Genomic DNA, 72,089 nt, shown 5'->3' with positions numbered 1-72,089 from the left:
GTATCACATAGATACAAGTGTACACGAAGATACATAATGTAAAACCTACCTCTGATACATTCACTTGTATAGCATAGATACAAGTGTACACACAGACACATAATGTAAAACCTACCTGTCATACACAGCTGCATCACAAAATTACAAGTGACCACACAGACACATAATGTAAAACCTACCGTCAAAACAGCTGTATCACATAGATACAAGTGTACACATAGACACATAATGTGAAACCTACCTCTGATACACACAGCTCTATAATATTCATACAAGTTTACACACATACACATAATGCAAAACGTCACTCTGATCCTCACATCTGTATAACATAGATACAAGGGTACACACAGACACATAATGTAAAACCTACCTTTGATATATTCACTTGTATAGCATAGATGCAAGTGTACACACAGACACATAATGTAAAACCTACCTGTCATAAACAGCTGTATCACATAGATACAAGTTTACTCACAGACACATAATGTAAAACCTACCTGTCATAAACAGCTGTCTCACATAGATACAAGTGTACACAAAGACACATAATGTAAAGCTTACCTGTCATAAACAGCTGTATCACATAGATACAAGTGTACACATAGACACATAATGTAAAACCTACCTGTCATAAACAGCTGTATCACATAGATACAAGTGTACACACAGATACATAATGTAAAACTTACCTGTCATAAAAAGCTGTATCACATATATACAAGTGTACACACAGACATATAAAGTAAAACCTACCTCTGATACAGTCACTTGTTTGGCATAGATACAAGTGTACACACAGACACATAATGTAAAACCTGCCTGTCATAAATAGCTGTATCACGTAGATACAAATGTACTCACAGACAAATATGTAAAACCTACCTGTCATAAACACCTGTATCACATAGATACAAGTGTACACAAAGATACATAGTGTAAAACTTAATTGTCATAAGCAGCTGTATCACATATAAACAAGTGTACATACAGACACATAATGTAAAACCTACCTCTGATACATTCATTGTTTGGCATAGATACAAGTGTACACACAGACACATAATGTAAAATCTACCTATCATACACAGCTGCATCACAAAATTACAAGTGTACACACAGACACATAATGAAAAAACCTACCTGTCATAAACAGCTGTATCACATAAATACAAATGTACACAAAGAAACATAATGTAAAACTTACCTGTCATAAACAGCTTAATCACATATATACAAGTGAACACACAGACACATAATGTAAAACCTACCTCTCATAAACAGCTGTATCACATAGATACAAGTGTACTCACAGACAAATAATGTAAAACCTACTTGTCATAAACAGCTGTATCACATAGATACAAGTGTACACACAGACACATAATGTAAAACCTACCAGTCATAAACACCTGTATCACATAGATACAAGTGTACTCACAGACAAATAATGTAAAACCTACCTGTTGTAAACAGCTGTATCACATAGATACAAGTGTACACAAAGATACATAATGTAAAACTAACCTGTCATAAACAGCTTCATCACATATATACAAGTGTACACACAGACACATAATGTAAAACCTACCTCTGATACATTCACTTGTATAGCATAGATACAATTGTACACACAGACACATAATGTAAAACCTACCTGTCATAAACAGCTGTATCACATAGATACAAGTGTACACAAAGATACATAATGTAAAACCTACCTGTCATTAAAAGCTTAATCACATATATACAAATGTACACACAGACAAATAATGTAAAACCTACCTCTGATACATTCACTTGTATAGCATAGATACAAGTGTACACACAGACACATAATGTAAAACCTACCTGTCATAAACAGCTGTATCACATAGATACAAGTGTACACACAGACACATAATGTAAAACCTACCTGTCATAAACAGCTGTACCACATAGATACAAGTGTACACACAGACACATAATGTAAAACCTACCTGTCATAAACAGCTGTATCACATAGATACAAGTGTACACAAAGACACATAATTTAAAACTTACCTGTCTTAAACAGCTGTATCACATAGATACAAGTGTACACAAAGACACATAATGTAAAACCTACCTGTCATAAACAGCTGTATCACATATATACAAGTGTACTCACAGACAAATAATGTAAAACCTACCTGTCATAAACAGCTGTATCACATAGATACAAGTGTACACGAAGATACATAATGTAAAACCTACCTGTCATAAACAGCTGTATCACATAGATACAAGTGTACACAAAGATACATAATGTAAAACCTACCTGTCATTAACAGCTTAATCACATATATACAAATGTACACACAGACAAATAATGTAAAACCTACCTCTGATACATTCACTTGTATAGCATAGATACAAGTGTACACACAGACACATAATGTAAAACCTACCTGTCATAAACAGCTGTATCACATAGATACAAGTGTACACACAGACACATAATGTAAAACCTACCTGTCATAAACAGCTGTACCACATAGATACAAGTGTACACACAGACACATAATGTAAAACCTACCTGTCATAAACAGCTGTATCACATAGATACAAGTGTACACAAAGACACATAATTTAAAACTTACCTTTCTTAAACAGCTGTATCACATAGATACAAGTGTACACAAAGACACATAATGTAAAACCTACCTGTCATAAACAGCTGTATCACATATATACAAGTGTACTCACAGACAAATAATGTAAAACCTACCTGTCATAAACAGCTGTATCACATAGATACAAGTGTACACGAAGATACATAATGTAAAACCTACCTCTGATACATTCACTTGTATAGCATAGATACAAGTGTACACACAGACACATAATGTAAAACCTACCTGTCATACACAGCTGCATCACAAAATTACAAGTGACCACACAGACACATAATGTAAAACCTACCGTCAAAACAGCTGTATCACATAGATACAAGTGTACACATAGACACATAATGTGAAACCTACCTCTGATACACACAGCTCTATAATATTCATACAAGTTTACACACATACACATAATGCAAAACGTCACTCTGATCCTCACATCTGTATAACATAGATACAAGGGTACACACAGACACATAATGTAAAACCTACCTTTGATATATTCACTTGTATAGCATAGATGCAAGTGTACACACAGACACATAATGTAAAACCTACCTGTCATAAACAGCTGTATCACATAGATACAAGTTTACTCACAGACACATAATGTAAAACCTACCTGTCATAAACAGCTGTATCACATAGATACAAGTGTACACAAAGACACATAATGTAAAGCTTACCTGTCATAAACAGCTGTATCACATAGATACAAGTGTACACATAGACACATAATGTAAAACCTACCTGTCATAAACAGCTGTATCACATAGATACAAGTGTACACACAGATACATAATGTAAAACTTACCTGTCATAAAAAGCTGTATCACATATATACAAGTGTACACACAGACATATAAAGTAAAACCTACCTCTGATACAGTCACTTGTTTGGCATAGATACAAGTGTACACACAGACACATAATGTAAAACCTGCCTGTCATAAATAGCTGTATCACGTAGATACAAATGTACTCACAGACAAATATGTAAAACCTACCTGTCATAAACACCTGTATCACATAGATACAAGTGTACACAAAGATACATAGTGTAAAACTTAATTGTCATAAGCAGCTGTATCACATATAAACAAGTGTACATACAGACACATAATGTAAAACCTACCTCTGATACATTCATTGTTTGGCATAGATACAAGTGTACACACAGACACATAATGTAAAATCTACCTATCATACACAGCTGCATCACAAAATTACAAGTGTACACACAGACACATAATGAAAAAACCTACCTGTCATAAACAGCTGTATCACATAAATACAAATGTACACAAAGAAACATAATGTAAAACTTACCTGTCATAAACAGCTTAATCACATATATACAAGTGAACACACAGACACATAATGTAAAACCTACCTCTCATAAACAGCTGTATCACATAGATACAAGTGTACTCACAGACAAATAATGTAAAACCTACTTGTCATAAACAGCTGTATCACATAGATACAAGTGTACACACAGACACATAATGTAAAACCTACCAGTCATAAACACCTGTATCACATAGATACAAGTGTACTCACAGACAAATAATGTAAAACCTACCTGTTGTAAACAGCTGTATCACATAGATACAAGTGTACACAAAGATACATAATGTAAAACTAACCTGTCATAAACAGCTTCATCACATATATACAAGTGTACACACAGACACATAATGTAAAACCTACCTCTGATACATTCACTTGTATAGCATAGATACAATTGTACACACAGACACATAATGTAAAACCTACCTGTCATAAACAGCTGTATCACATAGATACAAGTGTACACAAAGATACATAATGTAAAACCTACCTGTCATTAAAAGCTTAATCACATATATACAAATGTACACACAGACAAATAATGTAAAACCTACCTCTGATACATTCACTTGTATAGCATAGATACAAGTGTACACACAGACACATAATGTAAAACCTACCTGTCATAAACAGCTGTATCACATAGATACAAGTGTACACACAGACACATAATGTAAAACCTACCTGTCATAAACAGCTGTACCACATAGATACAAGTGTACACACAGACACATAATGTAAAACCTACCTGTCATAAACAGCTGTATCACATAGATACAAGTGTACACAAAGACACATAATTTAAAACTTACCTGTCTTAAACAGCTGTATCACATAGATACAAGTGTACACAAAGACACATAATGTAAAACCTACCTGTCATAAACAGCTGTATCACATATATACAAGTGTACTCACAGACAAATAATGTAAAACCTACCTGTCATAAACAGCTGTATCACATAGATACAAGTGTACACGAAGATACATAATGTAAAACCTACCTCTGATACATTCACTTGTATAGCATAGATACAAGTGTACACACAGACACATAATGTAAAACCTACCTGTCATACACAGCTGCATCACAAAATTACAAGTGACCACACAGACACATAATGTAAAACCTACCGTCAAAACAGCTGTATCACATAGATACAAGTGTACACATAGACACATAATGTGAAACCTACCTCTGATACACACAGCTCTATAATATTCATACAAGTTTACACACATACACATAATGCAAAACGTCACTCTGATCCTCACATCTGTATAACATAGATACAAGGGTACACACAGACACATAATGTAAAACCTACCTTTGATATATTCACTTGTATAGCATAGATGCAAGTGTACACACAGACACATAATGTAAAACCTACCTGTCATAAACAGCTGTATCACATAGATACAAGTTTACTCACAGACACATAATGTAAAACCTACCTGTCATAAACAGCTGTATCACATAGATACAAGTGTACACAAAGATACATAATGTAAAACTCACCTGTCATAAACAGCTTCATCACATATATACAAGTGTACACATAGACACTTAATGTAAAACCTAGCTGTCATAAACAGCTGTATCACATAGATAATAGTGTACACACAGACACATAATGTAAAACTTACCTGTCATAAACAGCTGTATCACATATATACAAGTGTACACATAGACACATAATGTAAAACCTACCTCTGATACATTCACTCGTATAGCATAGATACAACTGTACACATATACACATAATGTAAAATCTATACCTGATACACATAACTGTATACCATAGATACAAATGTACATACAGACACATTGTGGAAGCCTATCTCTGATACATACAACTGTACAGCATAGATACAAGTGTACATAAAGACACATAATGTAAAACCTACCTGTCATGAATAGCTATATCACATAGATACAAGTGTACAAACAGACACATAATGTAAAACTTACCTGTCATAAACAGCTGTATCACATAGATACAAGTGTACACATAGACACATAATGTAAAACCTACCTGTGACAGATTCACTTGTATAGCATAGATAAAAGTGTAAACACAGACACATAATGTAAAACCTACCTATCATAAACAGCTGTATCACATAGATACAAGTTTACACGCAGACACATAATGTAAAACCTACCTGTCATAAACAGCTGTATCACATAGATACAAGTGTACAAACAGACACATAATATAAAACTTACCTGTCATAAACAGCTGTATCACATAGATACAAGTGTACACACAGACACATCATGTAAAACCTACCTCTGATACATTCACTCGTATAGCATAGATACAAGTGTACACACAGACACATAATGTAAAACCTACCTGTCATAAACAGCTGTATCACATAGATAATAGTGTACACACAGACACATAATGTAAAACCTACCTCTGATACATTCACTTTTATAGCATATATACAAGTGTACACGCAGCCACATAATGTAAAACCTACCTGTCATAAACAGCTGTATCACATAGATACAAGTGTACATACAGACACATAATGTAAAACTTACCTGTCATAAACACCTGTATCACATAGATACAAGTGGTCACATAGACACATAATGTAAAACTTATCCCTCATACGTTCACTTGTATAGCATAGATACAAGTGTACACACAAACACATAATGTAAAACCTACCTTTCATAAACAGCTGTATCACATAGATACAAGTGTACACACAGACACATAATGTAAAACCTACCTCTGATACATTCACTCGTATAGCATAGATACAAGTGTACACACAGACACATAATGTAAAACCTACCTGTCATAAACAGCTGTATCATATAGATACAAGTGTACACAGAGACACATAATGTAAAACTTACCTCTGATACATTCACTCGTATAGCATAGATACAAGTGTACACACAGACACATAATGTAAAACCTACCTGTCATAAACAGCTGTACCACATAGATACAAGTGTACACACAGACACATAATGTAAAACCTAGCTGTCATAAACAGCTGTATCACATAGATACAAGTGTACACAAAGACACATAATGTAAAACTTACCTGTCTTAAACAGCTGTATCACATAGATACAAGTGTACACAAAGACACATAATGTAAAACCTACCTGTCATAAACAGCTGTATCACATATATACAAGTGTACTCACAGACAAATAATGTAAAACCTACCTGTCATAAACAGCTGTATCACATAGATACAAGTGTACACGAAGATACATAATGTAAAACCTACCTCTGATACATTCACTTGTATAGCATAGATACAAGTGTACACACAGACACATAATGTAAAACCTACCTGTCATAAACAGCTGTATCACATAGATACAAGTGTACACATAGACACATAATGTGAAACCTACCTCTGATACACACAGCTGTATAATATTCATACAAGTTTACACACATACACATAATGCAAAACGTCACTCTGATACTCACATCTGTATAACATAGATACAAGGGTACACACAGACACATAATGTAAAACCTACCTTTGATATATTCACTTGTATAGCATAGATGCAAGTGTACACATAGACACATAATGTAAAACCTATCTCTGATACATTCACTCGTATAGCATAGATACAAGTGTATACACACACACATAATGTAAAACCTACCTGTCATGAACAGCTGTATAACATAGATACAAGTGTACACATAGACACATAATGTAAAAAATATATCTGATACACACAGCTGTATAGCATAGATACAAGTGTACACACAGACACATTATGGAAGACCTATCTCTGATACACACAACTGTATAGCATAGATACAAGTGTACATACAGACACATAATGTAAAACTTACCTGTCATAAACAGCTGTATCACATAGATAATAGTGTACACACAGACACATAATGTAAAACTTACCTGTCATAAACAGCTGTATCACATATATACAAGTGTACACATAGACACATAATGTAAAACCTACCTCTGATACATTCACTCGTATAGCATGGATACAACTGTACACATATACACATAATGTAAAATCTATACCTGATACACACAACTGTATACCATAGATACAAATGTACATACAGACACATTGTGGAAGCCTATCTCTGATACATACAACTGTACAGCATAGATACAAGTGTACATAAAGACACATAATGTAAAACCTACCTGTCATGAATAGATATATCACATAGATACAAGTGTACAAACAGACACATAATGTAAAACTTACCTGTCATAAACAGCTGTATCACATAGATACAAGTGTACACATAGACACATAATGTAAAACCTACCTGTGACAGATTCACTTGTATAGCATAGATACAAGTGTAAACACAGACACATAATGTAAAACCTACCTGTCATAAACAGCTGTATCACATAGATACAAGTTTACACGCAGACACATAATGTAAAACCTACCTGTCATAAACAGCTGTATCACATAGATACAAGTGTACAAACAGACACATAATGTAAAACTTACCTGTCATAAACAGCTGTATCACATAGATACAAGTGTACACACAGACACATCATGTAAAACCTACCTCTGATACATTCACTCGTATAGCATAGATACAAGTGTACACACTGACATATAATGTAAAACCTACCTGTCATAAACAGCTGTATCACATAGATAATAGTGTACACACAGACACATAATGTAAAACCTACCTCTGATACATTCACTTTTATAGCATATATACAAGTGTACACGCAGACACAGAATGTAAAACCTACCTGTCATAAACAGCTGTATCACATAGATACAAGTGTACATACAGACACATAATGTAAAACTTACCTCTCATAAACAGCTGTATCACATAGATACAAGTGGTCACATAGACACATAATGTAAAACTTATGCCTCATACGTTCACTTGTATAGCATAGATAATAGTGTACACACAGACACATAATGTAAAACCTACCTGTCATAAACAGCTGTATCACATAGATACAAGTGTACACACAGACACATCATGTAAAACCTACCTCTGGTACATTCACTCGTATAGCATAGATACAAGTGTACACACTGACACATAATGTAAAACCTACCTGTCATAAACAGCTGTATCACATAGATAATAGTGTACACACAGACACATAATGTAAAACCTACCTCTGATACATTCACTTTTATAGCATGTATACAAGTGTACACGCAGACACATAATGTAAAACCTACCTGTCATAAACAGCTGTATCACATAGATACAAGTGTACATACAGACACATAATGTAAAACTTACCTCTCATAAACAGCTGTATCACATAGATACAAGTGGTCACATAGACACATAATGTAAAACTTATCCCTCATACGTTCACTTGTATAGCATAGATACAAGTGTACACACAAACACATAATGTAAAACCTACCTTTCATAAACAGCTGTATCACATAGATACAAGTGTACACACAGACACATAATGTAAAACCTACCTCTGATACATTCACTCGTATAGCATAGATACAAGTGTACACACAAACACATAATGTAAAAGCTAGCTGTCATAAACATCTGTATCACAGATACAAGTGTACACACAGACACATAATGTAACACTTACCAGTCATAAACAGCTGTATCACAGAGATGCAAGTGTACACATAGACACATAATGTAAAACCTAGCTGTCATAAACAGCTGTATCACATAGATACAAGTGTACACATAGACACATAATGTAAAACCTACCTCTGATACATTCACTCGTATAGCATAGATACAAGTGTAGACACAGACACATAATGTAAAACCTACCTGTCATAAACAGCTGTATAACATAGATACAAGTGTACACATAGACACATAATGTAAAAAATATATCTGATACACACAGCTGTACAGCATAGATACAAGTGTACACACAGACACATTATGGAAGACCTATCTCTGATACACACAACTGTATAGCATAGATACAAGTGTACATACAGACACATAATGTAAAACCTACCTGTCATAAACAGCTGTATCACATAGATACAAGTGTACACGAAGATACATAATGTAAAACCTACCTCTGATACATTCACTTGTATAGCATAGATACAAGTGTACACACAGACACATAATGTAAAACCTACCTGTCATACACAGCTGCATCACAAAATTACAAGTGTCCACACAGACACATAATGTAAAACCTACCTGTCGAAACAGCTGTATCACATAGACACATAATGTGAAACCTACTTCTGATACACACAGCTGTATAATATTCATACAAGTTTACACACATACACATCATGCAAAACGTCACTCTGATACTCACATATTTGTAACATAGATAGAAGGGTACACACAGACACATAATGTAAAACCTACCTTTGATATATTCACTTGTATAGCATAGATGCAAGTGTACACACAGACACATAATGTAAAACCTACCTGTCATAAACAGCTGTATCACATAGATACAAGTTTACTCACAGACACATAATGTAAAACCTACCTGTCATAAACAGCTGTATCACATAGATACAAGTGTACACAAAGATACATAATGTAAAACTCACCTGTCATAAACAGCTTCATCACATATATACAAGTGTACACATAGACACATAATGTAAAACCTACCTGTCATAAACAGCTGTATCACATAGATACAAGTGTACACACAGACACATCATGTAAAACCTACCTCTGAATCATTCACTCGTATAGCATAGATACAAGTGTACACACAGACACATAATGTAAAACCTACCTGTCATAAACATCTGTATCACATAGATACAAGTGTACACACAGACACATAATGTAACACTTACCAGTCATAAACAGCTGTATCACAGAGATGCAAGTGTACACATAGACACATAATGTAAAACCTACATCTGATACGTTCACTTGTATAGCATAGATACTAGTGCAAACACAGAGACACATAATGTAAAACCTACCAGTCATAAACAGCTGTATCACATAGATACAAGTGTACTCAAAGATACGTAATGTAAAACTTACCTGTCATAAACACCTCTATCACAGAGATACAAGTGTACACACAGACACATATTGTAAAACCTACCTCTGATACATTCACTTGTATAGCATAGATGCAAGTGTACACATAGACACATAATGTAAAACCTACCTGTCATAAACAGCTGTATCACATAGATACAAGTTTACTCACAGACACATAATGTAAAACCTACCTGTCATAAACAGCTGTATCACATAGATACAAGTGTACACAAAGATACATAATGTAAAACTCACCTGTCATAAACAGCTTCATCACATATATACAAGTGTACACATAGACACACAATGTAAAACCTAGCTGTCATAAACAGCTGTATCACATAGATACAAGTGTACACATAGACACATAATGTAAAATCTACCTCTCATACATTCACTCGTATACCATAGATACAAGTGTACACACAGACACATAATTAAAACCTACCTGTCATAAACAGCTGTATCACATAGATACAAGTATTCACACAGACACATAATGTAAAACCTACCTGTCATAAACAGCTGTATCACATAGCTACAATTGTACACACAGACACATTATGGAAGACCTATCTCTGATACAAACAACTGTATCAAATAGATACAAATGTACACACAGACAAATAATGTAAAACCTACCTGTCATAAACAGTTGTTTCAAATAGATACATGTGTACACAAAGATACATAATGAAAAACTTACCTGTCATAAAAAGCTGTATCAAATATATACAAGTGTACACATAGACACATAATGTAAAACCTACCTCTGATACATTTACTTGTATAGCAAAGATAGAAGTGTACACACATACACATAATGTAAAACCTACCTGTCATAAACAGCTGTATCACATTGATACAAGTGTACACACAGACACATAATGTAAAACCTACCTGTCATAAACAGCTGTATCAAATAGATACAAGTGTACACATAGACACATAATGTAAAACCTATCTCTCATACTTTCACTTGTATAGCATAGATACAAGTGTTCACACAGACACATAATGTAAAACCTACCTGTCATAAACAGCTGTATCACATAGATACAAGTTTACTCACAGACACATAATGTAAAACCTACCTGTCATAAACAGCTGTATCACATAGATACAAGTGTACACAAAGATACATAATGTAAAACTCAAATGTCATAAACAGCTTCATCACATATATACAAGTGTACACATAGACACACAATGTAAAACCTAGCTGTCATAAACAGCTGTATCACATAGATACAAGTGTACACATAGACACATAATGTAAAATCTACCTCTCATACATTCACTCGTATACCATAGATACAAGTGTACACACAGACACATAATTAAAACCTACCTGTCATAAACAGCTGTATCACATAGATACAAGTATTCACACAGACACATAATGTAAAACCTACCTGTCATAAACAGCTGTATCACATAGGTACAATTGTACACACAGACACATTATGGAAGACCTATCTCTGATACAAACAACTGTATCAAATAGATACAAGTGTACACACAGACAAATAATGTAAAACCTACCTGTCATAAACAGTTGTTTCAAATAGATACATGTGTACACAAAGATACATAATGAAAAACTTACCTGTCATAAAAAGCTGTATCACATATATACAAGTGTACACATAGACACATAATGTAAAACCTACCTCTGATACATTTACTTGTATAGCAAAGATAGAAGTGTACACACATACACATAATGTAAAACCTACCTGTCATAAACAGCTGTATCACATTGATACAAGTGTACACACAGACACATAATGTAAAACCTACCTGTCATAAACAGCTGTATCAAATAGATACAAGTGTACACATAGACACATAATGTAAAACCTATCTCTCATACTTTCACTTGTATAGCATAGATACAAGTGTTCACACAGACACATAATGTAAAACCTACCTGTCATAAACAGCTGTATCACATAGATACAAGTGTACACAAAGATACATAATGTAAAACTCACCTGTCATAAACAGCTTCATCACATATATACAAGTGTACACATAGACACACAATGTAAAACCTAGCTGTCATAAACAGCTGTATCACATAGATACAAGTGTACACATAGACACATAATGTAAAATCTACCTCTCATACATTCACTCGTATACCATAGATACAAGTGTACACACAGACACATAATTAAAACCTACCTGTCATAAACAGCTGTATCACATAGATACAAGTATTCACACAGACACATAATGTAAAACCTACCTGTCATAAACAGCTGTATCACATAGCTACAATTGTACACACAGACACATTATGGAAGACCTATCTCTGATACAAACAACTGTATCAAATAGATACAAGTGTACACACAGACAAATAATGTAAAACCTACCTGTCATAAACAGTTGTTTCAAATAGATACATGTGTACACAAAGATACATAATGAAAAACTTACCTGTCATAAAAAGCTGTATCACATATATACAAGTGTACACATAGACACATAATGTAAAACCTACCTCTGATACATTTACTTGTATAGCAAAGATAGAAGTGTACACACATACACATAATGTAAAACCTACCTGTCATAAACAGCTGTATCACATTGATACAAGTGTACACACAGACACATAATGTAAAACCTACCTGTCATAAACAGCTGTATCAAATAGATACAAGTGTACACATAGACACATAATGTAAAACCTATCTCTCATACTTTCACTTGTATAGCATAGATACAAGTGTTCACACAGACACATAATGTAAAACCTACCTGTCATAAACAGCTGTATCACATAGATACAAGTTTACTCACAGACACATAATGTAAAACCTACCTGTCATAAACAGCTGTATCACATAGATACAAGTGTACACAAAGATACATAATGTAAAACTCAAATGTCATAAACAGCTTCATCACATATATACAAGTGTACACATAGACACACAATGTAAAACCTAGCTGTCATAAACAGCTGTATCACATAGATACAAGTGTACACATAGACACATAATGTAAAATCTACCTCTCATACATTCACTCGTATACCATAGATACAAGTGTACACACAGACACATAATTAAAACCTACCTGTCATAAACAGCTGTATCACATAGATACAAGTATTCACACAGACACATAATGTAAAACCTACCTGTCATAAACAGCTGTATGACATAGGTACAATTGTACACACAGACACATTATGGAAGACCTATCTCTGATACAAACAACTGTATCAAATAGATACAAGTGTACACACAGACAAATAATGTAAAACCTACCTGTCATAAACAGTTGTTTCAAATAGATACATGTGTACACAAAGATACATAATGAAAAACTTACCTGTCATAAAAAGCTGTATCACATATATACAAGTGTACACATAGACACATAATGTAAAACCTACCTCTGATACATTTACTTGTATAGCAAAGATAGAAGTGTACACACATACACATAATGTAAAACCTACCTGTCATAAACAGCTGTATCACATTGATACAAGTGTACACACAGACACATAATGTAAAACGTACCTGTCATAAACAGCTGTATCAAATAGATACAAGTGTACACATAGACACATAATGTAAAACCTATCTCTCATACTTTCACTTGTATAGCATAGATACAAGTGTTCACACAGACACATAATGTAAAACCTACCTGTCATAAACAGCTGTATCACATAGATACAAGTGTACACACAGACACATAATGTAAAACCTACCTCTGATACATTCACTTGTATAGCATAGATACAAGTGTAAACATAGACACATAATGTAAAACCTACCTGTCATAAACAGCTGTATCACATAGATACAAGTGTACACATAGACACATAATGTAAAACCTATCTCTCATACTTTCACTTGTATAGCATAGATACAAGTGTAAACACAGGCACATAATGCAAAACCTACCTGTCATAAACAGCTGTATCACATAGATACAAGTGTACACATAGACACATAATGTAAAACCTACCTCTGGTACATTCACTCGTATAGCATAGATACAAGTGTACACACAGACACATAATGTAAAACCTACCTGTCATAAACAGCTTGATGACATAGATACAAGTGTACACACAGACACATAATGTAAAACCTACCTGTCATAAACAGCTGTATCACATAGGTACAAGTGTACACACAGAAACACAATGTAAAACCTTCCTGTCATAAACAGCTGTATCACATAGATACAAGTGTACACACAAACACATAATGTAAAACCTACCTGTCATAAACAGATGTATCACATAGATACAAGTGTACACACAGACACATAATGTAAAACCTACCTCTGATACATTCACTTGTATAGCATAGATACAAGTGTACACATAGACACATAATGTAAAACCTACCTGTCATAAACAGCTGTATCACATAGATACAAGCGTACACATAGACACATAATGTAAAACCTACCTCTGATACATTCACTAGTATAGCATAGATACAAGTGTACACACAGACACATCATGTAAAACCTACCTCTGATACATTCACTTGTATAGTATAGATACAAGTGTACACACAGACACATAATGTAAAACCTACCTGTCATAAACAGCTGTATCAAATAGATACAAGTGTACACATAGACACATAATGTAAAACCTATCTCTCATACTTTCACTTGTATAGCATAGATACAAGTGTTCACACAGACACATAATGTAAAACCTACCTGTCATAAACAGCTGTATCACATAGATACAAGTTTACTCACAGACACATAATGTAAAACCTACCTGTCATAAACAGCTGTATCACATAGATACAAGTGTACACAAAGATACATAATGTAAAACTCAAATGTCATAAACAGCTTCATCACATATATACAAGTGTACACATAGACACACAATGTAAAACCTAGCTGTCATAAACAGCTGTATCACATAGATACAAGTGTACACATAGACACATAATGTAAAATCTACCTCTCATACATTCACTCGTATACCATAGATACAAGTGTACACACAGACACATAATTAAAACCTACCTGTCATAAACAGCTGTATCACATAGATACAAGTATTCACACAGACACATAATGTAAAACCTACCTGTCATAAACAGCTGTATCACATAGGTACAATTGTACACACAGACACATTATGGAAGACCTATCTCTGATACAAACAACTGTATCAAATAGATACAAGTGTACACACAGACAAATAATGTAAAACCTACCTGTCATAAACAGTTGTTTCAAATAGATACATGTGTACACAAAGATACATAATGAAAAACTTACCTGTCATAAAAAGCTGTATCACATATATACAAGTGTACACATAGACACATAATGTAAAACCTACCTCTGATACATTTACTTGTATAGCAAAGATAGAAGTGTACACACATACACATAATGTAAAACCTACCTGTCATAAACAGCTGTATCACATTGATACAAGTGTACACACAGACACATAATGTAAAACCTACCTGTCATAAACAGCTGTATCAAATAGATACAAGTGTACACATAGACACATAATGTAAAACCTATCTCTCATACTTTCACTTGTATAGCATAGATACAAGTGTTCACACAGACACATAATGTAAAACCTACCTGTCATAAACAGCTGTATCACATAGATACAAGTGTACACAAAGATACATAATGTAAAACTCACCTGTCATAAACAGCTTCATCACATATATACAAGTGTACACATAGACACACAATGTAAAACCTAGCTGTCATAAACAGCTGTATCACATAGATACAAGTGTACACATAGACACATAATGTAAAATCTACCTCTCATACATTCACTCGTATACCATAGATACAAGTGTACACACAGACACATAATTAAAACCTACCTGTCATAAACAGCTGTATCACATAGATACAAGTATTCACACAGACACATAATGTAAAACCTACCTGTCATAAACAGCTGTATCACATAGCTACAATTGTACACACAGACACATTATGGAAGACCTATCTCTGATACAAACAACTGTATCAAATAGATACAAGTGTACACACAGACAAATAATGTAAAACCTACCTGTCATAAACAGTTGTTTCAAATAGATACATGTGTACACAAAGATACATAATGAAAAACTTACCTGTCATAAAAAGCTGTATCACATATATACAAGTGTACACATAGACACATAATGTAAAACCTACCTCTGATACATTTACTTGTATAGCAAAGATAGAAGTGTACACACATACACATAATGTAAAACCTACCTGTCATAAACAGCTGTATCACATTGATACAAGTGTACACACAGACACATAATGTAAAACCTACCTGTCATAAACAGCTGTATCAAATAGATACAAGTGTACACATAGACACATAATGTAAAACCTATCTCTCATACTTTCACTTGTATAGCATAGATACAAGTGTTCACACAGACACATAATGTAAAACCTACCTGTCATAAACAGCTGTATCACATAGATACAAGTTTACTCACAGACACATAATGTAAAACCTACCTGTCATAAACAGCTGTATCACATAGATACAAGTGTACACAAAGATACATAATGTAAAACTCAAATGTCATAAACAGCTTCATCACATATATACAAGTGTACACATAGACACACAATGTAAAACCTAGCTGTCATAAACAGCTGTATCACATAGATACAAGTGTACACATAGACACATAATGTAAAATCTACCTCTCATACATTCACTCGTATACCATAGATACAAGTGTACACACAGACACATAATTAAAACCTACCTGTCATAAACAGCTGTATCACATAGATACAAGTATTCACACAGACACATAATGTAAAACCTACCTGTCATAAACAGCTGTATGACATAGGTACAATTGTACACACAGACACATTATGGAAGACCTATCTCTGATACAAACAACTGTATCAAATAGATACAAGTGTACACACAGACAAATAATGTAAAACCTACCTGTCATAAACAGTTGTTTCAAATAGATACATGTGTACACAAAGATACATAATGAAAAACTTACCTGTCATAAAAAGCTGTATCACATATATACAAGTGTACACATAGACACATAATGTAAAACCTACCTCTGATACATTTACTTGTATAGCAAAGATAGAAGTGTACACACATACACATAATGTAAAACCTACCTGTCATAAACAGCTGTATCACATTGATACAAGTGTACACACAGACACATAATGTAAAACGTACCTGTCATAAACAGCTGTATCAAATAGATACAAGTGTACACATAGACACATAATGTAAAACCTATCTCTCATACTTTCACTTGTATAGCATAGATACAAGTGTTCACACAGACACATAATGTAAAACCTACCTGTCATAAACAGCTGTATCACATAGATACAAGTGTACACACAGACACATAATGTAAAACCTACCTCTGATACATTCACTTGTATAGCATAGATACAAGTGTAAACATAGACACATAATGTAAAACCTACCTGTCATAAACAGCTGTATCACATAGATACAAGTGTACACATAGACACATAATGTAAAACCTATCTCTCATACTTTCACTTGTATAGCATAGATACAAGTGTAAACACAGGCACATAATGCAAAACCTACCTGTCATAAACAGCTGTATCACATAGATACAAGTGTACACATAGACACATAATGTAAAACCTACCTCTGGTACATTCACTCGTATAGCATAGATACAAGTGTACACACAGACACATAATGTAAAACCTACCTGTCATAAACAGCTTGATGACATAGATACAAGTGTACACACAGACACATAATGTAAAACCTACCTGTCATAAACAGCTGTATCACATAGGTACAAGTGTACACACAGAAACACAATGTAAAACCTTCCTGTCATAAACAGCTGTATCACATAGATACAAGTGTACACACAAACACATAATGTAAAACCTACCTGTCATAAACAGATGTATCACATAGATACAAGTGTACACACAGACACATAATGTAAAACCTACCTCTGATACATTCACTTGTATAGCATAGATACAAGTGTACACATAGACACATAATGTAAAACCTACCTGTCATAAACAGCTGTATCACATAGACACAAGTGTACACATAGACACATAATGTAAAACCTACCTCTGATACATTCACTAGTATAGCATAGATACAAGTGTACACACAGACACATAATGTAAAACCTACCTCTGATACATTCACTTGTATAGTATAGATACAAGTGTACACACAGACACATAATGCAAAACCTACCTCTGATACATTCACTTGTATAGTATAGATACAAGTGTACACACAGACACATAATGTAAAACCTGCCTGTCATAAACAGCTGTATCACATAGATACAAGTGTACACACAGACACATAATGTAAAACCTACCTGTCATTAACAGCTGTATCACATAGATACAAGTGTACACACAGACAGATAATGTAAAACCTACCTGTCATAAACAGCTGTATCACATAGATACAAGTGTACACAAAGACACATAATGTAAAACCTCCCTCTGATACACACAGATGTATAACATTGATACATTTGTACACACAGACACATAATGTAAAACCTACCTCTGATTAACACAGCTGTATAACATAGATACAAGTGTACACATAGACACATAATGTAAAACCTACCTCTGATACATTCACTTTTATAGCATATATACAAGTGTACACACAGACACATAATGTAAAACCTACCAGTCATAAACAGCTGTATCACATAGATACAAGTGTGCACACAGACACATAATGTAAAACCTACCTGTCATACACAGCTGTATCACATGGATACAATTGTTCACATAGACACATTATATAAAACCTATCTCTGATACATTCACTTTTATAGCATAGATACAAGTGTACACACAGACACATAATGTAAAACCTACCTGTCATAAACAGCTGTATCACATAGATACAAGTGTACACACAGACACATAATGTAAAACCTACCTGTCATAAACAGCTGTATCACATAGATACAAGTGTACACAAGGCACATAAAGTAAAACCTACCTCTGATACATTCACTTGTATAGCATAGATACAAGTGTACACACAGACACATAATGTAAAACCTACCTGTGATAAACAGCTGTATCACATAGATACAAGTATACACACAGACACATAATGTAAAACCTACCTGTCATAAACAGCTGTATCACATAGATACAAGTGTACACACAGACACATCATGTAAAACCTACCTCTGATACATTCACTCGTATATCATTGATACAAGCGTACACACAGACACATAATGTAAAACCTACCTGTCATAAACATCTGTATCACAAAGATACAAGTGTACACACAGACACATAATGTGAAACTTACCTGTCATAAACAGCTGTATTACAGAGATACAAGTGTACACATAGACACATAATGTAAAACCTACATCTGATACTTTTACTTGTATAGCATAGATATAAGTGTACACACAGACACATAATGAAAAACCTCCCTGTCATAAACAGCTGTATCATATAGATACAAGTGTACACACAGACAAATAATGTAAAACCTACCTGTCATAAACAGCTGTTTCACATAGATACATGTGTACACAAAGATACATATAAAAAACTTACCTGTCTTAAACAGCTGTATCACATAGATACAAGTGTACACACAGACACATAATGTAAAACCTACGTGTCATAAACAGCTGTATCACATAGATACAAGTGTACACACAGACACATAATGTAAAACCTACCTTTGATACATTCACTTGTATAGCATAGATACAAGTGTAAACACAGAAACATAATGTAAAACCTACCTGTCATAAACAGCTGTATGACATAGATACAAGTGTTCACACAGACACATAATGTAAAACCTACCTCTGATCAACACAGCTTTATAACATAGATACAAATGTACACATAGACACATAATGTAAAATCTTTATCTGATAAGTTCACTTGTATAGCATAGATACTAGTGCAAACACAGAGACAAATAATGTAAAACCTACCAGTCATAAACAGCTGTATAACATAGATACAAGTGTACATACAGACACATTATGGAAGACCTATCTCTGATACACACAACTGTATAGCATAGATACAAGTGTACATACAGAAACATAATGTAAAACCTACCTGTCATAAACAGCTATATCACAGATACAAGTGTACAAACAGACACATAATGTAAAACTTACCTGTCATAAACAGCCGTATCACAAAGATACAAGTGTACACACAGACACATATTGTAAAACCTACCTCTGATACATTCACTTGTATAGCATAGATACAAGTGAAAACACAGACACATAATGCAAAAACTACCTGTCAGAAACAGCTGTATCACATAGATACAAGTGTACAGATAGACACATAATGTAAAACCTACCTCTGAAACATTCACTCGTATAGCATAGATACAAGTGTACACACAAACACATAATGTAAAACCTACCTTTGATACATTCACTTGAGGGTCGGTCGGGTAGACTAGTGGTTAAAGCGTTCGCTCGTCACGCTGAAGACCCGGTTCGATTCCCGACATGGGTACAATGTGTAAAGCCCATTTCTGGTGTCCCCCGCCGTGATATTGCTAGAATATTGCTAAAAGCGGCGAAAAACCATACTCACTCACTCACTCAGTACATTCACTTGTATAGCATAGATACAAGTGTACACACAGACACCTAATGTAACACCTGCCTGTCATAAACAGCTGTATCACATAGATACAAGTGTACACACAGACACATAATGAAAAACTTACCTGTCATAAAAAGCTGTATCACATATATACAAGTGTACACATAGACACATAATGTAAAACCTACCTCTGATACATTTACTTGTATAGCAAAGATAGAAGTGTACACACATACACATAATGTAAAACCTACCTGTCATAAACAGCTGTATCACATTGATACAAGTGAACACACAGACACATAATGTAAAACTTACCTCTGATACATTCACTTGTATAGCATAGATACAAGTGTAAACACAGACAGATAATGCAAAACCTACCTGTCATAAACAGCTGTATCACATAGATACAAGTGTACACATAGACACATAATGTAAAATCTACCTCTCATACATTCACTCGTATACCATAGATACAAGTGTACACACAGACACATAATTAAAACCTACCTGTCATAAACAGCTGTATCACATAGATACAAGTATTCACACAGACACATAATGTAAAACCTACCTGTCATAAACAGCTGTATCACATAGGTACAATTGTACACACAGACACATTATGGAAGACCTATCTCTGATACAAACAACTGTATCACATAGATACAAGTGTACACACAGACAAATAATGTAAAACCTACCTGTCATAAACAGTTGTTTCACATAGATACATGTGTACACAAAGATACATAATGAAAAACTTACCTGTCATAAAAAGCTGTATCACATAGATACAAGTGTAAACACAGACACATAATGTAAAACCTACCTCTGATACATTCACTTGTATAGCATAGATACAAGTGTAAACATAGACACATAATGTAAAACCTACCTGTCATAAACAGCTGTATCACATAGATACAAGTGTACACACAGACACATAATGTAAAACCTATCTCTCATACTTTCACTTGTATAGCATAGATACAAGTGTTCACACAGACACATAATGTAAAACCTACCTGTCATAAACAGCTGTATAACATAGATACAAGTGTACACACAGACACCTATTGTAAAACCTACCTCTGATACATTCACTTGTATAGCATAGATACAAGTGTAAACACAGGCACATAATGCAAAACCTACCTGTCATAAACAGCTGTATCACATAGATACAAGTGTACACATAGACACATAATGTAAAACCTACCTCTGATACATTCACTCGTATAGCATAGATACAAGTGTACACACAGACACATAATGTAAAACCTACCTGTCATAAACAGCTGTATCACATAGGTACAAGTGTACACACAGAAACACAATGTAAAACCTTCCTGTCATAAACAGCTGTATCACATAGATACAAGTGTACACACAAACACATAATGTAAAACCTACCTGTCATAAACAGATGTATCACATAGATACAAGTGTACACACAGACACATAATGTAAAACCTACCTCTGATACATTCACTTGTATAGCATAGATACAAGTGTACACATAGACACATAATGTAAAACCTACCTGTCATAAACAGCTGTATCACATAGATACAAGCGTACACATAGACACATAATGTAAAACCTACCTCTGATACATTCACTAGTATAGCATAGATACAAGTGTACACACAGACACATCATGTAAAACCTACCTCTGATACATTCACTTGTATAGTATAGATACAAGTGTACACACAGACACATAATGCAAAACCTACCTCTGATACATTCACTTGTATAGTATAGATACAAGTGTACACACAGACACATAATGTAAAACCTACCTGTCATAAACAGCTATATCCCATAGATACAAGTGTACACACAGACACATAATGTAAAACCTACCTGTCATTAATAGCTGTATCACATAGATACAAGTGTACACATAGACACATAATGTAACACCTAGCTCACATACACACAGCTATATCACATAGATACAAGGGTACACACAGACACATAATGTAAAACCTACCTTTGATACATTCACTTGTATATCATAGAAACAAGTGTACACCCAGACACATAATGTAAAACCTGCCTGTCATAAACAGCTGTATCACATAGATACAAGTGTACACACAGACAGATAATGTAAAACCTACCTGTCATAAACAGCTGTATCACATAGATACAAGTGTACACAAAGACACATAATGTAAAACCTCCCTCTGATACACACAGATGTATAACATTGATACATTTGTACACACAGACACATAATGTAAAACCTACCTCTGATTAACACAGCTGTATAACATAGATACAAGTGTACACATAGACACATAATGTAAAACCTACCTCTGATACATTCACTTTTATAGCATAGATACAAGTGTACACACAGACACATAATGTAAAACCTACCAGTCATAAACAGCTGTATCACATAGATACAAGTGTGCACACAGACACATAATGTAAAACCTACCTGTCATAAACAGCTGTATCACATGGATACAATTGTTCACATAGACACATTATATAAAACCTATCTCTGATACATTCACTTTTATAGCATAGATACAAGTGTACACACAGACACATAATGTAAAACCTATCTCTCATAAACAGCTGTATCACATAGATACAAGTGTACACACAGACACATAATGTAAAACCTACCTGTCATAAACAGCTGTATCACATAGATACAAGTGTACACACAGACACATCATGTAAAACCTACCTCTGATACATTCACTCGTATATCATTGATACAAGCGTACACACAGACACATAATGTAAAACCTACCTGTCATAAACATCTGTATCACAAAGATACAAGTGTACACACAGACACATAATGTGAAACTTACCTGTCATAAACAGCTGTATTACAGAGATACAAGTGTACACATAGACACATAATGTAAAACCTACATCTGATACTTTTACTTGTATAGCATAGATATAAGTGTACACACAGACACATAATGAAAAACCTCCCTGTCATAAACAGCTGTATCATATAGATACAAGTGTACACACAGACAAATAATGTAAAACCTACCTGTCATAAACAGCTGTTTCACATAGATACATGTGTACACAAAGATACATATAAAAAACTTACCTGTCTTAAACAGCTGTATCACATAGATACAAGTGTACACACAGACACATAATGTAAAACCTACGTGTCATAAACAGCTGTATCACATAGATACAAGTGTACACACAGACACATAATGTAAAACCTACCTTTGATACATTCACTTGTATAGCATAGATACAAGTGTAAACACAGAAACATAATGTAAAACCTACCTGTCATAAACAGCTGTATGACATAGATACAAGTGTTCACACAGACACATAATGTAAAACCTACCTCTGATCAACACAGCTTTATAACATAGATACAAATGTACACATAGACACATAATGTAAAATCTTTATCTGATAAGTTCACTTGTATAGCATAGATACTAGTGCAAACACAGAGACAAATAATGTAAAACCTACCAGTCATAAACAGCTGTATAACATAGATACAAGTGTACATACAGACACATTATGGAAGACCTATCTCTGATACACACAACTGTATAGCATAGATACAAGTGTACATACAGAAACATAATGTAAAACCTACCTGTCATAAACAGCTATATCACAGATACAAGTGTACAAACAGACACATAATGTAAACCTTACCTGTCATAAACAGCCGTATCACAAAGATACAAGTGTACACACAGACACATATTGTAAAACCTACCTCTGATACATTCACTTGTATAGCATAGATACAAGTGAAAACACAGACACATAATGCAAAAACTACCTGTCAGAAACAGCTGTATCACATAGATACAAGTGTACAGATAGACACATAATGTAAAACCTACCTCTGAAACATTCACTTGAGGGTCGGTCGGGTAGACTAGTGGTTAAAGCGTTCGCTCGTCACGCTGAAGACCCGGTTCGATTCCCGACATGGGTACAATGTGTAAAGCCCATTTCTGGTGTCCCCCGCCGTGATATTGCTAGAATATTGCTAAAAGCGGCGAAAAACCATACTCACTCACTCACTCAGTACATTCACTTGTATAGCATAGATACAAGTGTACACACAGACACCTAATGTAACACCTGCCTGTCATAAACAGCTGTATCACATAGATACAAGTGTACACACAGACACATAATGAAAAACTTACCTGTCATAAAAAGCTGTATCACATATATACAAGTGTACACATAGACACATAATGTAAAACCTACCTCTGATACATTTACTTGTATAGCAAAGATAGAAGTGTACACACATACACATAATGTAAAACCTACCTGTCATAAACAGCTGTATCACATTGATACAAGTGAACACACAGACACATAATGTAAAACTTACCTCTGATACATTCACTTGTATAGCATAGATACAAGTGTAAACACAGACAGATAATGCAAAACCTACCTGTCATAAACAGCTGTATCACATAGATACAAGTGTACACATAGACACATAATGTAAAATCTACCTCTCATACATTCACTCGTATACCATAGATACAAGTGTACACACAGACACATAATTAAAACCTACCTGTCATAAACAGCTGTATCACATAGATACAAGTATTCACACAGACACATAATGTAAAACCTACCTGTCATAAACAGCTGTATCACATAGGTACAATTGTACACACAGACACATTATGGAAGACCTATCTCTGATACAAACAACTGTATCACATAGATACAAGTGTACACACAGACAAATAATGTAAAACCTACCTGTCATAAACAGTTGTTTCACATAGATACATGTGTACACAAAGATACATAATGAAAAACTTACCTGTCATAAAAAGCTGTATCACATAGATACAAGTGTAAACACAGACACATAATGTAAAACCTACCTCTGATACATTCACTTGTATAGCATAGATACAAGTGTAAACATAGACACATAATGTAAAACCTACCTGTCATAAACAGCTGTATCACATAGATACAAGTGTACACACAGACACATAATGTAAAACCTATCTCTCATACTTTCACTTGTATAGCATAGATACAAGTGTTCACACAGACACATAATGTAAAACCTACCTGTCATAAACAGCTGTATAACATAGATACAAGTGTACACACAGACACCTATTGTAAAACCTACCTCTGATACATTCACTTGTATAGCATAGATACAAGTGTAAACACAGGCACATAATGCAAAACCTACCTGTCATAAACAGCTGTATCACATAGATACAAGTGTACACATAGACACATAATGTAAAACCTACCTCTGATACATTCACTCGTATAGCATAGATACAAGTGTACACACAGACACATAATGTAAAACCTACCTGTCATAAACAGCTGTATCACATAGGTACAAGTGTACACACAGAAACACAATGTAAAACCTTCCTGTCATAAACAGCTGTATCACATAGATACAAGTGTACACACAAACACATAATGTAAAACCTACCTGTCATAAACAGATGTATCACATAGATACAAGTGTACACACAGACACATAATGTAAAACCTACCTCTGATACATTCACTTGTATAGCATAGATACAAGTGTACACATAGACACATAATGTAAAACCTACCTGTCATAAACAGCTGTATCACATAGATACAAGCGTACACATAGACACATAATGTAAAACCTACCTCTGATACATTCACTAGTATAGCATAGATACAAGTGTACACACAGACACATCATGTAAAACCTACCTCTGATACATTCACTTGTATAGTATAGATACAAGTGTACACACAGACACATAATGCAAAACCTACCTCTGATACATTCACTTGTATAGTATAGATACAAGTGTACACACAGACACATAATGTAAAACCTACCTGTCATAAACAGCTATATCCCATAGATACAAGTGTACACACAGACACATAATGTAAAACCTACCTGTCATTAATAGCTGTATCACATAGATACAAGTGTACACATAGACACATAATGTAACACCTAGCTCACATACACACAGCTATATCACATAGATACAAGGGTACACACAGACACATAATGTAAAACCTACCTTTGATACATTCACTTGTATATCATAGAAACAAGTGTACACCCAGACACATAATGTAAAACCTGCCTGTCATAAACAGCTGTATCACATAGATACAAGTGTACACACAGACAGATAATGTAAAACCTACCTGTCATAAACAGCTGTATCACATAGATACAAGTGTACACAAAGACACATAATGTAAAACCTCCCTCTGATACACATAGATGTATAACATTGATACATTTGTACACACAGACACATAATGTAAAACCTACCTCTGATTAACACAGCTGTATAACATAGATACAAGTGTACACATAGACACATAATGTAAAACCTACCTCTGATACATTCACTTTTATAGCATAGATACAAGTGTACACACAGACACATAATGTAAAACCTACCAGTCATAAACAGCTGTATCACATAGATACAAGTGTGCACACAGACACATAATGTAAAACCTACCTGTCATAAACAGCTGTATCACATGGATACAATTGTTCACATAGACACATTATATAAAACCTATCTCTGATACATTCACTTTTATAGCATAGATACAAGTGTACACACAGACACATAATGTAAAACCTACCTGTCATAAACAGCTGTATCACATAGATACAAGTGTACACACAGACACATAATGTAAAACCTACCTGTCATAAACAGCTGTATCACATAGATACAAGTGTACACAAAGACACATAAAGTAAAACCTACCTCTGATACATTCACTTGTATAGCATAGATACAAGTGTACACACAGACACATAATGTAAAACCTACCTGTCATAAACAGCTGTATCACATAGATACAAGTATACACACAGACACATAATGTAAAACCTACCTGTCATAAACAGCTGTATCACATAGATACAAGTGTACACACAGACACATCATGTAAAACCTACCTCTGATACATTCACTCGTATATCATTGATACAAGCGTACACACAGACACATAATGTAAAACCTACCTGTCATAAACATCTGTATCACAAAGATACAAGTGTACACACAGACACATAATGTGAAACTTACCTGTCATAAACAGCTGTATTACAGAGATACAAGTGTACACATAGACACATAATGTAAAACCTACATCTGATACTTTTACTTGTATAGCATAGATATAAGTGTACACACAGACACATAATGTAAAACCTCCCTGTCATAAACAGCTGTATCATATAGATACAAGTGTACACACAGACAAATAATGTAAAACCTACCTGTCATAAACAGCTGTATCACATAGATACATGTGTACACAAAGATACATATAAAAAACTTACCTGTCATAAACAGCTGTATCACATAGATACAAGTGTACACACAGACACATAATGTAAAACCTACGTGTCATAAACAGCTGTATCACATAGATACAAGTGTACACACAGACACATAATGTACAACCTACCTTTGATACTTTCACTTGTATAGCATAGATACAAGTGTAAACACAGAAACATAATGTAAAACCTACCTGTCATCAACAGCTGTATGACATAGATACAAGTGTTCACACAGACACATAATGTAAAACCTACCTCTGATCAACACAGCTTTTTAACATAGATACAAATGTACACATAGACACATAATGTAAAATCTGTATCTGATACGTTCACTTGTATAGCATAGATACTAGTGCAAACACAGAGACAAATAATGTAAAACCTACCAGTCATAAACAGCTGTATAACATAGATACAAGTGTACATACAGACACATTATGGAAGACCTATCTCTGATACACACAACTGTATAGCATAGATACAAGTGTACATACAGAAACATAATGTAAAACCTACCTGTCATAAACAGCTATATCACAGATACAAGTGTACAAACAGACACATAATGTAAAACTTACCTGTCATAAACAGCCGTATCACAAAGATACAAGTGTACACACAGACACATACTGTAAAACCTACCTCTGATACATTCACTTGTATAGCATAGATACAAGTGAAAACACAGACACATAATGCAAAAACTACCTGTCAGAAACAGCTGTATCACATAGATACAAGTGTACAGATAGACACATAATGTAAAACCTACCTCTGAAACATTCACTCGTATAGCATAGATACAAGTGTACACACAAACACATAATGTAAAACCTACCTTTGATACATTCACTTGAGGGTCGGTCGGGTAGACTAGTGGTTAAAGCGTTCGCTCGTCACGCTGAAGACCCGGTTCGATTCCCGACATGGGTACAATGTGTAAAGCCCATTTCTGGTGTCCCCCGCCGTGATATTGCTGGAATATTGCTAAAAGCGGCGAAAAACCATACTCACTCACTCACTCAGTACATTCACTTGTATAGCATAGATACAAGTGTACACACAGACACCTAATGTAACACCTGCCTGTCATAAACAGCTGTATCACATAGATACAAGTGTACACACAGACACATAATGTAAAACTTACTTCTGATACATTCACTTGTATAGCATAGATACAAGTGTAAACACAGACAGATAATGCAAAACCTACCTGTCATAAACAGCTGTATCACATAGATACAAGTGTACACATAGACACATAATGTAAAATCTACCTCTCATACATTCACTCGTATACCATAGATACAAGTGTACACACAGACACATAATTAAAACCTACCTGTCATAAACAGCTGTATCACATAGATACAAGTATTCACGCAGACACATAATGTAAAACCTACCTGTCATAAACAGCTGTATCACATAGGTACAATTGTACACACAGACACATTATGGAAGACCTATCTCTAATACAAACAACTGTATCACATAGATACAAGTGTACACACAGACAAATAATGTAAAACCTACCTGTCATAAACAGTTGTTTCACATAGATACAAGTGTACACAAAGATACATAATGAAAAACTTACCTGTCCTAAAAAGCTGTATCACATATATTAAAGTGTACACATAGACAAATAATGTAAAACCTACCTCTGATACATTCACTTGTATAGCATAGATACAAGTGTTCACACAGACACATAATGTAAAACCTACCTGTCATAAACAGCTGTATCACATAGATACAAGTGTACACACAGACACATAATGTAAAACCTACCTCTGATACATTCACTTGTATAGCATAGATACAAGTGTAAACATAGACACATAATGTAAAACCTAGGTGTCATAAACAGCTGTATCACATAGATACAAGTGTACACATAGACACATAATGTAAAACCTATCTCTCATACTTTCACTTGCATAGCATAGATACAAGTGTTCACACAGACACATAATGTAAAACCTACCTGTCATAAACAGCTGTATAACATAGATACAAGTGTACACACAGACACCTATTGTAAAACCTACCTCTGATACATTCACTTGTATAGCATAGATACAAGTGTACAAACAGACACATAATGCAAAACCTACCTGTCATAAACAGCTGTATCACATAGATACAAGTGTACACATAGACACATAAAGTAAAACCTACCTCTGGTACATTCACTCGTATAGCATAGATACAAGTGTACACACAGACACATAATGTAAAACCTACCTGTCATAAACAGCTTGATGACATAGATACAAGTGTACACACAGACACATAATGTAAAACCTACCTGTCATAAACAGCTGTATCACATAGGTACAAGTGTACACACAGAAACACAATGTAAAACCTTCCTGTCATAAACAGCTGTATCACATAGATACAAGTGTGCACACAGACACATAATGTAAAACCTACCTGTCATAAACAGCTGTATCACATGGATACAATTGTTCACATAGACACATTATATAAAACCTATCTCTGATACATTCACTTTTATAGCATAGATACAAGTGTACACACAGACACATAATGTAAAACCTACCTGTCATAAACAGCTGTATCACATAGATACAAGTGTACACACAGACACATAATGTAAAACCTACCTGTCATAAACAGCTGTATCACATAGATACAAGTGTACACAAAGACACATAAAGTAAAACCTACCTCTGATACATTCACTTGTATAGCATAGATACAAGTGTACACACAGACACATAATGTAAAACCTACCTGTCATAAACAGCTGTATCACATAGATACAAGTATACACACAGACACATAATGTAAAACCTACCTGTCATAAACAGCTGTATCACATAGATACAAGTGTACACACAGACACATCATGTAAAACCTACCTCTGATACATTCACTCGTATATCATTGATACAAGCGTACACACAGACACATAATGTAAAACCTACCTGTCATAAACATCTGTATCACAAAGATTCAAGTGTACACACAGACACATAATGTGAAACTTACCTGTCATAAACAGCTGTATTACAGAGATACAAGTGTACACATAGACACATAATGTAAAACCTACATCTGATACTTTTACTTGTATAGCATAGATATAAGTGTACACACAGACACATAATGTAAAACCTCCCTGTCATAAACAGCTGTATCATATAGATACAAGTGTACACACAGACAAATAATGTAAAACCTACCTGTCATAAACAGCTGTATCACATAGATACATGTGTACACAAAGATACATATAAAAAACTTACCTGTCATAAACAGCTGTATCACATAGATACAAGTGTACACACAGACACATAATGTAAAACCTACGTGTCATAAACAGCTGTATCACATAGATACAAGTGTACACACAGACACATAATGTAAAACCTACCTTTGATACTTTCACTTGTATAGCATAGATACAAGTGTAAACACAGAAACATAATGTAAAACCTACCTGTCATCAACAGCTGTATGACATAGATACAAGTGTTCACACAGACACATAATGTAAAACCTACCTCTGATCAACACAGCTTTATAACATAGATACAAATGTACACATAGACACATAATGTAAAATCTATATCTGATACGTTCACTTGTATAGCATAGATACTAGTGCAAACACAGAGACAAATAATGTAAAACCTACCAGTCATAAACAGCTGTATAACATAGATACAAGTGTACATACAGACACATTATGGAAGACCTATCTCTGATACACACAACTGTATAGCATAGATACAAGTGTACATACAGAAACATAATGTAAAACCTACCTGTCATAAACAGCTATATCACAGATACAAGTGTACAAACAGACACATAATGTAAAACTTACCTGTCATAAACAGCCGTATCACAAAGATACAAGTGTACACACAGACACATACTGTAAAACCTACCTCTGATACATTCACTTGTATAGCATAGATACAAGTGAAAACACAGACACATAATGCAAAAACTACCTGTCAGAAACAGCTGTATCACATAGATACAAGTGTACAGATAGACACATAATGTAAAACCTACCTCTGAAACATTCACTCGTATAGCATAGATACAAGTGTACACACAAACACATAATGTAAAACCTACCTTTGATACATTCACTTGAGGGTCGGTCGGGTAGACTAGTGGTTAAAGCGTTCGCTCGTCACGCTGAAGACCCGGTTCGATTCCCGACATGGGTACAATGTGTAAAGCCCATTTCTGGTGTCCCCCGCCGTGATATTGCTGGAATATTGCTAAAAGCGGCGAAAAACCATACTCACTCACTCACTCAGTACATTCACTTGTATAGCATAGATACAAGTGTACACACAGACACCTAATGTAACACCTGCCTGTCATAAACAGCTGTATCACATAGATACAAGTGTACACACAGACACATAATGTAAAACTTACTTCTGATACATTCACTTGTATAGCATAGATACAAGTGTAAACACAGACAGATAATGCAAAACCTACCTGTCATAAACAGCTGTATCACATAGATACAAGTGTACACATAGACACATAATGTAAAATCTACCTCTCATACATTCACTCGTATACCATAGATACAAGTGTACACACAGACACATAATTAAAACCTACCTGTCATAAACAGCTGTATCACATAGATACAAGTGTACACATAGACACATAATGTAAAACTTACTTCTGATACATTCACTTGTATAGCATAGATACAAGTGTAAACACAGACAGATAATGCAAAACCTACCTGTCATAAACAGCTGTATCACATAGGTACAATTGTACACACAGACACATTATGGAAGACCTATCTCTGATACAAACAACTGTATCACATAGATACAAGTGTACACACAGACAAATAATGTAAAACCTACCTGTCATAAACAGTTGTTTCACATAGATACAAGTGTACACAAAGATACATAATGAAACACTTACCTGTCCTAAAAAGCTCTATCACATATATACAAGTGTACACATAGACAAATAATGTAAAACCTACCTCTGATACATTCACTTGTATAGCATAGATACAAGTGTTCACACAGACACATAATGTAAAACCTACCTGTCATAAACAGCTGTATCACATAGATACAAGTGTACACACAGACACATAATGTAAAACCTACCTCTGATACATTCACTTGTATAGCATAGATACAAGTGTAAACATAGACACATAATGTAAAACCTACGTGTCATAAACAGCTGTATCACATAGATACAAGTGTACACATAGACACATAATGTAAAACCTATCTCTCATACTTTCACTTGCATAGCATAGATACAAGTGTTCACACAGACACATAATGTAAAACCTACCTGTCATAAACAGCTGTATAACATAGATACAAGTGTACTCACAGACACCTATTGTAAAACCTACCTCTGATACATTCACTTGTATAGCATAGATACAAGTGTACAAACAGACACATAATGCAAAACCTACCTGTCATAAACAGCTGTATCACATAGATACAAGTGTACACATAGACACATAAAGTAAAACCTACCTCTGGTACATTCACTCGTATAGCATAGATACAAGTGTACACACAGACACATAATGTAAAACCTACCTGTCATAAACAGCTTGATAACATAGATACAAGTGAACACACAGACACATAATGTAAAACCTACCTGTCATAAACAGCTGTATCACATAGGTACAAGTGTACACACAGAAACACAATGTAAAACCTTCCTGTCATAAACAGCTGTATCACATAGATACAAGAGTACACACAAACACATAATGTAAAACCTACCTGTCATAAACAGATGTATCACATAGATACAAGTGTACACACAGACAAATAATGTAAAACCTACCTCTGATACATTCACTTGTATAGCATAGATACAAGTGTACACATAGACACATAATGTAAAACCTACCTGTCATAAACAGCTGTATTACATAGATACAAGTGTACACATAGACACATAATGTAAAACCTACCTCTGATACATTCACTTGTATAGCATAGATACAAGTGTACACACAGACACATAATGTAAAACCTACCTCTGATACATTCACTTGTATAGTATAGATACAAGTGTACACACAGACACATAATGCAAAACCTACCTCTGATACATTCACTTGTATAGTATAGATACAAGTGTACACACAGACACATAATCTAAAACCTACCTGTCATAAACAGCTATATCCCATAGATACAAGTGTATACACAGACACATAATGTAAAACCTACCTGTCATTAATAGCTGTATCACATAGATACAAGTGTACACATAGACACATAATGTAACACCTAGCTCACATACACACAGCTATATCACATAGATACAAGGGTACACACAGACACATAATGTAAAACCTACCTTTGATACATTCACTTGTATATCATAGAAACAAGTGTACACACAGACGCATAATGTAAAACCTGCCTGTCATAAACAGCTGTATCACATAGATACAAGTGTACACACAGACACATCATGTAAAACCTACCTGTCATTAACAGCTGTATCACATAGATACAAGTGTACACACAGACAGATAATGTAAAACCTACCTGTCATAAACAGCTGTATCACATAGATACAAGTGTACACAAAGACACATAATGTAAAACCTCCCTCTGATACACACAGATGTATAACATTGATACATGTGTACACAAAGACACATAATGTAAAACCTACCTCTGATTAACATAGCTGTATAACATAGATACAAGTGTACACATAGACACATAATGTAAAACCTACCTCTGATACATTCACTTTTATAGCATAGATACAAGTGTACACACAGACACATAATGTAAAACCTACCAGTCATAAACAGCTGTATCACATAGATACAAGTGTGCACACAGACACATAATGTAAAACCTACCTGTCATAAACAGCTGTATCACATGGATACAATAGTTCACATAGACACATTATATAAAACCTATCTCTGATACATTCACTTTTATAGCATAGATACAAGTGTACACACAGACACATAATGTAAAACCTACCTGTCATAAACAGCTGTATCACATAGATACAAGTGTACACACAGACACATAATGTAAAACCTACCTGTCATAAAGAGCTGTATCACATAGATACAAGTGTACACAAAGACACATAAAGTAAAACCTACCTCTGATACATTCACTTGTATAGCATACATACAAGTGTACACACATACACATAATGTAAAACCTACCTGTCATAAACAGCTGTATCACATAGATACAAGTATACACACAGACACATAATGTAAAACCTACCTGTCATAAACAGCTGTATCACATAGATACAAGTGTACACACAGACACATCATGTAAAACCTACCTCTGATACATTCACTCGTATATCATTGATACAAGCGTACACACAGACACATAATGTAAAACCTACCTGTCATAAACATCTGTATCACAAAGATACAAGTGTACACACAGACACATAATGTGAAACTTACCTGTCATAAACAGCTGTATTACAGAGATACAAGTGTACACATAGACACATAATGTAAAACCTACATCTGATACTTTTACTTGTATAGCATAGATATAAGTGTACACACAGACACATAATGTAAAACCTCCCTGTCATAAACAGCTGTATCATATAGATACAAGTGTACACACAGACAAATAATGTAAAACCTACGTGTCATAAACAGCTGTTTCACATAGATACATGTGTACACAAAGATACATATAAAAAAACGTACCTGTCATAAACAGCTGTATCACATAGATACAAGTGTACACACAGACACATAATGTAAAACCTACGTGTCATAAACAGCTGTATCACAGAGATACAAGTGTACACACAGACACATAATGTAAAACCTACCTTTGATACTTTCACTTGTATAGCATAGATACAAGTGTAAACACAGAAACATAATGTAAAACCTACCTGTCATCAACAGCTGTATGACATAGATACAAGTGTTCACACAGACACATAATGTAAAACCTACCTCTGATCAACACAGCTTTATAACATAGATACAAATGTACACATAGACACATAATGTAAAATCTATATCTGATACGTTCACTTGTATAGCATAGATACTAGTGCAAACACAGAGACAAATAATGTAAAACCTACCAGTCATAAACAGCTGTATAACATAGATACAAGTGTACATACAGACACATTATGGAAGACCTATCTCTGATACACACAACTGTATAGCATAGATACAAGTGTACATACAGAAACATAATGTAAAACCTACCTGTCATAAACAGCTATATCACAGATACAAGTGTACAAACAGACACATAATGTAAAACTTACCTGTCATAAACAGCCGTATCACAAAGATACAAGTGTACACACAGACACATATTGTAAAACCTACCTCTGATACATTCACTTGTATAGCATAGATACAAGTGAAAACACAGACACATAATGCAAAAACTACCTGTCAGAAACAGCTGTATCACATAGATACAAGTGTACAGATAGACACATAATGTAAAACCTACCTCTGAAACATTCACTCGTATAGCATAGATACAAGTGTACACACAAACACATAATGTAAAACCTACCTTTGATACATTCACTTGAGGGTCGGTCGGGTAGACTAGTGGTTAAAGCGTTCGCTCGTCACGCTGAAGACCCGGTTCGATTCCCGACATGGGTACAATGTGTAAAGCCCATTTCTGGTGTCCCCCGCCGTGATATTGCTGGAATATTGCTAAAAGCGGCGAAAAACCATACTCACTCACTCACTCACTCAGTACATTCACTTGTATAGCATAGATACAAGTGTACACACAGACACCTAATGTAACACCTGCCTGTCATAAACAGCTGTATCACATAGATACAAGTGTACACACAAACACATAATGTAAAACTTACCTCTGATACATTAACTTGTATAGCATAGATACAAGTGTAAACACAGACAGATAATGCAAAACCTACCTGTCATAAACAGCTGTATCACATAGATACAAGTGTACACATAGACACATAATGTAAAATCTACCTCTCATACATTCACTCGTATACCATAGATACAAGTGTACACACAGACACATAATTAAAACCTACCTGTCATAAACAGCTGTATCACATAGGTACAATTGTACACACAGACACATTATGGAAGACCTATCTCTGATACACACAACTGTATCACATAGATACAAGTGTACACACAGACAAATAATGTAAAACCTACCTGTCATAAACAGTTGTTTCACATAGATACATGTGTACACAAAGATACATAATGAAAAACTTACCTGTCATAAAAAGCTGTATCACATATATACAAGTGTACACATAGACACATAATGTAAAACCTACCTCTGATACATTTACTTGTATAGCAAAGATAGAAGTGTACACACATACACATAATGTAAAACCTACCTGTCATAAACAGCTGTATCACATTGATACAAGTGTACACACAGACACATAATGTAAAACCTACCTGTCATAAACAGCTGTATCAAATAGATACAAGTGTACACAAAGACACATAATGTAAAACCTATCTCTCATACTTTCACTTGTATAGCATAGATACAAGTGTTCACACAGACACATAATGTAAAACCTACCTGTCATAAACAGCTGTATCACATAGATACAAGTGTACACACAGACACATAATGTAAAACCTACCTCTGATACATTCACTTGTATAGCATAGATACAAGTGTAAACATAGACACATAATGTAAAACCTACCTGTCATAAACAGCTGTATCACATAGATACAAGTGTACACATAGACACATAATGTAAAACCTATCTCTCATACTTTCACTTGTATAGCATAGATACAAGTGTTCACACAGACACATAATGTAAAACCTACCTGTCATAAACAGCTGTATAACATAGATACAAGTGTACACACTGACACCTATTGTAAAACCTACCTCTGATACATTCACTTGTATAGCATAGATACAAGTGTAAACACAGGCACATAATGCAAAACCTACCTGTCATAAACAGCTGTATCACATAGATACAAGTGTACACATAGACACATAATGTAAAACCTACCTCTGGTACATTCACTCGTATAGCATAGATACAAGTGTACACACAGACACATAATGTAAAACCTACCTGTCATAAACAGCTTGATGACATAGATACAAGTGTACACACAGACACATAATGTAAAACCTACCTGTCATAAACAGCTGTATCACATAGGTACAAGTGTACACAGAGAAACACAATGTAAAACCTTCCTGTCATAAACAGCTGTATCACATAGATACAAGTGTACACACAGACACATAATGTAAAACCTACCTGTCATAAACAGATGTAACACATAGATACAAGTGTACACACAGACACATAATGTAAAACCTACCTCTGATACATTCACTTGTATAGCATAGATACAAGTGTACACATAGACACATAATGTAAAACCTACCTGTCATAAAGAGCTGTATCACATAGATACAAGTGTACACATAGACACATAATGTAAAACCTACCTCTGATACATTCACTTGTATAGCTTAGATACAAGGGTACACACAGACACATAATGTAAAACCTACCTCTGATACATTCACTTGTATAGTATAGATACAAGTGTACACACAGACACATAATGCAAAACCTACCTCTGATACATTCACTTGTATAGTATAGATACAAGTGTACACACAGACACATAATGTAAAACCTACCTGTCATTAATAGCTGTATCACATAGATACAAGTGTACACATAGACACATAATGTAACACCTAGCTCACATACACACAGCTATATCACATAGATACAAGGGTACACACAGACACATAATGTAAAACCTACCTTTGATACATTCACTTGTATATCATAGAAACAAGTGTACACACAGACACATAATGTAAAACCTGCCTGTCATAAACAGCTGTATCACATAGATACAAGTGTACACACAGACACATAATGTAAAACCTACCTGTCATTAACAGCTGTATCACATAGATACAAGTGTACACACAGACAGATAATGTAAAACCTACCTGTCATAAACAGCTGTATCACATAGATACAAGTGTACACAAAGACACATAATGTAAAACCTCCCTCTGATACACACAGATGTATAACATTGATACATGTGTACACACAGACACATAATTTAAAATCTACCTCTGATTGACACAGCTGTATAACATAGATACAAGTGTACACATAGACACATAATGTAAAACCTACCTCTGATACATTCACTTGTATAGCATAGATACAAGTGTACACACAGACACATAATGTAAAACCTACCAGTCATAAACAGCTGTATCACATAGATACAAGTGTGCACACAGACACATAATGTAAAACCTACCTGTCATAAACAGCTGTATCACATGGATACAATAGTTCACATAGACACATTATATAAAACCTATCTCTGATACATTCACTTTTATAGCATAGATACAAGTGTACACACAGACACATAATGTAAAACCTACCTGTCATAAACAGCTGTATCACATAGATACAAGTGTACACACAAACACATAATGTAAAACCTACCTGTCATAAACAGCTGTATCACATAGATACAAGTGTACACAAGGCACATAAAGTAAAACCTACCTCTGATACATTCACTTGTATAGCATAGATACAAGTGTACACACAGACACATAATGTAAAACCTACCTGTCATAAACAGCTGTATCACATAGATACAAGTGTACAAACAGACACATAATGTAAAACCTACCTGTCATAAAGAGCTGTATCACATAGATACAATTGTTCACATAGACACATTGTATAAAACCTACCTCTGATACATTCACTTGTATAGCATAGATACAAGTGTACACACAGACACATAATGTAAAACCTACCTGTCATAAACAGCTGTATCACATAGATACAAGTGTACACAAGGCACATAAAGTAAAACCTACCTCTGATACATTCACCTGTATAGCATAGATACAAGTGTACACACAGACACATAATGTAAAACCTACCTGTCATTAACAAATGTATCACATAGATACAAGTGTACACACAGACACATAATGTAAAACCTACCTGTCATAAACAGCTATTGTCAGTGTTCCCGATCACACTACCAGACACCTATGAGAAGTATGTATATTTTATCTTACCCAATGGGTAATGATATAATTCAACACCGTGTGGTGATCGGGGTTTTCAATTGTATTTTGTGTCAAAAGAGCCTGCGTTGCACACATAAATTCAACCTAAGTAGTACTCCATTCACTGTATCTTTTGTCAACGATTTTTACAAATTGTGTGATATTCTGCATGTCGAATGCAGAGCGTGCAGCGTGTTTGCATTTCTTTGTTTCATGCAAGCTCAGATCACAAGCGCTAATGTAACAATTGTATTGTTATTGTTGCTCATGCTACCCGGGGACGTACATCCAAATCCTGGACCACCGAACCGTGACAACGCTGACCAGTCACTGTCTATATTTCACCTAAATGCAAGAAGTATACGTAACAAACTCTCTTATTTAAGTGAATACCTTTCAGATTACAGCGTCGTTTGTTTTACCGAGACACACCTAGATGACAGTATTAAAAATTAAGACTTGAGCTAGGAAAACTTTTGCGAACCGGTACGAAAAGACAGAAATATGTTCGGTTGTGGTGTTATGATAGATGTAAGTAAGCTGTTATCTTTTAAAAGAAGACAGGAATTAGAAAACATGCAAGAAAGACGAATCGATATGGATTCAAATATGCTCACCTCAAAGCTCAATTTTATTGCGCTCTGTCTACAGGTCTGAACATAATTCAGTGAACTTTTGGACTCGCTTAGATGAAAGCATTGAAAATGCCCTGGATATTTCGTGCAAGATTACTATTGTTGGTGACATAAATGAAAATATGTTATTGTCTAGGAGCCTAAACGTAAATGAATTACTAAATAGGAAAAATCTACACAATATCATAACCGAGCCTACCAGAATTATTGACCATACTAATAGTTTATTGGATCCTATTATTATCAGTGAAGTTAAAAAAGTCACCGACACTGGTGTAATTGATTTTGATAGTAAAATTAGCGACCATAGGGGAACTTACATTGAAATAGACACTGTTTTGCGAACAAAATTAGCATATAAAAGAGAAATTTCATGTTTTAAAAACGGTGACTATGATAAACTGAATTCGCTCATTGAAAATACTTGCTGGAATGAATTATTTAGTCAAAATTCAAATGTTGATGAAGCATGTAATCTGTTCTATAAATACTTGAATAAATATGTTAAAATATGTGCTGAAACACACAGGATGGAGCTGATTCGTACTTCAGTGAAACCTAAGAGTACAGGCATAATCCCCACCCGCCGAGCTTCATAATTGGTTTGATTCATGGACTCGAAACCACGATAAACAAATTCTCCATAATATATAATCATGTTATAAAAATCAAACACACATAGCACACGCACACGACCGCACACACACACACACACACACACACACACACACACACACACACACACACACACACACACACACACACACACACACACACACACACACACACACACACACACACACACACACACACTCACTCACTCACTCACTCACTCACTCACTCACTCACTCACTCACTCACTCACTCACTCACTCACTCACTCACTCACTCACTCACTCACTCACTCACTCACTCACTCACTCACTCACTCACTCACACACTCTCACACACACACACACACACACACACACACACACACACACACACTCACACACACACACACTCGTGCAAGAACGTTAATATATATGTGCATATATCTTGAAGGCGATGTTAAAGTGCAATCAGCAGGTTGTCACAACGGTTGAAACACCCCGAAAATGTTCATATTGTTAACAACTGTGGCATATGTTGCAAAGAGTGATGTTTACACAGCACATGAATCCCAAAATGGTGTACGTTTCACAGCGGACAAGTGCTAATGATGTACTTGTTCTATTATATTTCATTGAGGCTGCCTCCACAATTTCAGATTTGAGTCAGTGGTTTCATGTCCTGTTCATCGCGAGTGTCAAATCCAATTTGATGCTTTTACCTATCTTTACTATTATGACCATGAATCATGAGTGAGTGAGTGAGTGAGTTGGGTTTAACGCCGCTTTTAACAGTATTCCGGTTATATCACGGCGTGTCAGCTTAATGTGTGAGGAAAGCCCGAAGTGATGCAGGTCTCAGACGTTTACCACTTCGGTGAAACCCACGAGCATGGGTATGGTGCTAACAAACCTAAAAACATAATCGGGGCGAACCGGGATTCGAACCTACAATCATAGGTTTCTGGTGTGCCCAAGGGACGCAACTCTGCACAGTGAATCGCGGCGCCTTAGACGACTGGGCCACCCGTGCCCCCACCATGGGGAGGGGAGGGGTACGGAAATTGGGTTAAATGTCACATTAAAGATTATTTCACTTATTTATAAAGATATGCATGCACGTGTGTGCTTATGCCGGTTTTACTGTGATAGCCCACGAATAAGCCTTTGCAACTTGTTACAGCTTCGTTACACATGTCATGAAGTGGGTGTACTGGGTTGGCACCCTGGCTGTACAAGTTCACTCATAATGCACTAACATTATGTCCTTTGGGGGATTATTATGTGTGCCTAATCATTACGTTTCTATTTGAGATCAGCTTCATACGACTCAGGACAAACATTCAAATAACGAGTTTTACTTGCTCTGTGTTATTGTGATATGTCGGCGTAGTATGATAATGGAAAATATTATCTGAGTCATCTGAAAGTTTCGGTTGGGTAAAGCATAATACACATACATCCTAGAGGAAAGTCAGATACAGCTTTCGCTTTGCCCAGATGTCCCGCGAAGTGTATCACGGTATGTAGGCATTCTAAGACTCGTTTCGTAATGACGTTATGGTTGTACACACGCTTGTGTTAAGATCAGCCTCTTCGTCCTAATGACATACATTGGAGATTCATTATTTGTTGCAAAAATGACGAGCTTCCTGTTACAGTAAAATACGTTTATAACGAACACGCTTATAACAAACTGACAGATATAACGAACTGTTTTTTAGACCCGGCCATTTGTTGTATGCGTGCTATATATATGCCTAGTATAAAGCATTACGATTATAACGAACTAATATTAGTGGTCCCTTTAAGGTCGTTATCACCGTAGTTTACAGTATTTGAAAACCTAAACATTTCATTATGACTACTGAACCACTTTCCTATGTTTACCACACATATTTATGGGGCGGTCGGGTAGCCGTGATATTGCTGGAATATTGCTAAAAGCGGCGTAAAACCATACTCACTCACTCACTCACTCACTCACTCACAGATTTATGCATTTTTTGTGTGAAATACATGTCACGTTGCCATTAATTGAGCCGGGGGCACGGGTGGCCCATTCGTCTAAGGCGCCGCGATTCGCGGTGCAGAGTTGCGTCCCTTGGATACGCCAGAAACCTATGATTGTGGGTTCGAATCCCGGTTCGCCCCGATTATGTTCTAAGGTTTGTCAGCATCATACCCGAGCTCGTGGGTTTCACCGAAGTGGTAAACGCCTAAGACCTGCATCACTTCGGGCTTTCCTCCCACATTAAGCTGACACGCCACGATATAACTTGAATACTGTTAAAAGCGGCGTAAAACCCAACTCACTCACTCACTCACATTAAATGAGCCATAATGTGTCCAGTAATCCAATATTTGCTGCAGAAAAAATATGGAAATATCGATATTCTGTTATCTGTCTGTCTGTCTTACCTTCTACTCCACCTCTCCTGTGAAATATACACGATATTCTTAGAAATGTTTCATTTGATACCCCTTTGGGAATATTGCACTGAAATTGAGTTGCTTTGTTGTTTTGAAAAGGTTTGCTGTAGCGCATATGTTCTCTTTTTTAGTGATAATTGATATGGACTGGTGTGTACCAGGAAGTCAAAACCAACGACGCCCAACACCCATATTAACTGTAACCACGATTCCCTTTCAAGTTAGTTGTCACAAGAACTAAGAAAACACCCGTCTTCCTATGTTATCATGTGTTACAGGGCTTTGTTATATTGGGGACACGGGTGGCCCAGTCGTCTAAGGCTCCGCGATTCGCTGTGCAGAGTTGCGTCCCTTGGGCACGCCAGAAACCTATGATTGTTGGTTCGTCCCGATTATGTTTCTAGGTTTGTCAGCACCATACCCGTGCTCGTGGTTTTCACCGAAGTGGTAAACGTCTGAGATCTGCATCACATCGGGCTTTCCGTAGAGGGGAATGTCCGAGTAACTCTCCATTCCTTACAAATAATGGAGCAGAGGCCCATTAGTTGTAAGAAATGGAGAGTTACGAGGATATTCCCCTACTTAAAACTCATCCCTACTTTTACACTTTGACAAAATATTCTGCAGTTGAAAATATTTGAAAAATAAACCAGAACTCTTTGTTGTCCGTATTTATACTGCGTGAGTCGACCTTGCGTGATGCACGAGGAATGCGTTCTTTGCCGCTGTTGCACGTGCGCCAAGCTCCGTGGCGAGTTGACATTTACAATGCATGGTACACTGCTCTTCATAATTTTTTTGGGTCCTAAACTAGTATTTATCAATCGCTTGCACATTGTTAATACATGCTGATGGGTATAATTGGAAATATAGAGTCCCGAACAAGCGATATTTATGCTACCTATTTTGTTTTTTCTTGTCAAAGGTTTATCTAACTATCTATAAATATGAACATTGTTGTGGGTAACGTGCTCTAACACAAAATATATACATATTATTTTGAGCTTTTAAGCATTATGCAAAATTGTGAAAATATTTAATAGTTAATTTCACATCATTCCTTCATGTGCCGCAGTAGCTGAGGTTGACAATTACACGTTTTCAAATCTATCGATGCGGGTTCGAACCCCGCTGGCGACAGATGTTTTCGGAAAAAATGAAAATATTCACTTGTAAAAAAATAGTTTCGTCTGTTCCAAGTTGAAATTAATTCAAATGTTGCTTCAAAATAATGTACAGTTGACAAGCAACTCTCCATTCCTGAAAAATAATGGAGCGTTCAAACAATGGAATGACGTCACAGATGTGTTTTAATAGCATATTAAGCTGACACGCCGTGATATAACCGGAATACTGTTGAAACGGCGTTAAACCAAACTCACTCACAATACCACCAAGGTCGTCGCCACTCCAGGTAATCCTCTGATGTGGCATTGTGACTATGCAACATCTTTGTACATGAACAGTTAACCTGGTGTCATCATTTTCACCACTATCTTATCTTTTATTTTTTGCTGATTATGTTTTGATGTTACAGTTTTGATTTAAAAACAGAGAAATCTTTACCATACATAAATAGGCGCAGTGAACACCTGATGCGCCCTAATTCTGACTGACCCGTGAAGATTCCGGGGTAGAATAGGTCTTCAGCAACCAATGCTGGTCGTAAAAGGCGACTAACGGGATCGGGTGGTCTGGCTCGCTAACTTGGATGACACATGTCATCGATCCCAATTGCGTGGATCGATGCTCATGATATCAATCACTGGATTGTCTGGTCAAGACTCGATTATTTACAGACCGCCGTCATATAGCTGGAATATTACTGAGTGCGGCGTTAAACAACAAACCAACCAACCAACCTAATTCTGACCAGGAATCCATTTAGCGCTAAACTTGTATAGGAGAGTCTTCGAACATGGAATGTAGCGTTAAAACGCACAACGTCTACTTGGATCATTATTTCGCGGATTTCAGCACGTGCATCTTGTCATGTTCAACCACGTTATCATGTGCAGATCTTAGTTGAGAGTTTGTGCCAGAGGTTGGACGCAGAGCGAGATGGTCATACCAAACTTAGTTTTCAAATAATGTTTCTTGTGTCTTACAAAAATGTAAAAATATCATTTTGTACCTTCATTTGACAGTAAATTGCACACTGTGTTGCAACTGAGGCAAGCAAAGATACACACAAGGGGAGCTCCTGACTGAACATATGCCTCCATGGTGTAGTGTATAAAACTTCTGCCCGCTGAGCGGAAGGTCGGTGGTTCCAGCGTCATGCCAAAGACGTTAAAACATTACTTCTTGTTACTCTGCCTAGCGCTTGGCATTTAGAGGCCATGACAGGGATTGGACGGCTCGAAATCAGTATACTGTGTCTGAGTAGGGTATCCATGTTGACTGCGGCATGGTATCTCAGTGGTAATAGTACGGCATTAGTCCAGACTGGTACCAAACACCCCCCCCCCCACACACACACACACGCCCCCCCCCCCCCCCCCCCCCCACACACACACACACACACACACCCATACACACACACGCACACGCATTCCCCCCCACACACGCCCCGACACACACACACGCACACACACTCACGCCCAAAGAAGGAACATAAATAGAATAAACTTGTTCTGCCTGCCAGACTGTCATCTCAAGTCGGGCTGCCCTATTATTTTGAAAAGGTTTGCTGGTGCGTATGTGTTCTCTTTTTTAGTGATAATTGATATAGACCGGTGTGTACCAGGAAGTAAAAACCAACGACTCCCAACATCAATATTAACTGAAACCACGATTTCGTTTCAATTCAGTTGTCACAAGAAAATTGAAATATAAAAACACACCTGGGCCCCGTTCCACAAAGCGATCTTAGCACTGAGGTGATCGTAAGTCCCATGCTTTAACATAGGCTTACGATCATCTTAGCGCTAAGATCACTTTGTGGAACGGGGCCCTGACTTTCTATGTTATCTTATGTAACAGGGCTTTCTTAAATTGTTAATTTTCAATATTTCAATCTTTCAATCAAATGCAGGACAAATGCAACACTCCACACTCTACTATATGATGATAGGATGCCAGGGACTCAACTCCGCATGGCAAATTGTGGTGCCTAAGACGACGTCGACGCAGCTACTCGCGACCCTCATTCAGAATAGATTCTCCTCAGTAACGACAGGTATTGTCGTAATATTAGTGTAGCATCTTGCCACCAAGGTCGCCGCTACTCAAGGTAATCTTCTGATGTGGCAGTGTGATTATGAAACCTCTTTGTACATGAACAGGTATGGTGACAGATGACATTCAACTGCAACTATGGGTATTTCACATCTACAGTTAACCTGGTGTCATCATTTTCACCACTATTTTGTCTTTTATTATTTACTGATTACTCTGGTGTTGAAGTTTTGATTAAAACAGAATTGTTTAACCACACATAAATAGGTGCAGTGAATCCCTGATACTCCCTATTTCTGACCATGAATCTATTTAGCGCTTAACTTGAATAGAAAGTCTTCGAACATGCATATCTTAGTTGAGCGTTTGTGCTAGAGGTTGGACGCATCGCGAGATGGTCCTGCCATACTTAGTTATCAAATAATTAACAACACATGTTTCTCATGTTTTACAAAAAGGAAAAATATCACTTTGTACCTTCATTTAGTAGTAAATTGCGTACTGTGTTGTAACTAGGTATGCTCCACTGCCTACACGATCTATTAATAATTCAGACACAGAAGATAATACGATGTGCGCACAATACGGGTATAAATAGATTGATCGGACTGACACATAGGGCGGGTACTTAAAGTCAGATTCGCGCAACACCCAGCACAGGTGGCTGTAGCAGTGGTAGCTGTAACACATCCTTGAAACATGAAATCGGTTCTAGGTTTCCTCATTGTTCTGTCTTGTGTCGGACTGATCACAAGTGCCATGATACAGCAAACAAGAGCTGCTTTCTCACCGCCGCGAGGTAAGAAAACTAAGGGAACAGGCCCCTGGGGGTAACAGGTCGCGGCGTCATTCGTCGAGCAAAGGTACGTCCCTCAGTCTTGTCAGAAACCTATATGTATAAACGTGGCTTCGAATCCCAATTGATTGTGATGCATTCTTCGTTATCACTGCTCTTGTTATTGTGTCTCCATACATATATCTGCCCCAAACAAACGTAACAGGCCGTCACGCTCTTCAAAGATAATCACAGTTTAGGATCCTTAGTTTAGTAGCCCATTAATGAGCCCAAAGAGAAAATAACTTGTTAAGTGTCTTTCGGAGTGGGTTAAGTCAGTGCGTGGTGTTGTCATTGGTTGAATGTACAAACTGAAAATGAAGGAACATAAATAGAATAAACTTGTTCTGTCCCAGCCAGCTGTCTCAAGTCCGGCTGCCCTACGTGAAAAGTTTGTAGTTGTTTCCATCGACAAGGTCTCACATAACATTACCATTATATGTAAGCATCCTACATGTGTTGTTTGATCAAGGAACTCGGCATAAGTGCCACATAGTAAAATTAGGCTATGAGGCTAATAAGTCAACTGAGGAAGAAGTGCCCAAACCACCCATCACTATTATCAACCTTTGACTTGAAATGCATGTGCATTTCGTACAGGATGCAAAAGCCCAATAAATACCCATACAAAGAGAGAAATGTTGCTGGTTCCAGTTGTTCCACCAAATACCTGTCTGTAATAATACTTAATACAATCAAGGAAGGACTTTCTTAATATTCACATAACATATTTGAGGTATGTGGCATCAATACCATGTGGATTCTCAACATTCAAAGGATTTACGTTAATGTTAGCAGAGCAAAAAACAACAAGTTTAAACGTGTCAAAACTTTTGATTTTTCAACTTTGTACTCCACTATCCCTGATGACAAACTTAACAAAAAACTTCATAGCTTGATCAATGGGGCATTCGTTATTAAACATGGTGACCATATATCTAGTATCATCAATATCAGATGTTCAGGACCATTTGTCATACAAGAAAGCAAATGAAAATCTAAAGTTTACTGACAAAACAGTATGTGAAATGTTGAACTTTCTCATTGATAACATCTAAGTCCAATTTGGGGATGACAACTGTGCTCTTCTCTTGCTGAGGAAGATGAGTTTGGCCAAGAAATGTAAATTAATCTTCAGATATGACGATGATCGTTCACCAACAGTCAAATAGCAAATTCACTTCCACTGATTTACCCACCTGAACTAGAAATAGAAGAGACAAGTGAAACTGCCTCATCTGTTTCATATTTAGATCTATTCAGAAAGACTGAGTGATACAAATTCTGCACATGACTGTTTGACAAGATGGATGACGTCAACTTACAGTTAACTTTCCCTTTGTGTCAAACAGTATTCGAAGGCTCCAGCCTTTGCAGTCAACATTTCACAACGTTTAAGGTACAATCGAGCATGCTCTTTCAGTAGAGATTGTAAAAGTTGTTTGATCAAGGTTACAATAATCAAAGCTTTCAAAACATGTATGGCAGACAAGTGGAGGACGTTTCCAATTTTTACACATCAATGAAAAAATACGTCCGATAAAATTACCTATACCACATGTTCCCGTGTTTTTTAAAACTGAACAATTGACTTTCCTTTGCATGTGTTTGTGACGGTCTCACCGCATGGGGATATATACGCTCACCTTTTTTTCCAACACCTTGAACAGATCAATATCGGATAGTGATTCATAAACAAAGAGCTTTGTTGTGATTATGGTGAAATATTGTCGCTCTTAGTTGTTGTTAACATAGCAGTTTTATAGCCCAAATCGTTTAGTTTGTAAATATAACAGAGTCTGGGATCAGACTTCGTCTCACAAGGAAAAGATAGATTGTTAATGTTAGTGATTTGTTTATTAGAAACATCCCACGTTAATTCCAACTTCAGGGGGCACGGGTGGCCCAGTCGTCTCAGGCGCTTCGATTCGCTGTATAGAGTTCCGTCCCTTGGGCACGCCAGAAACCTATGGTTGTGGGTTCGAATCCCGGTTCGCCCCGATTATGTTTCTAGGTTTGTCAGCACCATACCCGTGCTCGTGGGTTTCACCGAAGTGGTAAACGTCTGAGACCTGCATCACTTCGGGCTTTCCTCCCACATTAAGCTGACAAGCCGTGATATAACTGGAATACTGTTAAAAGCGGCGTTAAATCCAACTCATTTACTCCATAATTCCCACTTCACCTATGCACTTCACCTAACTTATGCATTAAACTGAACATGTTTCCAGCATACCAGATTATCTACAAAGACTTGAATAGCATTGTAAATCCTCCGATCTTTGGGTTCATCTTAGATGTGACGCCAGTTCCACCCATAGCTGCCCACTCCCAGATGCTACACTGGTGGTGTATAATCCTCAGGAAATGGGGATGGACCTGGACATGGTTATACAGGAAGACCTGCAATTGATCTCACCGCCTTCCTGCTTCAAAGACATTCACTATACAGAATTGAGAGACTATGGGAAATCCATCAATGCCAACAACGATGATGAAGTGTTCCAATAACAGACGACTGTGATAGATAACGAGTTGCACTGCTGTCGCATGTCCAGCACATTTGCAAATAAAACGCCATTCCACTAACCTACATGCAAGGCGATATATTAAACTATTAAAAATTGAGGATGTTGTTTGGGTTTTTATTGGTGTGTTAATTAGGCGAGGTAGTCTTTTCTCAATCTTATTATAGTAAAATTGCTATTAATTGCATTACTAATTGCTATTTATCATGATACAGCTATTTCGAAATGAAGTAGGTTCCACAAATGGTGCCATATTCACCATTTAGACGCCACTCTTTTTATGAATAAGGAATATTTTCATTTCAGCCGTTATGAACTTCTACAACAGCACTAGGCAAAGATAACTCTAAGCGATGTGTTTTTTATACTTAATAACATTTTCAAACAACATACGATCAATTGAAACCACAACGTTTGTCATTCATCGTTGACCAGAAACACATATTCCAAAAACAATGTAACTGTTAATGACGTCTGTCTGATGAGAGACGACAGTATATCTGTTTGTTGTGTAGCCAGCTATAGTCTACCTATTAAACGACGGCCTGTAAACAATGAAAACTGGGGCAGAAAACCAGTGACTGACTTATGAACAACCTTCTCACGTAATTAGTGAAGTCACTGAGACCGACACCCAAATGTCGTAACATCATCAACAATGTCTAACGATCAGGTAAGATGGAAACGGCTAAAACAATTATCATCATAATCTTCACAAAAACATAATTCATTTTTCAGAAAAAAAACAATAAATGCTAATATTAATTATCATAAATATCTCTGAACACCATAATTAATCTACATATGCCGGTAATATCAACTCAGTTCTTCAACCAGTCAGAGGGGTGGTCGGGGAGCAGAGTGGTTAAAGCGTTGGTTCGTCACGCCGAAAACCCGGGTTTGAATCCCGACATAGGTACAATGTGTGAAGCCCATTTCTGTTGTCCTAAGCCGTTTATTGCTGGAATATTGCTAAAAGCGGCGTAAAATCATACTCACTCACTCACTCACTCAACCTGTCAGATGTTTGTTTTTCTATAAATCAATACCATGGCAAATCCAAGTCACATAATTGTCCTACAAAATCATCTTTAAGTATAAAGTATCTTAATCCTGGCGTGTCCGAGAAGAAGATAATAAAAAAAATTTAAGGTTAGATAGAGTAGCACTTTGTATTTTGAATGTTTATCTTTTTTCGTGTATGTCTTATTATGGTGACATAATTATATCCAACTAAAGTTGTCATGCCAATTCCTGCAGTAGGTTCTGAAGAGTGAGTGAGTATGGTTTTACGCCGCTTTTAGCAATATTCCAGCAATATCACGGCGGGGGACACCAGAAATGGGCTTCACACATTGTGCCCATGTCGGGAATCAAACCCGGGTCTTCGGCGTGACGAGCGAACGCTTTAAACACTAGGCTACCCGACCGCCCCGTTCCGAAGAAAGTCAACAGTTAAGAGATGGATGGCGGAGAGATGGTGGACAACACTCCATTGCACTGGCCTTCTTAGTTCGTTGGTACATGTAACGCGGTATTAGAATAACTAAGTTTAGTTCACTTCAAATGGAGCTAAAGTGAGTGAGTGAATGACTGAAATGCGTTTGACGTCGCTACGAAACCTATTTCTCCAATATCACGGCGTGTTTCTTTGATGTGGGAGGCAAAACCGGTGTCTTGTAGGTCTGAGAAGTTAAGGAATGGTGCTGATAAATCTAGAAATATACAAGTAATCAGAACGAATGCACAAATATTCCTGACATTTCTCAGGCATGAACCTGCGTTCAGCGAACTGTGGGTCTGTCTGTACTCCCTGGAGTTAGGGGCGGTCGGGTAGCCTAGTGGTTAAAGCGTTCGCTCGTCACGCCGAAGACCCGGGTTCGATTCCCGACATGGGTACAACGTGTGAAGCCCATTTCTGGTGTTCCCCACCCTGATATTGCTGGAATATTGCTAAAAGCGGCGTAAAACCAAACTCACTCACACTCACTCCCTGGAGTTGTTTCTTTGTGTGTTTGTTTAACGCCGCACTCAGAAATATTCCAGCTATACGACGGCGGTATCGAGTGACTGACATCATGAGCATCGGTCTGCATAATTGGGATACGATTACATGCATCAACCAAGGTAGCGAGCCTGACCACCAGATCACGTTAGTCGCCTCTTACGACAAGCAGAGTCGCCGCTTATGGCAAACATGGGTTGCCGAAGTCCAATTCTAACCCGCATCTTCACGGGTATTGGCCTTATATATCTATATTGATGTCACGTATTATGATATATAATCTGTGTGTGATGGAACCGTTAGCACGGGGAGTGTAAATAACATACTTTCAATCAAAATGAAGTGAACATTGGGACAATTGACTCCTGTCAGTCTCGTCACGGCTTTTCCAAGTTTAACCACATAACTTTAGCCGTTGAACGCGCACTGGTTGATATTAGGAGCATAGGTCTCCATAATAGGGAAATGATGACGTACACAAACACGTCAGCAATTTTAAACAACTGATCAAGCATAGGTTATGACATATGAAATTGTTAATTGAATGAAAGGGGCACGGGTGGCCCAGTCGTATAAGGCGCCGCGATTCGCTGTGCAGAGTTGCGTCCCTTGGGCACGCAAGAAACCTATGATTGTGGGTTCGAATGCCGGTTCGCCCCGATTATGTTTAGGTTTGTCAGCACCATACCCATGCTCGTGGGGTTCACCGAAATGGTAAACGTCTAAGACCTGCATCACTTCGGGCTTTATTCCCACATTAAGCTGACACGCCGTGATATAACTGGAATACTGTTAAAAGTGGTGTTAAACCTAACTCACTCACTCACTCACTGTTGATTGAATGTATGGTTTGTGTTGTTTGTTTGTTTGTTTGTATATTGTTTAACGCCGCACTCAGCAATATTCAAGCTATATGACGGCGGTCTGTCAATAATAGAGTCTGAACCAGACAATCCAGTGATTGACATCATGAGCATTGATCCACGCAATTGGGATACGATGAGAGGCATCAACCAAGTCAGCGAGCCTGACCACCCGATCCCGTTAGTCGCCTCGTACGACAAGCATAGTCGCCTTTTACGGCAAGCATGTGTTGCTGAAGACCTATTCTACACCGGATCTTCACGGGTCTATGGTTTGTGAGTTATAGAACATTCTTTGAGTGGCATTTAGAAGTTGAAAACGAATTACACTTTTTGTTTATATGTCCAATTTACGACAACCTAAGATTGAAATATATGCCTGATATAACTAAGAACCACTATTCCATGAACAAAATATTATCTTTTAATGGTATCCCTACTCAAAAATTAACTAAGATATTACAATACATCTATCAAAGTCTACGAGTGCGTAGTAAACTACTTAGTAAATCCGATATGTCCAGAAATAATTAGTTGTTTTGAAACTTTCGCATCTAGATCAGGAGTATCTACATTTCATTTTTGTCTGTTTGTTTCTACTAGAAATTGCCAAATTGTCCTGACATGATGAGTATATTTCTGATAGATCCTTTTGTATTGAACGTCGCGCTATGGCTGAAAGCCTTTGCGACGTAAAACTTCATATTTCCATTCAATTCCTTTTGTATTCATGTTGTATTTTATACTACTACTGCAGCCACTGTGGTTATTATCACTGTTATTACAATACCTCTATTATATATCAAGCATCATATTAGTTATCAAATAATTATAAAATGCGCTGTACAGCTGTAAATAATATTGTTTATCTGTATGTGTATATGGGCCAATGGCCTTTCATACAATAAAGATTGATTGATTGATTGAGTGGCATTTAGAAGTTGTAATGGTAACTAAGACAAAATTGTTATGAATGAGCAGCTTCTTTATTACAATTGGGCGGAGCAAATGATCATTTGCTTGATAACGGTGTAAGAATCTACGCCGAAATGTCGCCCAATTGTAAAAAAGAAGTTGCTCATCCATAACAATTTTGTCTTAGTTATAGAACAGAAAGGTGGTAAGAACTTCGATAGACGGCATAACAGCAGCATATCTCTCAAGCATTGTGCATGAACAAACCCTCTTCTTTCTCTACCCCAACATATTGCATAGCATGAAGAGAATGTATAACTTCATGCCCATTATTGTCCTGTCGTGGGGGTGAGTATTCCTCAAACTTTACATCAAGTAACATCGGGTGAAACTTTAACCTAACTGTGATCTCATGTTTACGGCATTATAATGTCCCGGGGGCACGGGTGGCCCAGTCGTCTAAGGCGCCGCGTTAACACGCTTGTCCCACTAAATATACAGCTAAACAAGCTTTCATACGTTTCTCTAACATACTGGGGACACGGGTGGCCCAGTCGTCTAAGGCGCCGCGATTCGCTGTGCAGAGTTGCGTCCCTATGGCACTCTAGAAACCTGTGATTGTGGGTTCGAATTCCGGTTCGCCCCGATTATGTTTCTAGGTTTGTCAGCACCATATCCGTGCTCGTGGGTTTCACCGAAGTGGTAAACGTCAGAGACCTGCATCACTTCGGGCTTTCCTCCCACATTTACCTGACACGACGCGATATAACTGGAATACTGTTAAAAGCGGCGTTAAACCCAACTCACTCACGCACTCACTCACTACCTCAGTGTTTGCTAATGCTACTGTATGGTGACAATCGTCTTAATCGTTCTCATTGATAAACAAGGCCTTATCGGATTCTCTAACACCTGGTGTCACATTATATAACTTTACGACATTTATTCTTGAGAATACATGTGTAATTCATTTCTCTTCCATTTTCTCTGGTTTGTTTGTTTTCTTTGTTTGTTGTTTAACGCCGCACTCACCAATATTCCAGCTATATGACGGTGGGCCATTTTCTCCAGACAAAAGCATGTGTAATTATGATGACGATTAATTCATTTTTCAGAAATATCCAAACCTTAAGCTGCATTAATAAAAATCACAAACAACCCTATCAATGAAGATGTCTTTATTTACACGTTGGGGACGTCATTGGCCTCTTGATCATATTGTGAGAAAGAGAAAACAATATGTATGGTGGACTTAATGTGTACATATAAATTATGTTGTGTTAGAATGGGATACAACTGATTTACCAGTAATCTGATTTGTATGTGACAGACTCAGATCAGATGATGTATGTTACATCTGATACTAGTACAGTTTGATTTTATTTGTATATGCGATGGTTACTTCAGCTCATCGATATCATTGTGCTCAAAATACTTATTTTAGAATATTATTTTCAAAGTTTTTTACTGAATCCTAGCTAACACATGTAAACTGCAAGTACGCAAACAGAAGGCTGGTGTTAGGTTGTTTTGTTGTTTTACGCTGCACTCAGCAATATTCGAGCTATATGATTGTAGTCTGGAAATAATCGAGTCTGCACCAGACAATCCAGTGATTGAAATCATGAGCATCGATCCATGCAATTGGGATCGATGACATTCATCACCTGATCCCCTTAGTCACCTCTAACGAGAAGCATAGTCACCTTTTACAGCAAGCATGGGTTGCTGAAGACCTATTCTACCCCGGATCTTCAGGGGTACAAACAGGCGGTACATGTGAACAAAACTGAAAAACGGATCAACTAAAGCAACATGGTACACTTGGTACAGATGTCATGTCAAATGTGTTCAATAGACACAAACTGTTAGAAAATAGCTAACATTTCAATCATAAGACATAACTGATTTATTTCGTTTAAACCCACACGATTGTAATAAAAGTGAGAATAACAATATTGACCTTGTGAGTAGGCAAGTCGTCTCGTGATGCGTTCATAAAATCATGCTTAATGCATTGTAGAGCCTTTCGCAGTAATGTGCCCAAAACAAAATAAAAAAATTAACACTAGTCTGTGCAATAAACAAACATATCAGATAAGTATAAAAGTATACGTTCACCACTAGACCGGTGTGTATAGAAAGTGTCAACAATAATTTTAATGGATTTAGAGTCCTGCTCCTGAAACGGTTAACGGACGGACACGTACGCATTGATAAGGTAGGTCACACTGTATCTGGGTCGCCACCTCAACATTATGTGTCGGTATCACTAAACAAACAAATACAATATTCATTCATACACAACAATGGGTATGTATGATATGTGTGTAAAGAGTGACAGTTCACAGATTGCTTCAGTTACTTTCTGTCGAATCGTGTTCACATTTAGTTTATTCTCTTGCACAGGTTTCCCATGTATGTTTCTCCTATAATCCTAAACAATTCTCGTCTTTGATCATTTGCCTTCTCGGACTGTGTCCCAATGTTGACATTGAAAAGCACAGGTGGGTTGTTGCAGAACTGGAGGAAGTCTTTCAGGAAATTAGGAATGTTCTCTAGGTATTCCTTCAAAATGAGGTTATCATCTAATGTTGTAAGCACGAGCACTATTTTATGTGACATGGACTTCCCCGGAATAGATCTGACATGTTTGAGGAGCAGTTCATCCTTATATGTCATTGGAGATGCCTTCACGACAAGCAAGAAGGCATCAATGGAACTTGCCTTTGTCACCACCACATCGACTGTTCTCTGAATGTTCTGTTTGAACGAAAATCCAGGTGTGTCCAATATTTGAATTGCTCTGGTACCAATTCTTGCGCGTTTCTCCTGACATACCGCTGTGGGTTTCTGTAATCCAGCATCGAACAGTTTCTTACCTGCAATTGCATTCGCAAGAAGTCTTTTCCCTGTCTTTGGGTAGCCCATCAGCCCCACACTCACAGTTTCTGTGGGGATTTCAACTGAAACAAATATGCAGCAATTTACTTTTTTTTCTGTGTAATGTATCTAGCTTCATTCAGCAGAAGTAAATGTACTGCTATCAATTTCCATCAGGAACCATCAGGGAACTATAGTTTACGTTTTGCAAAGAGGTAAACTGATTCTGTATCAAATATACTCATATCTATAATATTATTCATGGCAATTCACAACCTTGAAGTGGGATTGAAAGAAATTAGGATAAAAATATTATTGTGTTCACAGGCATGATTATAATCTAAGTGTTACTAACCTTCGTCACGTTCGTAGATCCTCCATATTGGAGTCCTAAGTGCCTTCAACGTGTCTTGAATGTCCTTGAACTGGTGACGTGTGGCAGCTACAACGATGTACTTGAACTGTGACCAGTCCTGACCAGACTGACGGAAGGAGTTTATTGTCTCGATGGTCACTTCAGCTGGGGCATGACTGAAAGATGGCATGTTCTTTACTCTCATATCTTAACACTTCCATCACGCAAAGATTACATGTTAGTATACCTGTTATTGTTATACACAGTTGAAGATGTTGCAAAGAAATCAGCACCAGCCTCTACACCTGTTTATTGTGAAGAATACCTCCTTATGTTAGACTGCTTTAGCAGCGTCTGTGCTGGTAATTCTCAATCAATGTAGTATATGCAGTTTAATATATCATGCCTGATACAGTATTACAATAGCTCTGATGGAGTATATTAAGTATGTTGTCTGCAAACCTACTTTTGTTTGGTCTTTTCCTCCACGCTGTCACAGATGAGCAGTGTCTTACCACTGCGTTCTAGTCGTAGGGCAGCTTCAAACATGAACACTGTTTTCCCATGAAGTGTTTTAGATACATCTAATGGTTGGCGTAGATCAACATTGTTAAGTAACTTTGAAAACTGTTCTTTCATCAAAACCCAAAACGATCCCTTTCCCCCCTCTTTAGGTGCCATAGGAATACTTGTTCTTGCAGCTGTAGCTGTTAAAGCATTCTTCAGCCCTTCAAATTTGGAATCGGTCATGTGTTTTTGATCAGGAAAGCAGGATTCAATTACCGTAGACCTTCTTTTATGGACAGTGGAGTGAAATTTGGTCTTTTTCCCATATATTTTCTCTTCAGTGGCCAAAAAGATAAAAGTGAACCTTTCTGCTGTGTATTTTCCAAAAATCACCCTCATGCGATAGGCCAATTCGGCGTTATATTTGTCAATAGCATCATCAACTGCTTCCGATGAGAAAGATATAACAAAAGGTAGGCACTTTTGTGTGATGATCAATACGTCACACTGCAAAACATCAGTCGGTTTGTGACAAGGCAAGTTTAAGGTTATTGCCAGCGACCGACCAAATAAAGCAATGCCCCTTCCATTGTATTCCAATAAATCTGCCACTCGTTTCACCACATGCGGATGTTCCTTCTTGAGGGCGCTGACAAAGTTCACTGGAAGCATTGCTTGCTCTGTGTAAGTAGAGGTTTATGTAGTTACGTGTATGTAGTTACATATGAACAGCGAGCAGGCAAACCAACAGTCTTAAAGGGAACAAAACTAGCATCAGTAACGAAGACCAGCGCATTATAGCTTGACCAATGGTTGCACCGAACACAACGAGTTACAGAGGCTTAGATCAGGTTGCCTTCAATGAAAAACATACCAGTTATCTTTAAATAAATGAGCTCATGTATATTCGTCTGAACATGTAATATACATATTATGTAATAGAAATCACTGTGTCTGAACTCTTAATGTCACGGTTTATCAACCAACTGGACATCATAGAAATTAGACAAAAGGTTCGAACAAAATCGGCTTCATTTGTAATTGCTTTCTTGTATTTGTAATTGAATAGATCCGTTTGTTCAGTTTGTTGTAACAACAAGTACCATCTTTTGGTATGACGCGGTCGTGGATCGAACCCCGGACTTTCCGCTCTCCGGGCGGACACTCTACCACAAGACCACGGAGGCGGTCCTCAGAATTACGGAATATCTGTGCTTGAATCTTGTAAGAATATTATTCATTCGCAAGACACAGAGTCTGAAAATACTTGTAAAGTGTTGGTTATTCTGTACCTTGTGAAAAATATGTCTGAGCATCATCGAAACTGTCACCAAGGTAGTAGATACTTGGAGGAAATGGATCACTGCATGGTAATTTCAGCTGGTGTATTTCACTGTCTGTATCTGATCCTGAAATTAACATGAACATATTTAGGAAAAAGGTTCTGAGGTCTTTGAGGTAGTTTGGCAGTTTTTCTGTAGGGATTCTGGGAAAGTGTTGGAACCTGTGGTCAGACTCTGTGACTTCCTGAATGTGTGTATGCATACCCAATGGTGTTAGACGTTGCTAAAATCAAACAAGTATTTGCAGACTATCATGACATAGCAAGAATATTAATTCACTAACTTCAACAAGTGTCGCCTGTCTATTCCCATATAAAAACAATATCTTAGCCTTGAAACCAGTGTGAAAATAACAAACAAACAACAAGTGCTGTACAATCAACAAATGTATTACAATAATTTACTAGGTTTACATATCAATACAAATTACTGCACAGCTATTACAATGAGTGAGTGAGTATAGTTTTACGCCGCTTTTAGCAATATTCCAGCAATATCGCGGCGGGGGACACCAGAAATGGGCTTCACACATTGTACCCATGTCGGGAATCGAACCCGGGTCTTCGGCGTGACGAGCGAACGCTTTAACCACTAGGCTACCCGACCGCCCCAGCTATTACAATGGCAGTACACAATAGAGTGGTAGTACAATATTCAGTGACAATACATAATATGATGGCAGAGTGCAGTATCAAATACAAAATACAGTGGTGATAGTAAAAGTAAGTGCTAATAATATATACTCACCACCAAAACAAACGCGAACCATAGAAACATAGAGAAGTATGTACGTTAAGAAGAGATGTTTCCAATGTGTACCCCTTAATGACAAAACTAACAATCAGTGAAGTTTAACACAGTTTCTTTATTCTTATGCTGCACGTGATTTCCAAACTTTACACGTAATGCTGCACAAGACAATGAAGACAAAATGAGTCATGGATCTACGACGTCCAATGTGTTCAAGCGCGTCGGGTCATACACCATAAAAGTATGTTCGTTTTGCGAATATGAGTAATACTTTATATATTAACCATTATGTATGGTATTAGTCTTCTTTTTGTCGGTGAGCATATATTCACCCAGCGGTGACAGTGATCAAGCTTCCGAGATTGACTAGACTGGGAGTCAGGGATCATGAGCGATCCTTGAAAGATGGTTTCGAGGCCCTGAAATACATGAGAGATACGTTAACACTCTTGTCCCACTATATACACAGCCAAGCAAGATAGCAGCACTAGAACATTACTGAACTTTCATATGTTTCTATAACATACTATCCTCGTCAGCAGTGTTTACCGGAAGCTTACACACCACACAAGCATCCAAACATAGAAACTTCTAGACGGCTAATCACTGTCCAAACAATGCAATGAGCGTCTACCAAATCTCAACAAAAATCAATGTAACATAGTTACAATCATTGTTCAACCATATAACACAAGGAAGACGAAATGTTCACGATTATAAATGTTTCTTATTGGAATTGAACCAGAAGACTGACATGATTTCACAGTTGAGATTATCTTTACAGAACCGATAATTAACTATCAAAGATGATTGGTTGGTTTGAAGATAAGCAACTGTAAATATAGATAAAGGTCTTTATTTCAAAAATCCACAAATATTCCATAAACACCTTCATCGAGCGTCCACCTTTTGTTCTTAACATTGATTGTATTTGCCTTGGAGGCATGAAACCTGTTCATTACATGTTGGTATATTGTTTGATTTTGTCACACCATTCATCTAACTCAAGTCGCCTCACAATTTCTACAGTATCATCATATCTATATGACACAGGTCCACATTTATCAAAAAAAAGAAGTCCTCGATAAGCAGGTACATGTACAACTAGGATCACCCTTCCCTTATGAGGTTCTGCTTTGATGTTGACTGATTTTGAATAGTTTTGCATTTTATCAACATCGAAATGTTCAGTCACTGCAACCATTTCCTTCTCAATCTTCTCCTTCAGAAAGGCTTCCACATTTCCTGTTGGTCCGTTTGGAAGAGGAATGCCTCTTGTTTCTGAATATTTAGTTTGATATCGTTTTAGTTCTCGAACCTCTTCGGCTATCCCACAGTAATAAGTTCCACCCTCTTCCAGTTTGGCAAATGCACTGATGTTTTCACCTAACTTCAGGTTGTCCCAGATTATGTCTGCTGCATTTGTGTGACTGACATCAGGCCCGACAGGAGGAAACCTCTTCAGCTGTACATGCCTACTTTCATGCAGATCATCAAGATCATTATCCCTCTGTTGTTGAAGTTGTTGCTTGTTCCTTTCTTGCTGACATCTTGGTGACAGAGTCCTCATGAATGTTCTAAGACTTGGCAGATCAAGCTCCAGAAGACAATCGTCCAGAGGTAGTTTGGTCTTCATGTCCACAGTGGATAATGTTCTGCTTGATGCAACGTCAAACTTTATCACATAACCCCTGCCTTTCAAAAGTTTCCTTTTGAAGTTATTTACAAATAGTTCGCCTGGCGGTAAAAGTTGATTCAGTTTTGTATTTACCATCTCATCAAACCCTCCAATGTATGTTCCTGGATCCTCCGTGTCCTTACCTAGGAAATGTACAATAATACTTCCACCACCAGAAACGTTTTGTAGAGCACACACATTTCGTATGAAGCCATTCATAATTGCTCTCCGTTCATCATCGAGGTTAGGATTTTCTTTTTTCTGTTTCTTTGATTTACTGTTGACGGCTGCTATGTCCATGTGCATACTCAACACTTGTCCCGTCGCATCTTTTCTCACTTCTGAGGTGCACCTCGCACATACAGCGCAAGAAATATCTATCAGCATCACATTTGATCCACTGAGCTTTTTTCCCTCCACTGTATATCGAAGACCCTTGTCAACTGCAGTACTATCCAATCTCTTGAGATGTTCTTCGGTAGTTCTAATGACATCATGGACTGCTGGGATAACGTTTTTTCCTTCAAACTTGAGAACCACGGAAGAAGATCCATGACTATACAAGTTTTCGATGTGTATCTTGAGGAGATCTTTGTACTTTTCATGTATCTGGATATGAAGACATGTCACGTCAGGAGAGCTCTGACTTTTGTCCAAAAAGCCTTGACAATTGTGACATGGATCTGCAAACAAGCCATCAAGTTTTTTTATGTACAAGATATGCTTGTGGCTATATACCTTGTATGTAAAACAGTTCCAGAAATTCGTGCTTGTCAAAACTCCTTTATCCACACAAGATCGTTCGCCGTCGAACGGCTCTTCTTTACACCAAGGAGTTTGAACAAGCACGGAATCACTTGTTTATATATATAGAGAGAGAGGGAGGAAGGGGGGGGGGGGGGGGGGGGGGGGGTATATAAGGAAATAATGAAGTCCAAGTTAATCCATCATATTCTTTATATCAGTTTATATCAGTTCTCTCATGACAGCTCTTCAGTGTACCTGACAATGACATATGAGTGACGTTATACTTATGACGTCATAAATTACAACTGTGAAATATCAAAATGTACTGAATTTGTGTAGTAGCAAAGGATACATGTATTAATGCATTCTAGAATTCACTTGGGGTTTCATCAATCGGATATATAAAGGTGACTAGATGACTCATTTTTAGGTTCGGCATCGGGGAGTGGTAAAGAAAGTCTATATCGTCCCTTACAAAACTCGGTACATGCTTTGTTAGTGGTTTTAAAATAATATCGACGAGATTACTAAGGCGCTGCGTCGGGCTGTTCGATCCTCCGACAGTCAGCCTGAATGTCAAATCAGGAGAGCTCCGAATTCTGTTCGGCAATAGCGCTATTCACCGATTTACTTTTATTGATCTTGGATAGTCCGTAGAAATTAGCCGTCTGGGGGTCACAGTTTATTAAGTAGCCCTTTTCTTTAGCGTTAAGATCTCCAGAGAAGTCTTCACTATGTTTTTATATATGGGTTTTGACAAAAGACTACTGTTAACATTTGAGTAACTAGAAAGGTTCAAGAGCAGAGGCAGACACAGACCCACCATGTCCTAATTGCTTTGAATATTTCACATCAGAACCATGAATCAGGAACCATTTTGACTATACCATGTCAGGTAACAGCTGATCACACATACGCCAATTACAGTACAACTTTGAAACCGAAAGTCCCATGCCATAGTAAATAAAAAAGTCATAAGCACTTACGGTTTACTAGTATCAATTCCGGTTCAGGACATTATGTACACGCAAAATGCAGTGCAACAGTGCAGCTAACTAAATAACAATGTTATAAAACCTTCCGGCCTAATGTGGGAGGAAAGGCCGAAGTGATGCTGGTGTCAGACGTTTACCACTTCGGTGAAATCCACGAGCACGGGTATGGTGCTGACAAACCGAGAAACATAATCGGGACGAACCAGGATTCGAACCCAGAATCATAGGTTTCTGGCGTGCCCAAGGGACGCAACTCTGCACAGCGAACCGCGGCGCCTTAGACGACTGGGCAACCCGTACCCCCGGCTCAATTAATGGCAACGTGACATGTATTTCACACCAAAAATGCATAATTCCCACAATCATAGGTTTCTGGTACGCAATTCTGAACAGCGAATCGCGGTGCCTTAAACCACAGGGCACACGCACGCACGCACGCACGCACGCACGCACGCACGCACGGACGCACGCACGCACGCACTGTAATAAGCACGTGGTTGGGAAGAGCAGGGTTGCCCAATTATTGAATACATGCATTTGCTATATAATATCTGGGTTATCACTTACTAGTTAAACAAAAAACACACTCACACAAAAACATCCTGCACTTTAAATATATTTTCCACAAACATTTGAATATCCAAAACAGTTTTAAGGCAAATAAAGAAGCCTTGACTGAACTAGAAATGGGAATATGTTATTAATTGTTGTTCCGGTATTGAATTCCTATTAGTTTTCTTCTATACTCTCAAGGTTCTGCGTGAATTTAATTTTGGATGGACAGGAGGATCCAATTGAAAGGCTAAGGTATAGAAACGATATCGTCGACGCTTCTTAGACAAAATGAGTATATGTAATGTTAATATCCAACAATACCCCACAATTATTGAGGTCCTTGTCATTCATAATTAGCATAATTTCCAGCATGTAACAAGACATACGTCGGTAAGTTTAATTTCAAGCTTACATTCATTTCACAGTTGATTGATATTGAAATGTAAAATGTATATTACTCGCTGAAACGATTTAGATATAAGGTTCGAGAATGTCTTCTTTTGTGTTAATGGAATCGAACGCTCAACGAAGAAACAGGCTTTACATGTACCCCAAAACCAATGCAAATGATCCCTACCCTCCCTTCCGCTTCAACACCCCATCCCACCACACCACCCCGACCCATCTTCTTCTGGTAGTCCTGCCTGTTGTAGACCCGTGAAGATTCCGGGGTAGAATAGGTCTTCAGCAACCCATGCTTGCCGTAAAAGGTGACTATGCTTGTCGTAAAAGGCGACTAACGGGATCGGGTCGTCGCTGACTTGGTTGATGCATGTCATCGATCCCAATTGCGTGGATCGATGCTCATGATATCAGTCACTGGATTGTCTGGTCCAGACTCGATTATTTACAGACCGCCGTCATATAGCTTGAATATTGCTGAGTGCGGCGTTAAACAACATACCAACCAACCAACCAACCACCCCGACCCCACCTCCGTCATACCCAACCTACTAACCCCATCCCTAATTTGTCGTATCAGCGTCATTAGTCACGGTGCTAACTTGTTGATGTCTGTAGGAATCGATTGGCAGTGAGTTAAATGTAAACATCCCGAGCACGCTCTTGTAGTCGCCCGGGATAACAGTATACGTGAGTAAAGATCATTCCTCACCGTACCTTAGAAGGCCTCCGTGGTCTAGTGGTAGAGCGTCCACCCGGAGAGCGGAAGGTCCGGGGTTCGATCCCCGGCCGCGTCATACCAAAAGACGTTAAAAGATGGTACTTGTTGTTATCCTGTCTGGCGCTCGACATTAAAGGGCTAAAACAAGGACTGGTCGGCTCCTGTGTCTGAATGGGGTGTTCATGTTAAACTGCGACATGGTATCTCAGTGAGCTAGCACTATAAATCGGCATCAGTCCGGACTAGTACAATCAGCCACACACACACACACGTGCATGCACGTCGCTATATAAGTGCAATAATCTTGGACGCGACGTTAAACCCCATTTCACCTCATCGTACCTGATGTGTAACATGTACATATTTATTCCACCAACCTTTGATATGCTCTCTTGGACCAGACATCTTGGGCTGTTTAAAAAATAACAGAAATTATTTTTTTTCATCCGTGAAACGTTTTCTTCTAAGTACAATTATTATAACAATATCAATATTACCGGTACAACCATACAATAACATGTTTATTGTGACTATTGACCAATTATGACAAGTTGCTGCATCTTCAACATGAAGACTATCCAGTGGGGATACATTATATCATATTTTTTATAAAACAGTTATGTGTAACAGTTTAACTTACACGTTTGTTTGTTGTGTGTGGCATCTCTTTCTCACGTTTTCTCCGCGACATCCTCAATACGTATAACCAACGCTCTACGTGGATAATGTACAGTGGCTGGGAATTTGAGTGAGCGGCAAACTGACGGGACGTGATAACACTAAGTTAAACTGTAAGAACCAATGAGGAAGCGAAGTGACATTTCAGTGTCCTTGTGATTCGTTAAAATCAATAACAACTAGGCGACACTACAGTCACTATGTGGCAAGTGACTCTCGGCTCACATGGAACACACTTCATTGGGTAAGATATCTTTATTCACATCCAGTTATATGACACCACCTAGTTCATCAGTGTAGGGCGGTCGGGTAGCATAGTTACAGCGTTCGCTCGTCGCGCCGAAGACCCGGGTTATAATCCCGACATGGGTATAATGTGTCCCCCGCTGTGATATTGCTAAAATATTGCTAAAAGCGGTGTAAAACCATACTCACTCACTAGTTCATCAGTGACATACATCTGACGTCCGTGTGGGTTTTTGTGTATAAAAATGTTCTCAACTTTTATAATATGTAGTTATTGCGTACCAGGATTGTCTGTTCACAAGATCGTGACTATCACATGCACTTGGAAAACGCACCACTCCTTCACCTTGACATGTCCCGAACTTCCAACATTTACATATGAAATTGCTCTTAATATAATAATGTCCACCAATACCTAATGAAAAACTTGTACAGGAAAACTGTATCATAATTTAGATGGAGACAAGTACTATTTCACATTGTGTACGATTTTATTGATTTACGGTTGGTTGGTTGGTTGTTTAACGCCGCACTCAGCAATATTCCAGCTATATGACGGCGGCCTGCAAATACTCGAGTCTGGACCAGACAATCCAGTGATTGACATCATGAGCATCAATCCACGCAATTGGAATACGATGACATGCATCAACAAAGTCAGCGAGCCCGACCACCTGATCCCGTTAGTCGCCTTTTACGGCAAGCATAGTCACCTTTTACGGCAAGCATGGGTTGCTGAAGACATATTCTACCACGGATCTTCACGGCTCTATTGATTTTAGGAATCAGAGGAAGCAATTATATGGGTACTCACATTACTATTGCCATGGCTCAGTAACAAAAGATGTTACTGGATAATTGATTTGAGTTTCTTAATTTCGTCCAAATATTAATACAGGCTACCGTTTATAATACAAATGACAACTTTACGGAAATATTCAATAAGGTGAACGACAGAATCGTTGCTTGAATGACATGCTTTTCTGGATCTGTAGCAGTTTAAATAACAACGAAATATAGATTTAAACAATCTAATTTCTTAAATCATAATTCGTACGTGTGGGCTCCTATTCTTCTGTAAATTGAGATAATTATATGAACATAAACCAACACGAAAATAATTAAAATGTTGCCTCAAAGTGTCATTCATACAATTGTGTGTAGTTGGTGACATTTTTTTCTGCAAAGACGTTTTGCTTATCCTCGATATCCCCAAACCACCAAAAATCTCCTCTGACTCGATACTGACGCTTATTGTTGTATTTTAGAGCACAATGGATGACACATTACGGCTGATACTTGTTGGTAAAACTGGGAGTGGTAAAAGTGCAACAGGAAATACCATACTTGGAAAACCAGTGTTTGAATCCGCTACAAGGGCTATCAGTGTGACAAGAAACTTTCAAAAAGAAAAATGTGTTCGTCTGAACAGAGACATAGAGGTCTTGGACACACCACACATTTACGGGGAAGCACCAAATATCTATCTGAATGAAAACATGAGTAATGCTCCTCATGCCATACTCCTTGTGACGCAAGTTGGGCAAACTGACGAAACAACGGCAGATATGATAATCAACATGATCAAAGTGTTTGGCGTCAACATTGAGAACTATTTGGTTTTTGTGTTTACTAGATCAAATGATATGTTCTCTAACGGTATGTCACCTGATTTATTCATTCAACAGTTGCCTACTTCTATGAGGAACATAGTAAGTAAACGTCCGTGTATATTTTTGGACAATGATTCTTCAATCTCTGAAAAAGAGGATAGGGTTCAAGAACTCTTGTCTGCAATAGAGGACATGACACGTCGAAATCTCCCGGAACATTTTCTGTTCAGACGGCAGTACTATCTTCGACCAAGAGTTTAAATACAACCAGTTGTGGAAAATACAAACTTGAACAGAACTGGAAAATCCTACAAGGATACTTCATACACTTTGGACACTAATTTCAACCATTTCAACTTATCCTGTAGAGTAGTCCAAAGGTCACGTTACAGATGCACTTAAAACAAAAGAAAACAGTATAATGTACGATTCCGACTATATCTTTGAGCATGTGTTTGAATCAAATAGTCATGATACCAGATGTTCGAGAAAAAGTGTATCCTGCCCCATTAGTACCACCCGTCATAAACACATGCAAAGTCAAGTCACCCGTAACGGAAAAGTCACCTGACTAACAATAATGGATTAGGTACAGAATAAGTATGAATTATTATGTGAAATATACTCTTCCAGAAATTTGGTCATGAATTTAAAACCATTTATCTTATATGTTTATGTTAATTGAAACAATAAGGGATGCTACGCTCATCTTGCATACAGATTTCTATATTCAGTTGGCGCATGAATTCTTCCGTGGATTCTTTGTCCTCCTCATTGATGATTAGAGATAACTTTTTTTCAACTCATGGTGTCCTGACAGTTGAACATTTCTAGGGTGTCTTCAACAATGTATGGCAGTATATTCTTCAACCAGAGTTTGGCAGTGTTATCTTCAGCACTTCTTGTAGGCATAATCTTCAAATTTGTTCTGGGTCAAGCTTCTTACCAGGCTGCTGCTGATTGGTCAAATAATGAGTCATAAGTGAATCACTCGCCCCAACCCATCTCCCATTGCTTGTATAGTAAACTACGTTTATAACGAACACGCTTATAACGAACTGACTGATATATCGAACTTATTTTAAGTCCCGACCATTTGTTGTATCTATGCTGTATGTATGCTTATAACGAACTACGGTTATTACGAACTAAAATTAGTGATCCCATCGAGTTCGTTATAACCGTAGTCTACTTATAACTTTATCTGGCAAATTTGAAGTCCATTCCATTCTGAGCACATGTTTTATTTCCATCACATGGTTGTCTGTTAGTAAAGGTTCAGCAATCAAATTTATCATGGATGTGCTGACCGACATCACTAATACTCCGACTGGAAAAAGCAAGAAGAGGCTTAGTGATGGTAGTGTGAAAATATATGGTAGTGACAAGAGAAAGGCAAGGAAGAACTTTGATGTGGCATTTGACACAGAAGCTGAAAAACTTTCATCTGAGACGAAGTTTCAACAAGCCAAGAACATATTTAGACATATCTAGACATATTTGTATTATTTTGATTTATTGTGATATTTGGCCCTGATTTGACTTGACATGAAATCATGCCCCTATAGCCATATAGGCTGGCGGTTTAAACACAAAGTAATACATTTCAATTAGACAACATTTCATTTCATGTACCCCTGGTTAACTACTAAAGTGCGAGAACAATACCCGTCTTGTTATCTTTCTCAGTGCAAGGGAGTTTCTTCGTTTCGTTTGTGTACCAGGGCGTCTGTTTGAATATAGGATTTGTCAATGCACAAGTTATTGCAAGTGTATATCGATTGTATTGGCTGTGTACGTTTTGCTGAGGACACTGAACATGTTTATGGTTCGGCGAGATTAATACAATCAAACAGTAAAGTATTATTAAACGTTGGACTGTTCACCCATGACTCCTGGAGACACTTATGCTGTCATGTTGCTATTTGTGTATCTCCACATCAGACCTCTCAAAGCACTATTCTACAGCTATGAAAACACTCGATCAGAAAAAAGTGAAAGAGTGACTAGGCCATCCCTTGATAACAACCTAAGGGTATGTGCTTACTTATTCAATAGTCTGAGAAACACCGACCACATTTAAACAGCCAATTCACGTGAAAAATACCATGTAACCCAACCGTCAAACTGTAAGATGCTGACAAGGAACAGCATTAATTAGTATTCCCAAATGTCTTCAGTTCGTTCCGTGCCAATAGAAATTTCATGTCGCCATGTTGACTTGAGGGTTTGCACTAATTAAACATTCATCCTTGGCAGGTGCGTTGAGCCCAAATACCCCTAAGGGAGGAGGAGGCACACAGTCGTTGGTCGTTCAAAAAGCCGTTTCTTACTATTGCATTGATGCATAGCATTGTTGTGTATCTAAGGTTGGTACTATGCTATAATAGAGTGGGGCAATACGACTTCTGGGTAAACAGAGGACATAATTCATCACGAGAAAACAGCGTTTTCACTATTCCCCGCCGTACGACACTCCTGAATGTTATTGCCATGTGTTTATCTCCACATCAGACCTGCTTTTTAAGCACTATTCTACAGCTATAAAATATACATCAGTAATGATGAAAGAAGGCTAGACGGTTGTCTTAGATGTAAGCCGTTCCCTTGATAACAGCTAAGCAGATACATGATAACTTATTTACTAGTGTGTAAATATGAATATAACATCGATGTCTAAATGTCCCATTACACAAATCAGACCACATTTTAACAACCAGTTAACGTGTAAATACGTGGAAAAATATATTATCCAAAGGAGAAACAATTGAGTTTCTGTTTCTGAGTTTACGATTGATAGTCATGCAAATAAGGTGTAAGATACTGACAGGAAACAGTATCAGTTAGTATTCCTTGATGTCTTCAGTTTCTTTGGTGTCAATAGCAATTACATTAATGTGCTCTTACTTTATAGTTGAAAACGAATTGGTAATGCGTAACCTACTGCAGCTGTCCTTTTGAGTTATGGCACTGGGTATGTTAAAAGAGCTCAAATATCCCAACGTGAGAAGTCACACAGGTGTGGGACGTTCAAGTATCTTTATCTTACACTTGACGTAGTACGTTGCTGTGAATCTGAGGTTGGTACTTTGCTATATTAGAGTGGCGCAATACGACTTCTGGGACGTGTGGTCGACTCACAATTGACTTACAGCAAATGCGGCTGGTAAACAGATGACATACGATATGAGATTATACCACAGCTAATATGGGGTGGTACACAGTCCACTTAAGTTATGATCATACCACATCAAATGTGGGCTGTTACACAGATGACACAAGTTATGATTGAACCATAGTCATTGTGGGCTGGTACACAGCTGCCATCAGTTATACCATGTTCGATGTTATACACAATGGACAAACATTCTCAACATACCAAAGCCAATGTGGGTTAGTACATAGATGACTCAAGACGTATTTTACCAT

General features: G+C 37.0%; 1 protein-coding gene and 1 long non-coding RNA gene across 3 annotated transcripts; one reads left to right on the top strand and one right to left on the bottom strand.

The window, feature by feature from the left end:
- Window positions 1-48,616: 48,616 nt before the first annotated feature.
- LOC124121775 lies at window positions 48,617-51,504 on the top strand. Its single transcript, XR_006859082.2, has 2 exons — window positions 48,617-48,840; window positions 51,174-51,504. It is a non-coding gene; the product is annotated as an uncharacterized LOC124121775 (long non-coding RNA).
- A 5,357-nt stretch (window positions 51,505-56,861) lies between these two features.
- Window positions 56,862-66,943, bottom strand: LOC124123542. Of its 2 annotated transcripts, XM_046486728.2 has the most exons (6): window positions 66,764-66,943; window positions 66,501-66,534; window positions 60,225-60,341; window positions 58,892-59,612; window positions 58,426-58,601; window positions 56,862-58,153 (listed from the first exon to the last, which is right to left on the bottom strand). In XM_046486728.2, exons 1-6 carry the CDS (start codon window positions 66,812-66,814, stop codon window positions 57,576-57,578), a joined length of 1,677 nt encoding a protein of 558 aa, XP_046342684.2. In that variant the 5' UTR covers window positions 66,815-66,943; the 3' UTR covers window positions 56,862-57,575. The 2 variants fall into 2 exon arrangements, with proteins under 2 accessions (XP_046342684.2, XP_046342685.2); XM_046486729.2 differs by lacking the exons at window positions 56,862-58,153; window positions 58,426-58,601; window positions 58,892-59,612; window positions 60,225-60,341 and adding an exon at window positions 61,451-63,386.
- Between the last annotated feature and the right edge of the window lie 5,146 nt (window positions 66,944-72,089).

This window comes from Haliotis rufescens, unplaced genomic scaffold, assembly GCF_023055435.1.
Source record: "Haliotis rufescens isolate VD_foot unplaced genomic scaffold, xgHalRufe1.0.p SCAF_13, whole genome shotgun sequence".
Taxonomy (NCBI): Eukaryota; Metazoa; Mollusca; class Gastropoda; order Lepetellida; family Haliotidae; genus Haliotis; species Haliotis rufescens.
The sequence above is the reverse complement of the archived record's forward strand: the minus strand, read 5'-3'. Positions and strand labels throughout refer to the sequence as shown.

What these genes read in the sequence shown, in the direction of transcription:
- LOC124123542 (XM_046486728.2), bottom strand. Translation starts at nt 66,814, where the DNA reads ATGTCGCGGAGAAAACGTGAGAAAGAGATGCCACACACAACAAACAAA. An exon ending in TCAGACATATTTTTCACAAG is followed by an intron (nt 59,613 to 60,224) that starts GTACAGAATAAC and finishes CTACTTACACAG; the next exon opens with AGCAAGCAATGCTTCCAGTG. An exon ending in GATCTACGAACGTGACGAAG is followed by an intron (nt 58,154 to 58,425) that starts GTTAGTAACACT and finishes TATTTGTTTCAG; the next exon opens with TTGAAATCCCCACAGAAACT.